This window comes from Dendrobates tinctorius, unplaced genomic scaffold (genome assembly GCF_039654945.1).
Source record: "Dendrobates tinctorius isolate UK_male_01 unplaced genomic scaffold, ASM3965494v1 ptg000221l, whole genome shotgun sequence".
In the NCBI taxonomy this organism is placed as follows: Eukaryota; Metazoa; Chordata; class Amphibia; order Anura; family Dendrobatidae; genus Dendrobates; species Dendrobates tinctorius.
The window spans coordinates 656,618-728,706 of NW_027361888.1; the positions used below are offsets into that span (position 1 = coordinate 656,618).

Consider the following 72,089-nt stretch of genomic DNA (forward strand, 5'->3'; position numbering starts at 1 on the left):
CATGCATACCAGGATAGGGATGATGGGACCATGCATACCAGGATAGGGATGGGACCATCCATACTAGGATGATATGGGGACCCTGCATACCAGGGTAGGGATGGGGCCATACATACCAGGATAGGGATGAGGGGGCCATATGTATCAGAATGGGGAGGAGGGGGCCATGCATACCAGGGTAGGGATGAGGGGGCCATGCATACCAGGATGGGGATGAGGCCATGCATACCAGGGTAGGGATGAGGGGGCCATGCATACCAGGATAGGGATGAGGGGGCCATGCATACCAGGATAGGGATGAGGGGGCCATGTGTATCAGAATGGGGATGAGGGGGCCATATATACCAGGATAGGGGATATTAAGTACAGAATTGACCACATTTTTGGTTAAATTTTTTTTCCTAATTTCCTCTAAAAGCTAGGTGCGTATTTGTGACGGGGTATACGACAGAGCGAGAAGGGACAACAGGCCGAGGGACGATCCAACGAGATTTATTAAGGCAGGAAGCATACAACATCAAATATCCATAATGTCCTTAGAGTCCATGAGAAGTCCAGAATAAGTCCGCACAATGGAAACAAATCCGGGCACCTCACGATAGTCCTTGTGCCGGATACGAAGACAATAATCCTTGCAATAGTCCACAGGATTCCACACAATCCCACGGACGTCACGCGCTGGCCTCAACTCAGTTTGTGACTCCTTCCACGTCCGCACTCAAATCACAACAAAACTTAAAACAAGAATGTATTGTCAGAGCTCCTGAGATCAGCCCATCTGAAGGGGGTAGGGGTCACACCTACTATTCAATGGTTTGGTCCATCAGAAGATTCTAGAAATGTAAGGGCTCCACTTAGTCTACAGGATGTGTATTGTAGGTTATCTTCTGCTTAGGAAAACAATAGCCAAAGTTCCACTAGCTGTTGACATAAGCCTAAATTAGATTATGGTCCAGGTACATATTATACAACATACAGGACAAGGCAAAACTACAAATCATGACAGTCTTATGGTCCAAAAAATACAGTAATTTCAAGGAGGATTGTGATAAACTGCAGGACAAACATTCCACCTGTGCCCTGATAGATCTCTAAGCTGTGCGTGGCTGATGGCTGTAATATACATTTATTCCCGCCTGCAGGAGATGTGTTGGCTCCAGCCCTGGTTTCATAGATTTACTAAACGTCATGAATTCCAATATGTTTTCCATCCTAAGGAATTCAGATTACTGCACAATCTCTCCTGAAATGGGGGCGCTAATACTTTATTTACTCTTCCGGTCAGGACTCATAGTGGCTCCAAAGGTCCACCATAAATGAGGGCAACTCCAGTTTAGTGTTCTCCCCTCAGTAGTGGTACAGTAAAGGGTGTTTTACTGGATGGAAGATATGTTTCTCCCAGCAGATTAATGTTTGGCCGGGTTTTTCCCTAAAGACGGGACCTGCGATGATGTCAGGGTCACGTGATCAGCCCATGTGATGTCTACCTCACTGGTGGGAGGGGTTAGGCCCTAAGTAATGGAGGTTGGTAATTACCACAGTGTGAGTGTGTTTCTGGAAGCTACAGGAACTTGTGTGGACTCAGCCTGAAACTTGTATACAGTTGTGGCCAAAAGTATTGACACCCCTGCAATTCTGTCAGATAATACTCAGTTTCTTCCTGAAAATGATTGCAAACACAAATTCTTTGGTATTATTATCTTCATATTTTTTTATTCTGTCTTTTTTTTACCTGTTCCTTCTGTATGATAGTTTGATTGTGGTGGGATCGGCCTTCCTGCCTAATGTGAGTCTGTAACTCCATGATAGCCTTGAGAAAAATCTCTCCATCACCTCTTCCAAATGCCTAAGATCTAAATTTAAAGTGCCCCTGTCAGCCGGATTGTGCACAGTAACCAACAGACACTGTCAGGTCAGCGCCGTTATACTGATTACATTGATACCTGGTGATGAAATCCGTCTTGTGGTTGTTGTATAATCTGTATTTGTAGTTTTCAGTTAAAGAGATTCTCGTGCTCTGGGGCGGGGCTGTGGGCGGGGCTTTATGAGGTGTGCTGATTACATATTCATCTGTATTGGCTTATGACAGGTCGCTGATCCCTCACTGACCTGCCCCCCATTATTACATAATGCATATAATAGCATTGATATTATTGGTGATAATTCCTATAATATTGTGGCTATTGTGAGGCTTAGAAAAAAAATTACATCCAGCAAAATGTCACCAGCGATGGCGGCGCCTGCACAGTAGCATCTATAAGTGAGAGATAGAGGCTACTGGACAGGGGCCGCTGGTGACATTTTGCTGTAATTTTTTTCTAAGCCTCACAATAGCCACAATATTATAGGCATTATCAACAATAATATCAGTGCTATTATATGCATTATGTAATAATGGGGGCAGGTCAGTGAGGGGTCAGCGACCTGTCATAAGCCAATACAGATGAATATGTAATCAGCACACCTCATAAAGCCCCACCCACAGCCCCACCACAGCCCCGCCCCAGAGCACGAGAATCTCATTAACGGAAAGCTACAAATAAAGATTTCATCACCAGGTATCAAAGTAAGACACCTATCCATAACTAATCCTATAGTTATATGATAAATAAAGATGCAGCCAGAATAAAGTCTTTTATTAGAAATAAAACAAAACACAGGGCAAATGGGAAGAGCCGGGCAAAGCACCAGAATTGGCGCATCTAATAGATGTGCCTTTTCTGGGCAGCTGCGGGCTGCTATTTTTAGGCTTGGGGGTCAATATCCATGGCCCTTTACAAGCCTGAGAATACCAGCCCCCAACTGTCAGCTTTAGCAAGGCTGGTTGTCAGAAATGGGGGGGACTCCATGCCATGTTTTTAAATTATTTCTTTATATAATTAAAAAAACAGTGTGAGGACCCCTCTATTCTTGATAACCAGCCTTGCTGAAGCTGACAGATGAGGGTTGCAGCCCCCAGTTGTGAGTTTTGCCAGACTGGTTATAGAAAATACAGGGGAACCCACATCATTTTTTTTCATTCATTTATTTAGTCATAACGCAGGCAGTGGGTGAGGAATACTCCCATCATCCGCTCCTGCTGTCACTATTCTTGGCAGCAGCAGGTGTAGGTTGATGGGAGTAATAGTCCCAAATGCCCGCACCTACTATCATCATTCTCACTTTAATATAACTCTCATCATTCTCCCTGCCGGCAGAGTAGAGGAGAATGATGAGAGCGTCTTCAGCACCTGCCACCGGGGAACAGCGATTAATGTATCGCTTCATCCCTGCCGGCCGTCCATGTGGTACGGATGCTGACATAGTTGTCACACGTGTGCTACAAGTATTACACAAATGGACATCTCCAGTACCGGAAATATCAGGACGTGTGAAACCGGCCTTATACACAGTTCTCTTTAAATGCCTAATATTTCTTCTTGAAACTCATCTGACAGAAAATATTGGAGCTTAGGATAGTATAGATTGTGAAGTCTCCGAGACCCATACTCTAATTACCCCAGAGAGGTTTCACCACTAGTTACTCATTTATTACTGATGGAGACTGTGGAGTTTGATCATTTCAGTAGTTCCTAATCAGGCCCCATTATTAATATCTGACGTGTGTCACTTTATGTGGTGGTAAGTTTGGAATTATTCACAAAGGATAATAGGAAACAAATGGATCTTAGAAATTATTTTCCAGCTTCGCACTATACTCTATATACGATTGTACACTACTGTCTGGGCACATGGCAGTGTTCAGAAGGGAAGGAGCGCCATTTAGCTATTTGAATGCAGATCTAGCTGGAATAGTTTGCAGACACAATGTATTGGGAGCACTGTTCATGGTCACCTGGCAGCTCAAAAGATGTCCTCCATGAACATGCTTGGCTCTATCTTCTCTGCTTTCCATATCCCAAGGATTGCCTTGCTCATCGCCCTTTAACAACCTCACATGGAATCTGGACTTACACTGGGACCCCTAGGCTTGGCCCATGGTGTTACCTGCTATTCTGTGGTGTTAGATGGCAAGAAGAATAGTCAGGTAGCTGGGTCAGAACCAGAAGGACAGAATACAGAATCAGAAGACACAAGAGTAGTCAGTAAATGGGCCACGGTCACAGCAGGAAACAAATACACAAGCCACAAGCTGAGCACAGAGGACTGAACCAGAGGAGAACAGCGCTGTATCTGGCAGATTCCGGCCATGTGCTTTGCGTGTGGTAGTTTCCAATTGGCTGAAGTAGGGAGCAGATTACTCCAGCTGGACAGCAGGAACAGATCCCAGATGAGATTGGACACACCATATGCAGAAGCCCTAATATAACTAAATGACAGAAAACCAGAATAGTAGAAATCCCCATAAAGTGATTCCATTTTATAAATTAATTCACTGAGGGTTACAATCTATAGGAGGAGTGAATATTGTGACTCCACAGCCACTTTCCAGAAATTAACACGCAGTGGATGTTGGAGAGTGAAAATTACACATTTGCCATTTTCTTACCCAGCACATAGTGCCCAGATTGTGCTCCAGGAGACACCGCAAATTAAGTGGGTTCTTCTCACTATAATATTGCTAAATACAGGGATCCTAAATGTTGTTTGCGCACACTGCAAGACTCCGAAGTGAGAGCGGATTTTGCTGGATTGGTTTATGGAAACCTTGTTGCTTTTCAACAGTCTTTGAGCCACTAATAGTGTGGGAACCTCTGTTTTTCCATTGACAGATGATGGACCTGAGTGGGGACTTGTTTTTTGTGAGATGAGAATTGGTATTATTTTCACCTGCATAACATTGATTGGTTTCTTTTTATTCAATATTTGGGAGGCAGAATGAACAAACAGTTGAACACCGCACACTACTGGTTCATCCAACAAGGTTTTCTATTAGACTGTGAACTGTCATTGTCTTGGTAAATAATTAAAGCCTTTACATAGCTTGCCATTTTTATGTACAGTTTAAGTAGAAATGTTCAAAAATATAAAACTCAAGGATATTTTATTAAAAAATAATAATTGTTTTTATCTTAGCAGATGACTGTACCAGGAGATCAGAGGGACAGCTGACATCTTCAATTTTTAAATCTGATGATCTTGAGATCCTACAAGGTACAACTGAAGTGATTGCTATTACTCCAGATATACCATCATCCATTCAAAGCAAAGATCTGTCATCTGACCCTATGAAACAGGTCCCATCTTCTGATTCATTACCAATTACTAAGGAAAATCAAAGTCACAAAAGAGGCATTAAAAAACAAACTGCTCCTAAAGCAAAGAAGTCATTTTCATGTTCAGAATGTGGGAAATGTTTTACATGGAAATCACATTTTATTACTCACCAGAGAACTCACACAGGGGAGAAGCCTTTTTACTGTTCAGAATGTGGGAAATGTTTTAATCAGAAATCGGTTCTTGATAGACACCAGAGAACTCATACAGGGGAGATGCCCTTTTCCTTTTCCTGTTCAGAATGTGGGAAATGTTTTGAACATAAATCAAATTTTGTTATCCACCAGAGAACTCACACAGGGGAGAAGCCTTTTTCCTGTTCAAAATGTGGGAAACGTTTTAACACTAAATCTGATTGTGTTAAGCACCAGAGAATCCACACAGGGGAGAAGCCTTTTTCTTGTTCAGAATGTGGAAAATGTTTTGCACGTAAATCACAATTTGTTACACACCAGAGAACTCACACAGGAGAGAAGCCTTTTTCATGTTCAGAATGTGGGAAATGTTTTAGGAATAAATCAGATTGTGCTATGCACCAGAGAACTCACACAGGGGAGAAGCCTTTTTCATGTTCAGAATGTGGGAAATGTTTTGCACATAAATCACATTTTGTTACCCATCAAAGAATTCACACAGGGGAGAAACCCTTTTCTTGTTCAGAATGTGGGAAATATTTTGCACAGAAAGCACATTTTGTTGCGCACCAGAGAATTCACACAGGGGAGAAGCCTTTTTCCTGTTCAGAATGTGGGAAATGTTTTAACAGTAAATCAGATTGTGTTAAGCACCAGAGAATCCACACAGGGGAGAAGCCTTTTTCCTGTTCAGAATGTGGGAAATGTTTTAACAATAAATCAAGTTGTGTTAGGCACCAGAGAATCCACACAGCAGAGAAGCCTTTTTCCTGTTCAGAATGTGGGAAATGTTTTAACAATAAATCAAATTGTGTTAAGCACCAGAGAATCCACACAGCAGAGAAGCCATATTCATGTTCAGAATGTGGGAAATGTTTTAAATGGAAAATAAGTCTTGATAGCCATCAAAGAACCCACACAGGAGAGAAGCCTTTTTCCTGTTAATGTGGGAAATGTTTTAACCAGAAAGCGCTTCTTGTTAGACATCAGAGCAGTCACACAGAGGAGAAGCCAGTTTCATTTTCTTAATGTGGGAAATATTTTACCTGGAAATCAACTGTTAATAAACATCAGAGACGTCACATAGGGGAGAAGCCTTTTTTATGTTCATAATGTTGGAATAGTTTTAACCAAAATTGCACCTCCTCAAATGAGTTGTCTCTTGTCATTCCTCATGTTTGCTGACAAAATAATAAAAAATAAACTTTATTAATTACAAATGTAAAACTATACCCATAATTCGCCCCCTGAAGGTTGGTTGGAAAGTGACTAATAGAAAAAACATATACCCCACATCTCAGTATATAGGGTGAGGTGACGTATACACACTCACTCTCCAAGCCTCTCATTTCTACAGGTTTCATCGTCCTCACCAAAGGCAGTCGACTCATCAGGAGACTATTTAATATTGACCTATATTCAAACGAGACTAAACGAAAAAAAAAACTAAAATCATGTATCCTGTTATCCGAAACAGTCAGAAAACTAGCCCCATATTGGCAGATTCCAAACTTCAAACTATATACTTCGGAAGTTTATAAGCCCCTCCAGTGTCAGGAATAGATAGTATGAATTTGAATTTACCAAGTCGCTGCAATGAAACAAAGAGTGAAAAATGTAAAGGGGTCTGAATACTTTCCGTACCCACTGTATCAGTAAAAATAACTCCTCCATTTTCTGATACCCGTCGCATCTCCATTTTTCGTGATCTCGGGTTGGGTGAAAGTCTATTTTTTGTGTGCCGAGCTGACGTTATTAATGGAGACCATTTTGGTGCAGATACGATCTTTTGGTCTTTCCTTTATTGCATTTTAATGCAATGTTGCGGCGACCAAAAAAAGTGATTCTGGCGTTTTGACCTTTTTTCTCGTTACGCCATTTAACTATAGGGTTAATTCTTTTTTTATATTGCTAGATTGGGCGATTCTGAACGCGGCTATAACAAATATGTGTATGTTTGATTTTTTATTGTTTTATTTTGAAAAGGGGGTGATTTGAACTTTTATATTGTTTTTTATATTTTTTAAACATTTTATTTTTACTTTTGCCATTGTGAAGACATGCAGCATTGTATCTTAATTAACCAGACGACTATTTTTTAGCAAATGAAGAATAATAGAATGTTATCTGTATGTTGGCTTTAAATTTAAGTGTTGATTTCTAGTTGGTCAAGAAAACAGACTTGTTGATGGGGGCGGAGCCTGAACGTTGGTGGAGCAAGAAGCAGGAAACCTGAGCTCCCAGACAAATGCACCAAAAGGGGCTCTAATATCACCAGAGCCTTCTTTTTATACCATCCCCGCATTACAACCCAAACCAGGACCCCACTGGATCGCATAGACCCTGGGTGGCGAGTCACGTTCGGGATAAAGAAGGGATTCATCTAACTGAGGCCCTGCAGGCGGGAGATTGCCGGAGTGGCGGAAGGATATACTGCTGACAGCACCATCGCCTCTGGCAGAAGACTTCACCCCTGACCTAAGGCTGTCAGATAAGAGAGACCCCGGAGCTGACCCTCCCCTGCAGATAAGGTACCATTGCGAAATCCCCAGACCAGGACACACAAAATCGCTACTGTTCTCATAGCTGGGGGACGGCTACAGAGAGCGTGTATCACGCCGCAGCATTGAAAATAGTCCCATCGGGCTTGCAGAAGACACGCGGCCCGGGACCTAGAATAGACGTGCAGCGGCACGCTTCAGCCTCCTCCCCTCTCTGCAATCAGTGAGAGAGATCTGAGGGAATCAAGCGTCTCCGGGAGCTGAGGTAACGCTGAAATAACAGAAGCAAGGTGACGGAGTGTCTTGAGCAGGGGGGTCTGATTCAGGGGACAGAGGATCAGGAGAGCATGGTCATTCTCCCTAACTCCGTAGCAATAAAGGAGATAATCAATTAATCAAGTGGGGGCCTGAGACTGTCTGACCCGAGGGGTGCGAGGAGAGAAGGGAGTAATATAAGGAGCCTTAGATCTGTATTAAGCGCTCCCCCCACCAGTGCTGTCCCTACACCTTTCCTCCCCCCCTTATCTGCTTTCTAATTAACCCATGTTATACCTAGCTGAACGGATATAAGAGAGGATTTTCTGGAAAACCAGCAGAAAGTGGTTATAGACTGCCATCTAGTGACCAGAGCCAGAACGACATCTCTTTCCATTATTTATCACTTATAAGATTGGGCATAAAATGGAACATTAGCTAAATTCATAGCCAGCGAGAGGAATTCTAATCTTCAAACTGCTCTATTCTTCTCTGCTTTAGATAACTGCAAAAATGGGGAGATCTAGCGTAAAAACGCAAAAGAGCATGCCCAAACCTACAAAATCCACTACGCAAACAGACATGGATGACTTTCTTAAAAAACAAACGGTTCCGTCAGATTCTCTTAAACCACCCAAGCTTCGTGATTTGACCTCATTAGAAGATTCAGATTCTGAACCGGAGAGTGACTCTGACACGGGCAGCACAGCGAGAGAGGCCTTAGTCACTCGTTCGTTCATCAAACGTATATTGTCTAAAGCTCTTGAGCCAATAGGACAAGAACTTGCAGAGATAAAACACGACCTAAAACTTCAAGGCCACAGACTTGAGACATTGGAAAATTCGCAAGTTGCCATGACACAAAGTTCGAACGCTGTACTAGACTCTTTAAAAGTCCATGAACTCCAACTACATACAATTCACACGGTGCTAGAAGATCATGAAAACAGAGAACGTCGTAACAACATAAGAGTTAAAGGCCTTTCTGAAACGGTGGCCTTTGAGGCGTTATGGAAAGCAACACAAGAGATATTCAAAGATCTACTTAATGAATCAGATCCACAGGAAATCGAACTGGTGAGAGTACACAGAGCATTGCGTCCGAGGCCTTCTCAAGGGCAAACTCCACGAGATGTGATCTGTCGCTTCCTCGATTATCGAGCAAAAGACTTAGTTCTTCGCAGAGCGCGGGAGGCGCAGGAGATCTCGTATGAAGGCTCACAAATTAAACTTTTCCAGGATTTATCGGCTAGCACTCTCAGGAAGCGGAGGATCTTGAAACCGTTCACTGAAGCATTGATAAAAAAAGGCATCCGTTTTAGATGGTTGTTCCCGTTTGGAGTACATATCACAAATGGAGACAAAGGTATCTCAGCAAGAACATCACAAGACATCAAAGAGGCATGTGAATCCTTGGGGATTGAGCTGGAGGAATACCCGGACCTGGAGTCCTTCCATTCGGCGACCCTATTGCACCCGCTACCAGATGACCCGGCGTGGCAGATAGCCCTGACGCCAAAATCACAAAGGCTGAAAAGGAAGCTGACAAAGACCTCGCTTCCTAAGGACTCCAGAGACAATACTTGATCTTTGGGTTAGACACAGATTTTGCAGTTAAGTTTTCTTGGTGTCTACCCCAGTTGGGGTATTGAGTATGGTTGAAGCAAATCTGATGGGGTTGGCGTGCTTTTCCAAATAAGGGTAAGCACTGCTGCCACATCTATCCAATAATTCGTTGTAAGGTTTCAACCTAGATCTAGTTACAGCCCAAACTGGGCATTCTCCTAGAATGGAGCATTTCATATTTCATATTTAGTTTATAAGGTTGATTGGAATTTTCCTCAAGCTGGCACTCTATGAAACAATGTCAGTAGGTAACTATGGTACGTTGGCATATTGGTCAATGATATTGTGCAACATAATAACATGGATAATGTTAATATTGTGTTCTCCCCCTCTTCACCTTTTTGTTTTCTCTACCCTTTTCTTTCTTTCGTCTGGTCTACTTGTCCTAGACCCCCTCCCCACTCCCATAGGCACAGGGATTCGTCTCCGTCGTGAGCTGCAAGGATGCTGCTGTGTACAGAAACATGATGGATTCGGATAAGGTACACACATTCATCTCTTTTAACGCACATGGGCTGAATTCTCCAAACACTAGACGCCACACATTACAACTATTCAAAAAACAGCAGGCAGCAGTATTGCTTATTCAGGAAACGCACTTCAAACCGGATAAATTGCCCTCCTTTGAAAGCTCGATATATGATAAATGGTTTCATGCGACAAACACCCAATCCGGTTCCAGAGGAGTGTCAATGGCAGTGGCAAGGGGAGTGCCCTTCCAGCTAAGAGAAACTATGGCGGACCCTCAGGGTCGTTACATCTTTGTTAAAGGTCTACTAAACGGTGCCCTTGTAACATTGTGCAGTTTATACGCACCAAATAAAAAACTATTGAGATGGGTACTCTCAACACTGAGAAAAATTGATGGCTTTAGAGAGGGTGCATTGATAGTGGGTGGGGACTTGAATGTTGCATTAGAGCCTTTGCTAGACACGACCAAACAGAAAAGTTCGCTCTCACCTAAAGATCTTTACAGAATAAAGTCACAACTGGGATCTCTACAATTGATTGACACATGGAGATATCTAAACCCCTCTGACCGAGACTACACCTTCTACTCCCACCCTCATAAATCTTACCACCGTTTAGACTATATTTTTATATCCAGTAAAATGCTTGCCAATATACAACAGGCGAAAATAATCCCGAATATTTATTCCGATCACTCTTCGGTTTTGTTAAAATTCTCATTATCTAAAGCCTTTCCCCGACATAGAGTATGGCGGCTCAATGAGTCAGTACTTGGAAGTACCGAGGTACAGACACGTATAAACAAAGTGCTTTCCCAATATTTTGAGCAAAATGCTTCACCAGAAATTTCCTCACAGATACTATGGGAAGCACATAAGTCAGTTGTCAGAGGGGAGATGATATCTATCACTTCCTTTCTAAATAAACTTCAACAAAAAGAAATCCAGGATCTTTATGATAGTATATCACAGCTGGAGCTTACACATAAACATAAAATAGATCAACATAGCTTAGAGAAGCTGCAACAAAAAAGACAGCAACTTAAAGACATATTAAACTCGAGATCTGCTAAGCTCTATGCAACATGGAAAAACAGAATGTACGTCCATGGAGACAAAGCATCCAAATTAATGTTATCACAACTAAGGAAGCGGCAGTCACGTACGCTGATTAACTCAATCAAGAATGAACAAGGGTTAAGCTCGCAAACTCCTGAGCACATGGAGCGGGCATTCCTTGACTACTATAAGAAATTATATAATCTCCGTCCGGAAGATAACGCCGATTCCGCACTTAAAAGAAGCACGGACACTAGGTCCTTCCTAAGGACTTTAGATCTGCCTGTCTTGTCTGATTCCCAAAAACAATATCTCACTAGACCTTTTTCACTAGGGGAGTTGCAGTCCGCCCTGTCAAAGTGCCCGAAGGGGAAAGCGCCCGGTCCAGATGGATTCTCAGCACTTTACTATAAATCCTTCTCTGGCCTCCTACTCCCACATTTATTGAACGTTTGCAATGCAGTTTTACAAGGCCACCCATTGCCAAACCAAATGCTTACAGCCAGAATATCCCTAATACACAAAGAGGGGAAGGATCCTGAACAATGTAGTAGCTATAGGCCAATCTCTCTCCTTAATGTGGACCTAAAAATCCTAGCAGGGCTGATGGCAAAAAGGATGGCCAAGTCATTGCCAAATTTGATTTCCTTAAATCAGACCGGGTTTGTGGGTGGAAGGGAGGGAAGGGATAATGTCCACAAAGTATTACACCTTCTTCAATACGCAAAAAATCGTAAACTCCCATTGATGCTTCTTGGAACAGATGCAGAGAAGGCCTTTGACAGGGTGGACTGGGTATACCTACGGGAAGTGCTGGTCAAGTTTGAGATACCCGAAGCGTTTATAGCAGCCGTAATGGCAATGTACGATAAGCCCAAGGCACATATTAGGATTAACGATTTTACAACAGATGCATTTACTATAAAGAACGGAACAAGACAGGGCTGTCCCCTATCCCCGTTGTTATTTGTGCTAGCAATGGAACCTCTCTTAAGGGCCATACAGGTACATGAGGGAATAGAGGGTATTCATATCAATAAGACACACTATAAAATAGCGGCATTTGCGGACGATCTCTTAGTCTTGATGACTAATCCTTTGCTGGGACTTCCAACATTGATGGATCTCATAGATCAATATAGCAAAATTTCCAATTTTAAAGTAAATATGTCTAAGTCGGAAGCGCTAGACATACATATAGCCCCGAATACCTTAGCTAAACTAAAAAGTACATACCCATTCACCTGGCCAAAACAATATATCAAATATTTAGGTGTAAAGATAGGAAGATCGGATAGAGACCTCTTTCAACAGAATATTCCCCCCCTAATTGCCTCAGTAGAAACTATCATGAAATCATGGAGGGACTCGTATGTGTCGTGGATGGGAAGGAAAAATTTACTGAAGAGCCTAATCTTACCCAAGTTCATATATATCTTCCAAATGCTCCCTATAACCATCCCCAAATCGTATCTTCTTAAAATTAATACATTATTCCGCAGATATGTTTGGAAAAAGCAAAAGCCCCGATTAGCATACAGGACATTAACATTAAACAAATCGAGGGGTGGGATGGGTGCACCAGACATAGTAAGGTACTACCAAGCGACAATGCTTACCAGAGTGGTAGACCTGTTGCGGTCTCCTAACAATAAGCAATGGATTGAGGTGGAGGAAGCCCTAGCGCCTTATCCCCTGAGATCCACCTTTTTGGCGTATCCTTGTAAAAACATAAACAAAAATCTACCTAATATACACACCAAAGCTACCTTAAAATTATGGAAGGGATTGGTGAAAACTCTAGTTCCCCCTTTGTCCCCCTTACTCAAGTTGGCAGATATAATGCCACACGCATCTTATTCCCGAGACAATGATCTAATCAAACCCGGCTCCCTGGCAAATGTAGCGGTTGATGAACTATTGATGGATGGGACACTCCCCTCCTTTCAGGAACTGAAGAAACAACCAGGGCTTTCCAGCTTGACCTTTATACAATTCGGCTCTATAAGAGACTCCTTGGCACAGTATCTTTTAGGAGCAGACGTTACCCGCCCACTGACTGCATTTGAGACTCTCTGTGCAACAAAGGATAAACCCAAAAAGATAATGTCGTCCATTTACCAGATTTTAAATATAACTGACTGTTGCCTCAAAAGAGCCTATATAACAAATTGGGAAAAGGATTTGGGATACAAGTTTACCCCAAACCAAGTATCACACATTTATAATTCTTCTCATGGCCCGTCACAGTGTGTTAGAGCACAAGAGAATTCTTTTAAAATAGTCGCCAGATGGTATATTACACCAAAGCAGAACACTCATTGGCGGATGGGGTCTTCTGTTAGGTGCTGGAGATGCTGGGACTCGGAGGGAACATACTTACATATGTGGTGGTCCTGTCGACCCCTGCTGCAGTTCTGGCGACTAGTAGAGGATTATATCAGGGAAATTGTGGGCAAAAAGCTTACATTGACACCGGAGATAGTGCTCTTAAATTTTCTGTCACCGACTGGACATAAGAATACCGCTCTGTTGACTCAACACATTCTTTCAGCAGCAAAACTTTTAATACCTATGAACTGGAAGACAACTACCACTCCATCTATATCCCAATTGCAAGAGAAGGTAGATATGCTATATCAAGTAGCCAAACTGGCTGCCTTGGTGAATGGCTCACTTTCAGCTTTTGAAAGAGTATGGCACCCATGGACCTGATTCAGATCCATTAGTAAAAATAAATAAGGCTATAGTGGCCTCCTTGTTCGGCTTTATCAGAGTAGACGAAGCCCTTGTTGCCTAGTGTTCCCCTCTCCCCCCCCCCTCCCCTTACTTCCCCTATATTCCACCCCTATCTTCCAACTTCCTCTTTTCACTACTTGACCTTCTGTCCCTTTATTCCCTATACTGTTTTTTTTCTTTTTTGTTCTTTTTCATCTTTGTTTGAAATCATGGCATATGTGATGTAGCAAGGACGTGTGGATGGAAAGAACCCAGATTTGAACCCAGATATTCTTGCTACTGGAAGTTCCTTTAAGGCTGTTGTTGTCCTTAAACCTCTGTATATCAATAGTTTTTGCCATGTATTGATATTTCAAACCATTTGTTTAACTCCCAAAAAGTGGAATTTGTAGGTTATATAATACTTTCGTAAGCTACTTTGTTGATTGCTTTCTTTCTGATGTAACTTGCAGATTTCAATAAATAAAACATTAAAACAAACAAACAAATATATGAAATCATGCAATTATTGCAACTTCCTGTGTAAATAAAGGCATAAATCCTTGTAAGAGAATTTTTCCCGATTAAGTCCTGCTTTGAAATGAAAATTCTAAGGAAAAATAAAAGAGAAGGTTAATATCATATTCATAATTCTCAATATTATTACTGGAGTAAATTTTAATTTTCACTAAAAAATACAGTTCTACAATCTCTACTTCTACAAACACTCTATATATACTGTATATACTGTATGAATATATATATCTACAAAGCTATAGAACTACAGAATTATACTCTATATAATAATTACATATAACTGAGTAATACATTGTATAACACTTTTACACAACATATAATTACTTTTTTAGCCAATTCCTAAAGCCAATCTTATTTCTCTGCAAAAAATATCCTGAAAAGTTCTTGCGATTTTGAAGCTGATGGATTGTCTGAGCAGAGTGTTCAGTTTACAGACCATGATGTCACTCACCACCTGCTTCTGTCCGTCAAATTCCGCCATCTTTTCTACAGAAAGAAGATCAGAACTTTGAGTTTTTCTTAACTCAAGCTGTGAAGTTTTTTCGGTGGTCTGCATCATTCCATAAGGCTTAAAGCAAACGTGATTTTCTTCGTTCTTCATAGATTTGATTACAGGGATAGTTTGATACCGGCTTCTGATAAGATTTTGCTCTGCCTGTCTTCACAAAATTAGCACAATTTACTTTCCTCTCACGATTCTCGTGTTTTCTGGCAAAATCAAGGGATTGCGCACATTCAAACAAAGAATCTTTTTGTGACGCAATAACACGAGATGCAGGATTTAGAAACCAAAATTTATTTACAAAACTCTTTATCATGGACTGTGTTTTGACATTCTCAATGAGCGTTCTGTACAAGCGATCAAATATGGACATAAATGTATAAGTACATTCCTTCCGACCAATCCTTAATTTTTGAAGAATATCAATATCTGGATAATTTTCATTTGATGCCCAAAAAAATCAGAATTTTTAATCTGTCTTTATCATTTAAGTTCACATGTTTATCACCAGATATCTTTAAAGATAACCGCCTGGAAAAGGTTACAGTGATCCACATTTTAAACAACTGATTCTTTCCTCATTAGTCAAATCAAATTTGTCAACACAGCTTTCAAAAACCTCAGAGTTTCTACAAACATGGATTTTGTTTTCATATGCAGGAATGATTTTGCATAATTTTAACAAATTTTTCCTAAATTTATTTCGGAGTTGGGCCTGTGAGTCGTCTATTTTTAGTGGTCCGTCTTTCCTTGTACGGCATCTATGTCAGTTCTGAAGTCTCCTCCTACTTCTCCATCTTATTCCACGTCTGCAAGGTCACCTTGAATGGCTGCTACCTCTTGTAACTGCTTCTCCACATTACAGTGAATCTCGGGAACATCACTATTTTCCTTTACACAACAATCATTTTTGGATTTCTCTGATACAAGTTTGTGAAATACATCAATCATTTGTAAAATATTTTTCAATTTCTCTCTTTCTCTATTAAAGGACAACAGCTTAGAATCTAACTTTAGAGTTTCCATTTCACATTCTGCATATAAGCTGAGCCATAATACATCCAAATTAGACTCGTCTACAGACATAAATTTCAGTTTACTCTGCTTAGAAAACGAAGTCATGACATCCATATTTCTTACCTTGAAATATCTCAGCTTGTAGTTCCTTTGATGGACAATGCTGGGCTCTTGTCTTCACACGTCTACCTTCAGCACGTCTGGCACTTGTAGTACTTCTCAATCCATCTGGCAATTCTTAGTCCTCACTTCTAGGTTCTGTCTGATTCTATTGACTTGTACATAGTAGTGGAGTTCCTGATAACTTGCACATCTGACATTAGCAAAGCTCTTTAAAATTCCCCCTCGGGCAAGTTGAGGGAAATCTGCAAAAAAAAGGACAAAAATTCAGATATGGCTGGCTCTCCAATGTTAAAAATACATATTCTTGTATATTATTCAGGACTTGTTACCAGATGTGATAATCTAAAATATGACAATGTTCTTATAAAAAAATGTAGTGGTTTATTTGGATTCTTCCATCAAAAAAGATTATTACAGAAAAACATAAAATGAGGTGAAATGATTTTAAAGTGATCGTCCATTTGTTCATAGCTAAGCTTGTATCCTTCTTTCCCTGGAACTCTGAATGGTAAATGGCGTCTGTCTCTGTTAAGAGCTTCTCTCGATGTCACACATGGTGATTCAGTTACATACCAGCTGTTCATTCAATGTAGTGTCCAAACAGTGATGTCCCTTCAGATGGTAGTGAAGGAGAGCACCCCCCTAGAGTAAGTCCCAACATATATATCCGTCTGTTAGAGCACGTGGTCTATATATATATGGAGTTGACATTTACCATGAGCTAAACTTACATATGTAGTGGAGTTGACATTTACCATGAGCTAAGCTTACAGAAATAGCATATAGTGTCACCGAAAGCAATGCATTCAGTACAGAACTGAGTGTAATAAGAAATTAACAAACAATATTTAACAGCAGGTCACAGGAAATGGGCCAACCAATATTCAGGAAGCTTAGACATGCTAATTAGCTCAAAAAGCGCTCCAGACATCCAGGAAGTACGCCTCCACGAAGCATCATGGCAACCTACTACCTCAATGTGGAGATGCTAATTGTGTTAATGCAGGAATGGCCGGAAATCTGGGACCAACGTGATGACATTATGCCAACCAGGCAAGAAAGTAGGCGTCATGGAGGCGCATATGTCACCAGATGTTCCACGATTTTGGTGATCGGCCAAGTGAGGAGCAGCAGCAAATGAGTAAGTACAACCTAAACAAGGGTTTTAAATTACCTCACATCAAAACAGCCATTTGGACTAAGGCCCCCCTCCTTCCTGTGCTTGGCCTTTTAGCCTCTTGAGGCGTGTAGATTTTTATTTGATCCATTGTTTTACCCTGACATAATTGGCCCCTGTCCACAAGCTCCTCATCCTCCTAGGCAAACAATTTATGAGTAGTTACTTGACCCCTGAGCTATTGTGACCCTGTGTATCTGCCCTGGATGCCCCAATTATATATGCCACCCTGGGCAGAAAGCACACCCTCAAAGGCCACATGACTATGCAACTTTTAGCAAATTTTCTCTTGCAAATATGTGAAATTTAGATTATTTCCTGTCACATTGCAGTGGAAGATGTGATAAGACGCTGGCGCAGCATCCGCGACCAGTACAGGTGGGAACGTCAGCAGCGGGCCGGGAGTGGTGATGCGGGCCGCCCACAAAGCTCAAATATGTGTATTATGATCACCTCTCCTTCCTCGCTACAATTCTGGATCTGAGACCGTAAGTAGATACCTCACACCACTTTACACAAATACTTTACAGGGCCAAAACTAATGTTTTGAATTTTGGTTATGTTATATTTCATAACAGAACTCAATCAAACCTTAAGGAAAAGGAAACTGGCTCAGATACAGAGCCCATCATCGATCCTGTGGCTGTAGGGGAAGATGTGGCTGACCCATTTTCTCCCCCTCCAAGAATCATGGGTCAAGTTTCTTTATCTGATAACCCAGTGCCTGCCCTTGCATGTGGACCTGCACCACAAACCCCACCACCAGGACCACATCCACAAGCAGGACCGTCTGCTGCAGTACCATCTGCCATACAGGATGAGCAGGGCAACATCAGCAGCAGCCCAACTGCCCAGCTACAGGACTCCCCACAACCTGCTGGACCATCCCGGCGAGGAAGAAGAATGCGCCAGATCCCTGCCCAAGATACCCATACCAATGTTGACACGGGGGTGCTGAACTATCTTTCTCGAGTTAATAATGATGATGGGGAGGAGGCGCACTCACACAGCCTGGCCTGGTATCTTAGGTCCCTTCCCCGTGAGATGAGGCTACGTATTTGAGGATGTTTTCAGATCCTGCTTGATGCAAGCACACACCCAAATACCCCATATGAGTTATTTGAATATCTGGAGAGGTGGCAGCTTTCCCTAAGGAATCTGATGTGCCTTAGATGCCCCCACACATGTTTGCTCAATCAGGCTCTGAGGATTCTCCAACACGTGGGCCCACACCTCAACCCCTTCCTCCCCCTACCCAACCTTGACCACAGCAGCCACATATGTCTGCCTCTAGCCAACCTCACCAATAGTTCCCACCCAGTGTTGGAGGCTGGTCCCAACCTGGTTGGGGACAACATGGCTTTTTTGGTGGGTATGAGCCACGGGCCTATCATCCCCAACAAGAGGCCTCTCTCCAGTTTCAGTCAGCCCATTACCCACCACAATCACAGGAGGCAGTACACTACCCACATCATGGGCAACAGTATGCCCCCACACAAGGCGATGGGCAAGTTGGGCAAAATAGCCAGCAGCAAACACAGGCTGGTCTTCCGCCTTCTCCCCCAACCTACCACCATTTGTAATGGAATATTGTTTTTGCATAATGTTGTTTTTGTTTTATTGGGTTCAGCAAATGTGTTGGTTGTAACTTTGCAAATCAGCAAAAAGGCCACTTTGGGCCAATGCCACATTTACCATATGGCAATAATATGGGTTGAAAAAAACAAAACCAAAAAGACAAAAGTAAAAATTTGTCTACACAATTTTATGTCTCTGTCTCAATTTTGAAAAAATTTCATAACATACGCTTACCAAGGCAATTACACAGTGAGCGAACCATAATGGTTTGAAATATATATTTACACAGACAAAAAGCACAAAATTATAACATACTTTAGACACAGCATGCTCTTGCCAAGAAGTTTCCCCCTCAGGTGACATAAAATAATTTGTGAAAATATCTCGCACTTTGAGAGCAGAGAGCGGTCTACGTTGAGGGTTGACATGTGGTCTCGCCCTATGCACATTGTCCGACCCACGCACAACACCAGCAGAGGAGGAACAATCATGTATCCTGATGTTATGAAGAATGACACCTGCTTTTATAGCTTCATTAACATTTTGTTCACTCAGCTGAATGGCAGACTGGAGGACCCACCATTTGGTACAAAGAATGCCAAAGGACATAAGGGACTGATTCTTGAGTTGAGCCTGGTAGCTGGCATGGTGGGGGTAGATCCAAATGGTTAGTGCGTAGCCGCCGACCCATAATGGAAGTATTGAAGACTCTTGAGTCTCCCGTCCTCCCATAGGCCACATTGTCGACAATTATAAACTTGTATTGAGGGTCGGCCAGAGCCTGCAATACAACAGAAAAGTATTGCTTATAATTGAAGAATTGGGAGCCAGAGTTCGGCGGCTTATGCACCCGGATGTTTCCCATCAAGGGCCCCAATACAATTAGGAAACTGGCATTCCTCCTCAAAGTGTTAGGAGTCAGATTTCGGCCATTGCTAGGCAGGAATCTAGACCCTCACATGCTGCAGTCTCCTGCTCTGTGTTTAATGCAAAGGAGATTGCAGAGGAGATTGCTTTACAGCAACTCTCTCCGGAGGCTAAGTCCTTCGTCCCTTCTTCTGAGCATGCTCATGGGATGAGCTCCCATTGGAGTTCAGGAGTCAGGTGCTCAGGTCCTGCTCCTGATTCCATTGGTTCAGCCCAGGGCTCTGGAGATTTCCGGAAGGTCCCGTTCACTATAAAAAGTGCGCATGGTTGTTCCGCCATGCGCTAGTATTTTTCATACTTGCTGCTGTGTGTATGGTGATGGATGCTTGGACTGGTGACTGACTTATTAAGAAACCCCTTCCCTCTGATAATACGATTGTGTGAGTGTTTGGGTTCAGCCAGTAGCAGCGCTAGCGCCAGCGCGCCTATGCTCCATCTACCTCAGCAGCTAGCGTCCGGCATCGCGCTTGCGAGATAGCGGTGCCATCTCTGCGGCACAGTTTACGCCGCGCTGCGCTTGCAGTCCTGCCCGGCGTTCACAGTTGCGACGCCATGCACACGTTCAGTTACGGTAGGTCCTTTCGGATGTAGTGACGTTATTTTTATAACTACTCCGGTGACCGGTTACCGCATGTGTGCCGCTGAGTACCTGTGCTGTTAACAGGCTCAGCGTTTTCAGTTCCATTGTCTGCCATTGCAGCTGTGTCCATAACAGAGACTGCTAATTTGCACCTGGGTGATATCCAACCCTGTGCACTTTACCGCCATAGTGTTCTGCATCAACTAGCTGCGGTTTTTCCATCCACCGCACGGTGGACCCCGAGTGGCGAAGGCACTTTATTTATATTTTTTATTTAGTGTCTTCCGCCACTCCTAACACAAAGTCCCTTGAGATCCTCAACCAGTCTTCCATCCTGGGCTCGGTCATGACGAGTTGATGTACTCTTGACCAGATTTCACTACATGTTGGCCTGACTATGCCAGAAATGGTAGATCTTCCAATGAGAAACTCATGGTGGAGGGCAGCATAAGACAGGCCAGTGGACAGGAAGCTGAAGAACAGAAATGTGACATTTAGAACCAAAAAATGAGGAAAAACAACAGCTACATACATAACCAAAATGTTGGGGTTTCATATCTACTAACACATATTTTTTCAAGCATAATGACTATGTGATATTCAGTACATATTACACATAACATTCTGGTGTGTAAGTTTAAATATATCTGGACTAAGATGAGGCCAAAACAAACCAAACAAATCCGAAAAGACATACTTTGGCCAACACCTCATGAACATAGAGAAGGTGGTTGTGTAGTACATACCGTAATGTGAGTAGAAGTCGCTCCTCTGCAGTCTAGCTTTGCGCATCCTTGTGTCCTGAAAGGTTATCCCAGGGCGCACTGTCTCCAAGAGTCGATCAAATGTTGCAAGGCTCATGCGGCAGTATTGAAAAAAATTTTCCGCATGACCCTGCAGAGAAGAATAGAGGCGGTGAAAATGACCTCTTGTGAGTCGTTGCCTCAAAAGTGGATGGACCCACATGCGTCTCCGCCTCCGCGGATCCACTAACACTGGGTATGGCTGACCAAAGCAACGTGACAAAAGCCAGTTGAAGAGAACCTGCTCAGTTGTGTTGAAACTCAGACTGTCATGTTGGCCATACAACACCAACACACCTAGACAAGGCAAGGTCAAAAATGGACAGAATGGAGGCAGCCACCTGTTACAGAGGCAATAAATAGGGTGTAGGCTAATGATTTCAATAGTTTGCAGGCCTCAAAACCGTTACATGTCCATTTTGCAAGCCTGCGAGAAAATCTCTGCATACGGATGCCATACGGATGCCATACGGATGCTTACATGCACAAAATACGCGACCACACCTTGATTTCGGATGACATACGGAGCACTGTTTAGGGGCCATTCATCCGTATTACGCATGTAAAGTACGGACCGTATTTTGCGTAGGTTAGTGTGACCCCGGCCTGTGGGTCAAAATAGTGTATAAGCCGACCTAACTCCTGTTCAGGGAGATCTCTCATATCTTGAGAATCTCCAGCACGGACCGCATCATGCCTCAAGACCATATGTAAGAACCAATGAATGCTTGTTTTCTCTTCTTTTAATCTATTACTTATTTCTGTGTGCTATGAACTTACTTTTCTTCATTTTTGTAATCACTTTTTGAATGAACATTAAACAAGATTTGTTTTATCCACACAATTCAGTACTGTTTCCCTTTCTATCCTCACTGTGCTCTTACTTAAAAAAGTAGGAAAGTGTTATTTTTTCTACACATAGTTGTGTCAATATAACTGTAATGACCTGCAGAACACAGCGATCAGATTATTTACAGGAATCGGTAAATTATGGGAAAAACAAAATGGCGTAATTAATATTTTTCTCTATAAAACCCATAAAATAATGTGATAAAGCTGTGATGCGGAGGACGTGTTCACACGTAGCGTAAATGCTGCGTTCTTATTTCTGTAAATGTCTGACCCAGATGACGTAGTGACAATCCTCCCTGATTATTGCGCGTTTGCTGCGTTTCTTCTTTTTTGCATTTTTCTCCATATTTGATGTTTTTGGCAGATATGAAGCCGCGTTTAACACTTTTTTATTAGTACAGAAAAGCTTTGATTCTGCGCTTATAAATGTGACGGCGGTTTTCTCTTCACACATTTTTTTCTTAATACATTTTTTTCAGAAGAAGCCTATAAAGGGAAAACGCATCAAACCCCAGAGGTCCGCAGGGTCTTCAGACCACAGAGAGCGCAGATTTCATGGAATCACGCCCACTTTGCTATGACGATTAGACCGTGTTCACATGTAGAGTAAATGCTGCGGATTTTCTGCTGCGTTTAATTGTCCAAGCAAAGTGGATGAGATTCCATGAGAACTGCGGCGCTATCAGACTCCAACACTCAGTATCTTCCATGGTGTAACAGTCAGGATTCCTCTAGATTCTCGTCTCTCCGCCTGGTTACAGCTGTTCTTCCTTTCTCCCCTTTTCTTTCCTCGCCTTTCCCATTCCTTCTCTTCCCCTCCCGCCTCTTAAATGTTTTATATATAAGGTATTACATGTGTCCTGTAACCCCTTTCCCGGCCTATCCGGTGCAGACCAATCTTTTTCATTTTCTTTCTATCCCTTTCCCTTTTCGTCATGTTCCTTAACCCCTTCATGACCGTACTAGTACGGGGCAGGTAGCTTCTCTCCCTTTGATGTCGGCTCTGGTGGTGAGCCCGCATCTTTCCCAGCACACGTCAGCTCAAGTGAGGTATTCTGCTACATACAGGTGATCTGATCATCGCGTGTACGTAGCAGAGCCGACCGAGTTATGGCAGCTTCTAGTCTCCCATGGAAACTAATGAAGCAGGCCAAAAGTAAAAAAAAGTTTTTAAAAATATAAAAAAATAAAAAATATAAAAGTTTAAATCCCCCCCTTTCGCCCCATTCAAAATAAAATAGAAAAATCAAACATACACAAATTTGGTATCGCCGCATTCAGAATCGCCCGATCAATAAAGAAAGGAACAAACTGATCACTAGACGGTGTAGTGAGAAAAAAAGTAAAAATGCCAGAATTAAGGTGTTTTGGTCGCCGCAACATTGAATTAAAATGCAATAACGGATGATGAAAAGATCGTATCCGCACCAAGATGGGATCAATAAAAGCATCAGCTCGGCGCGCAAACAATAAGCCCTCACCCAACCCGAGATCGTGAAAAATGGAGACGCTACGGGTCTCTGAAAATGGCACATTTTTTTTTCCAACAAATTATGTTTTTTTTTTCACCACTTAAATACAAAAGAACTGAGACCTGTTTGGTGTCTATGACCTGTAATGACCTGGAGAATCATAATGGCAGGGCAGTCTTAGCGTTTGGTGAATATGGTAAAAAGAAAATCCAAAAAAAGTTGTGGCGTTACACTTTTTTGCAATTTCACCGCACTTGGAAATTTTTTCCCATTTTTGAGTACACGATATGGTAAAACCAATGATGTCGTTCCAAAGCACAACTTGTCCAGCAACAAACAAGCCCTCACATGGCCATACTGACGGAAACATAAAAAAGTTATGGCTGTGGGAAGAAGGGGAGCGAAAAACAGAAATGCAAAAACGAAAAAGGGCAAGGTCTGTAAGGGGTTAAAAAAACCCCTAATTTTCCTTCCCCAGTCTCCTCCTTAACCCTTTCTCCCGCCTCTCTCTTTCATGACTTTACATTTCTCTTTTTTGCTGTTGTTTGGTTCTTGTCTGTATTACTGGGTATTTATAATCTGTCTCTCCCCTTTTTCTTTACCCCATTTATGTAAATAAATCCTTAATAAAAACAACTTTACCATAAAAGGCGCCCGCTGTGCGCCCAAGGCACGCGGCTGATCTGTGCCGATTTGGGGCTTTTCTCTCTCTAATAAAATTGCAGGTAAAAAACTGCAGAAACTTTATTAAGTGCAGAATCAAAGCTTTTCTGTCCTCTAAAAAGCGCAATAAAACCGCGGCTTCACATCTGCACCAAGAACGCATCAAATAAGGGGAGAAGATCGTTATTGTAGATGGTGCGGATCCTGCAGAAAACAAAAAACACCGTATTTCTGCAATGTGTGAACACGGCCTTACAGGCACAAATAAGCCGGGTGTCGTATAGTGACGCTACATAAAGATGAGAACGTTCTGGAGGCTCCGACTGTGAATGACGGCACAAAAAATAATCCCCAGGTCCCACGCACGCTGGAGCAGAGACCCATGAATCCACCTGCTCATCTCCAGTCCCAACTGTCCCGGATACAGCGGACAGTCCCGGATTTGGGTCTACGCCCTGCAGTCTCAGGCGTCTGCTGAATTTCCCTCACTACCAGCGCCCCTCTGACAACTCCTCCTGCCGGTAGAGAAAGCAGTGGTAAATGGCCGTGGATTAGGGTGAGGCCAAAGTTTGCTGCTATGTGCACCGCATGATCTGTGCCTCTATCTGTGCTTCAAAGGTTGTGAGGTGTGCACAGTTACTTGGTGTAACACTGGTGGATGTGGACCCACTGCACCATCGGCCAGGCTTACTCTAGAGAGGTGTAACTGGGTGTCCACCAGGTCTTCACTAGAGCTACTGGTGGAGAGGATAGGATGGACAGCCGGTAGACACCAGGAACTACTCCAGGGTAGTCCCCAAGACTACCTCAGCGGATAGGTGGGTCAGAGACTCGAGTGTGAGGTACAACAGGCAAAGTGAACTGCCTAGGAACCAACATCCAGCAGAGAGCGGATGGTGGAGCTGCCTAATATAGGACCTGCCGGCATGGGATAGGCTGGGGAACCTAATCTGTCAAGGACACAGCAGGGTTACATTCCTGTAGAGACTGGCCAATCCCCCCAAGGCTAAATGGAGGCAACATGCTGAGAAGCTGCAGTGACCATAGTGAGTAAGGAGGCGCTGAGAGGGCATGTGAGGGACCACTATAACACCTGATTAGGAGCCCACTCAGATGTCCCTGAGCTGAACCCCGCGCTGCACCTCGGAACACATGTAATATTATCTTCACAGCAAGTGGTAAAGGAATCAGTGACACCTGTAAGATAAAAATGCCCATTACACCCTTAGATGACTTCCCTGATGGGAACAGTGTATGAAATGGTGTCATTTTAGGCATTGTATGTTGTCCACAAAAATCGGGGGCTTTACAACTGGCCCCCACAAGAGAGGACTGCCAAATTAGTGCTCCAAAAGCAAAACAGTGACTCCCAATTGGAGCCCGGCCGTGTGCAGACATTCCTGACCTCAGGTTTATGGAGAAATTTCTGTGGAAATTGTGGCTCCATTTTACTCTGTGAAATTTAAAAATTTGATTATAAAACATTTCACCTCATACACATGGCTCCGCTCCTTACACCTCGTACACACAGGGCTCTACTCCGTACACCTCGTACACACGGCTCTGCTCCGTACACCTCGTACACACGGCTCTGCTCCGTACACCTCGTACACACGGCTCCGCTCCTTACACCTCGTACACACACGGCTCGGCTCCGTACACCTTGTACACACAGGGCTCCGCTCCATACACCTCATACACACACGGCTCCGCTTCGTACACCTCGTACACACAGGGCTCCGCTCCATACACCTCGTACACACAGGGCTATGCTCCGTACACCTCGTACACACGCGGCTCCGCTCCGTACACCTCGTAAACGCGGCTCTGTTCCGTACACCTCGTAAACACGGCTCCGCTCCGTACACCTCGTACACACGCGGCTTCGCTCCGTACACCTCGTACACACGCGGCTCCGTACACCTCGTACACACGCTGCTCCGCTCCGTACACCTCGTACACACGCGGCTCCGCTACGTACATCTCGTACACACGCGGCTCCGCTCGGTACACCTCGTACACACGCGGCTCCGCTCCGTACACCTCGTACACACGCGGCTCCCCTCCGTACACGTCGTACACACGCGGCACCGCTCCGTACACCTCGTACACACGCGGCTCCGCTCCGTACACCTCGTACACACGCGGCTCCACTCCGTACACCTCGTACACACGCGGCTCCGCTCCGTACACCTCGTACACACGTGGCTCCGCTCCGCACACCTCGCACACACGCGGCTCCGCTCCGTACACCTCGTACACACACGGCTCCGCTCCGTACACCTCGTACACACAGGGCTCCGCTCCGCACACCTCGTACACACACGGCTCCACTCCGTACACCTCGTACACACAGTGCTCCGCTCCGTACACCTCGTACACACGCGGCTCCGCGCCGTACACCTCGTACACACGCGGCTCTGCTCCGTACACCTCGTACACACAAGGCTCCGCTCCGCACACCTCTTACACACAGGGCTCCGCTCCGCACACCTCATACACACACGGCTCCGCTCCGTACACCTCGTACACACACGGCTCTGCTCCGTACACCTTGTACACACACGGCTCCGCTCCGCACACCTCTTACACACAGGGCTCCGCTCCGCACACCTCGTACACACAGGGCTCCGCACACCTCGCACACACGCGGCTCCGCTCCGCACACCTCGCACACACGCGGCTCCGCTCCGCACACCTCGCACACACGCGGCTTCCCTCCGTACACCTCGCACACACGCGGCTCCGCTCCTTACACCTCGCACACACGCGGCTCCGCTCCGTACACCTTGTACACACACGGCTCAGCTCCGTACACCTCGTAGACACACGGCTCCGCTCCGTACACCTCGTACACACACGGCTCTGCTCCGTACACCTCGTACACACACGGCTCTGCTCCGTACACCTTGTAAACACACGGCTCCGCTCCGCACACCTCTTACACACAGGGCTCCGCTCCGCACACCTCGTACACACAGGGCTCCGCACACCTCGCACACACGCGGCTCCGCTCCGCACACCTCGCACACACGCGGCTCCGCTCCGCACACCTCGCACACACGCGGCTTCCCTCCGTACACCTCGCACACACGCGGCTCCGCTCCTTACACCTCGCACACACGCGGCTCCGCTCCGTACACCTTGTACACACACGGCTCAGCTCCGTACACCTCGTAGACACACGGCTCCGCTCCGTACACCTCGTACACACACGGCTCTGCTCCGTACACCTCGTACACACACGGCTCCGCTCCGCACACCTCTTACACACAGGGCTCCGCTCCGCACACCTCGTACACACAGGGCTCCGCACACCTCGCACACACACGGCTCCGCTCCGTACACCTCGTACACACAGGGCTCCGCTCCGCACACCTCGTACACACACGGCTCCGCTCCGTACACCTCGTACACACAGGGCTCCGCTCCGTACACCTCGTACACACGCGGCTCTGCTCCGTACACCTCGTACACACAGGGCTCCGCTCCGCACACCTCGTACACACACGGCTCCGCTCCGTACACCTCGTACACACACGGCTCTGCTCCGTACACCTCGTACACACACGGCTCCGCTCCGCACACCTCTTACACACAGGGCTCCGCTCCGCACACCTCGTACACACAGGGCTCCGCACACCTCGCACACACGCGGCTCCGCTCCGCACACCTCGCACACACGCGGCTCCGCTCCGCACACCTCGCACACATGCGGCTCCGCTCCGCACACCTCGCACACACGCGGCTCCGCTCCGTACACCTCGCACACACGTGGCTCCGCTCCGCACACCTCGCACACACGCGGCTCCGCTCCGTACACCTCGCACACACGCGGCTCCGCTCCGTACACCTCGCACACACGCGGCTCCGCTCCGTACACCTTGTACACACGCGGCTCCGCTCCGTACACCTCGTAGACACACGGCTCCGCTCCGTACACCTCGTACACACACGGCTCTGCTCCGTACACCTCGTACACACATGGCTCCGCTCCGCACACCTCTTACACACAGGGCTCCGCTCCGCACACCTCGCACACACGTGGCTCCGCTCCGCACACCTCGCACACACGCGGCTCCGCTCCGTACACCTCGCACACACGCGGCTCCGCTCCGTACACCTCGTAGACACACGGCTCCGTACACCTCGTACACACACGGCTCTGCTCCGTACACCTCGTACACACATGGCTCCGCTCCGCACACCTCTTACACACAGGGCTCCGCTCCGCACACCTCGCACACACGTGGCTCCGCTCCGCACACCTCGCACACACGCCGCTCCGCTCCGTACACCTCGCACACACGCGGCTCCGCTCCGTACACCTTGTACACACGCGGCTCCGCTCCGTACACCTCGTAGACACACGGCTCCGCTCCGTACACCTCGTACACACACGGCTCTGCTCCGTACACCTCGTACACACATGGCTCCGCTCCGCACACCTCTTACACACAGGGCTCCGCTCCGCACACCTCGTACACACAGGGCTCCGCTCCGCACACCTCGTACACACAGGGCTCCGCACACCTCGCACACACGTGGCTCCGCTCCGCACACCTCGCACACACGCGGCTCCGCTCCGCACACCTCGCACACACGCGGCTCCGCTCCGTACACCTCGCACACACGCGGCTCCGCTCCGTACACCTCGCACACATGCGGCTCCGCTTCGTACACCTCGTACACACGCGGCTCCGCTCCGTACACCTTGTACACACGCGGCTCCGCTCCGTACACCTCGCACACATGCGGCTCCGCTCCGTACACCTCGTACACACGCGGCTCCGCTCCGTACACCTCGTAAACGCGGCTCTGTTCCGTACACCTCGTAAACATGGCTCCGCTCCGTACACCTCGTACACACGCGGCTTCGCTCCGTACACCTCGTACACACGCGGCTCCGTACACCTCGTACACACGCTGCTCCGCTCCGTACACCTCGCACACACGCGGATCCGCTCCGTACACCTCGCACACACACGGCTCCGCTCCGTACACCTCGTACACACGCGGCACCGCTCCGTACATCTCGTACACACGCGGCTCTGCGCCGTACACCTCGTACACACGCGGCTCCGCTCCGTACACCTCGTACACACAGGGCTCCGCTCCACACACCTCGTACACACACGGCTCCGCTCCGTACACCTCGTACACACAGGGCTCCGCTCCGCACACCTCGTACACACACGGCTCCGCTCCGTACACCTCGTACACACACGGCTCTGCTCCGTACACCTCGTACACACAGGGCTCCGCTCCGCACACCTCGTACACACAGGGCTCCGCACACCTCGCACACACGTGGCTCCGCTCCGCACACCTCGCACACACGCGGCTCCGCTCCGCACACCTCGCACACACGCGGCTCCGCTCCGTACACCTCGCACACACGCGGCTCCGCTCCGTACACCTCGCACACACGCGGCTCCGCTTCGTACACCTCGTACACACGCGGCTCCGCTCCGTACACCTTGTACACACGCGGCTCCGCTCCGTACACCTCGCACACATGCGGCTCCGCTCCGTACACCTCGTACACACGCGGCTCCGCTCCGTACACCTCGTAAACGCGGCTCTGTTCCGTACACCTCGTAAACATGGCTCCGCTCCGTACACCTCGTACACACGCGGCTTCGGTCCGTACACCTCGTACACACGCGGCTCCGTACACCTCGTACACACGCTGCTCCGCTCCGTACACCTCGCACACACGCGGATCCGCTCCGTACACCTCGCACACACACGGCTCCGCTCCGTACACCTCGTACACACGCGGCACCGCTCCGTACATCTCGTACACACGCGGCTCTGCGCCGTACACCTCGTACACACGCGGCTCCGCTCCGTACACCTCGTACACACAGGGCTCCGCTCCACACACCTCGTACACACACGGCTCCGCTCCATACACCTCGTACACACAGGGCTCCGCTCCGCACACCTCGTACACACACGGCTCCGCTCCGTACACCTCGTACACACACGGCTCTGCTCCGTACACCTCGTACACACACGGCTCCGCTCCGCACACCTCTTACACACAGGGCTCCGCTCCGCACAACTCGTACACACAGGGCTCCGCACACCTCGCACACACGCGGCTCCGCTCCGCACACCTCGCACACACGCGGCTCCGCTCCGCACACCTCGCACACACGCGGCTCCGCTCCGCACACCTCGCACACACGCGGCTCCGCTCCGTACACCTCGTACACACACGGCTCCGCTCCGCACACCTCGTACACACACGGCTCCGCTCCGCACACCTCTTACACACAGGGCTCCGCTCCGCACACCTCGTACACACAGGGCTCCGCACACCTCGCACACACACGGCTCCGCTCCGTACACCTCGTACACACAGGGCTCCGCTCCGCACACCTCGTAAACACACGGCTCCGCTCCGTACACCTCGTACACACAGGGCTCCGCTCCGTACACCTCGTACACACGCGGCTCTGCTCCGTACACCTCGTACACACAGGGCTCCGCTCCGCACACCTCGTACACACACGGCTCCACTCCGTACACCTCGTACACACACGGCTCTGCTCCGTACACCTCGTACACACACGGCTCCGCTCCGCACACCTCTTACACACAGGGCTCCGCTCCGCACACCTCGTACACACAGGGCTCCGCACACCTCGCACACACGCGGCTCCGCTCCGCACACCTCGCACACACGCGGCTCCGCTCCGCACACCTCGCACACACGCGGCTCCGCTCCGCACACCTCGCACACACGCGGCTCCGCTCCGTACACATCGCACACACGCGGCTCCGCTCCGCACACCTCGCACACACGCGGCTCCGCTCCGTACACCTCGCACACACGCGGCTCCGCTCCGTACACTTCGCACACACGCGGCTCCGCTCCGTACACCTCGCACACACGTGGCTCCGCTCCGTACACCTTGTACACACACGGCTCCGCTCCGTACACCTCGTAGACACACGGCTCCGCTCCGTACACCTCGTACACACACGGCTCTGCTCCGTACACCTCGTACACACATGGCTCCGCTCCGCACACCTCTTACACACAGGGCTCCGCTCCGCACACCTCGTACACACAAGGCTCCGCACACCTCGCACACACGTGGCTCCGCTCCGCACACCTCGCACACACGCGGCTCCGCTCCGCACACCTCGCACACACGCGGCTCCGCTCCGTACACCTCGCACACACGCGGCTCCGCTCCGTACACCTCGCACACACGCGGCTCCGCTCCGTACACCTCGCACACACCCGGCTCCGCTCCGTACACCTCGTACACACGCGGCACCGCTCCGTACATCTCGTACACACGCGGCTCTGCGCCGTACACCTCGTACACACGCGGCTCCGCTCCGTACACCTCGTACACACAGGGCTCCGCTCCACACACCTCGTACACACACGGCTCCGCTCCGTACACCTCGTACACACACGGCTCCGCTCCGCACACCTCGTACACACGCGGCACCGCTCCGTACACCTCGTACACACGCGGCTCCGCGCCGTACACCTCGTACACACGCGGCTCTGCTCCGTACACCTCGTACACACAGGGCTCCGCTCCGCACACCTCGTACACACAGGGCTCCGCTCCGCACACCTCGTACACACACGGCTCCGCTCCGTACACCTCGTACACACACGGCTCCGCTCCGTACACCTCGTACACACAGGGCTCCGCTCCGTACACCTCGTACACACGCGGCTACGCGGCTCTGCTCCGTACACCTCGTACACACAGGGCTCCGCTCCGCACACCTCTTACACACAGGGCTCCGCTCCGCACACCTCGTACACACACGGCTCCGCTCCATACACCTCGTACACACACGGCTCTGCTCCGTACACCTTGTACACACACGGCTCCGCTCCGCACACCTCTTACACACAGGGCTCCGCTCCGCACACCTCGTACACACAGGGCTCCGCACACGTCGCACACACGCGGCTCCGCTCCGTACACCTCGTACACACGCGGCTCCGCTCCGTACACCTCGTACACATGCGGCTCCGCTCCGTACACCTCGTACACACGCGGCTCAGCTCCGTACACCTCGTACACACGCGGCTCTGCTCCGTACACCTCGTACACACGCGGCACCGCTCCGTACATCTCGTACACACGCGGCTCTGCGCCGTACACCTCGTACACACGCGGCTCCGCTCCGTACACCTCGTACACACAGGGCTCCGCTCCACACACCTCGTACACACACGGCTCCGCTCCGTACACCTCGTACACACAGGGCTCCGCTCCGCACACCTCGTACACACACGGCTCCGCTCTGTACACCTCGTACACACAGGGCTCCGCTCCGTACACCTCGTACACACGCGGCTCCGCGCCGTACACCTCGTACACACGCGGCTCTGCTCCGTACACCTCGTACACACAGGGCTCCGCTCCGCACACCTCGTACACACACGGCTCCGCTCCGTACACCTCGTACACACACGGCTCTGCTCCGTACACCTCGTACACACACGGCTCCGCTCCGCACACCTCTTACACACAGGGCTCCGCTCCGCACAACTCGTACACACAGGGCTCCGCACACCTCGCACACACGCGGCTCCGCTCCGCACACCTCGCACACACGCGGCTCCGCTCCGCACACCTCGCACACACGCGGCTCCGCTCCGCACACCTCGCACACACGCGGCTCCGCTCCGTACACCTCGCACACACGTGGCTCCGCTCCGCACACCTCGCACACACGCGGCTCCGCTCCGTACACCTCGCACACACGCGGCTCCGCTCCGTACACCTCGCACACACGCGGCTCCGCTCCGTACCCCTTGTACACACACGGCTCCGCTCCGTACACCTCGTAGACACACGGCTCCGCTCCGTACACCTCGTACACACACGGCTCTGCTCCGTACACCTCGTACACACATGGCTCCGCTCCGCACACCTCTTACACACAGGGCTCCGCTCCGCACACCTCGTACACACAGGGCTCCGCACACCTCGCACACACGTGGCTCCGCTCCGCACACCTCGCACACACGCGGCTCCGCTCCGTACACCTCGCACACACGCGGCTCCGCTCCGTACACCTCGCACACACACGGCTCCGCTTCGTACACCTCGTACACACGCGGCTCCGCTCCGTACACCTTGTACACACGCGGCTCCGCTCCGTACACCTCGCACACACGCGGCTCCGCTCCGTACACCTCGTACACACGCGGCTCCGCTTCCTACACCTCGTAAACGCGGCTCCGTTCCGTACACCTCGTAAACACGGCTCCGCTCCGTACACCTCGTACACACGCGGCTTCGCTCCGTACACCTCGTACACACGCGGCTCCGTACATCTCGTACACACGCTGCTCCGCTCCGTACACCTCGCACACACGCGGCTCCGCTCCGTACACCTCGCACACACACGGCTCCGCTCCGTACACCTCGTACACACGCGGCACCGCTCCGTACATCTCGTACACACGCGGCTCTGCGCCGTACACCTCGTACACACGCGGCTCCGCTCCGTACACCTCGTACACACAGGGCTCCGCTCCACACACCTCGTACACACACGGCTCCGCTCCGTACACCTCGTACACACAGGGCTCCGCTCCGCACACCTCGTACACACACGGCTCCGCTCCGTACACCTCGTACACACAGGGCTCCGCTCCGTACACCTCGTACACACGCGGCTCCGCGCCGTACACCTCGTACACACGCGGCTCTGCTCCGTACACCTCGTACACACAGGGCTCCGCTCCGCACACCTCTTACACACAGGGCTCCGCTCCGCACACCTCGTACGCACACGGCTCCGCTCCGTACACCTCGTACACACACGGCTCTGCTCCGTACACCTTGTACACACACGGCTCCGCTCCGCACACCTCTTACACACAGGGCTCCGCTCCGCACACCTCGTACACACAGGGCTCCGCAAACCTCGCACACACGCGGCTCCGCTCCGCACACCTCGCACACACGCGGCTCCGCTCCGCACACCTCGCACACACGCGGCTCCGCTCCGCACACCTCGCACACAAGCGGCTCCGCTCCTTACACCTCGCACACACGCGGCTCCGCTCCGTACACCTTGTACACACACGGCTCCGCTCCGTACACCTCGTAGACACACGGCTCCGCTCCGTACACCTCGTACACACACGGCTCTGCTCCGTACACCTCGTACACACTCGGCTCCGCTCCGCACACCTCTTACACACAGGGCTCCGCTCCGCACACCTCGTACACACAGGGCTCCGCACACCTCGCACACACACGGATCCGCTCCGTACACCTCGTACACACAGGGCTCCGCTCCGCACACCTCGTACACACACGGCTCCGCTCCGTACACCTCGTACACACAGGGCTCCGCTCCGTACACCTCGTACACACGCGGCTCTGCTCCGTACACCTCGTACACACAGGGCTCCGCTCCGCACACCTCGTACACACACGGCTCCGCTCCGTACACCTCGTACACACACGGCTCTGCTCCGTACACCTCGTACACACACGGCTCCGCTCCGCACACCTCTTACACACAGGGCTCCGCTCCGCACACCTCGTACACACAGGGCTCCGCACACCTCGCACACGCGCGGCTCCGCTCCGTACACCTCGCACACACGCGGCTCCGCTCCGTACACCTCGTACACACGCGGCACCGCTCCGTACATCTCGTACACACGCGGCTCTGCGCCGTACACCTCGTACACACGCGGCTCCGCTCCGTACACCTCGTACACACACGGCTCCGCTCCGTACACCTCGTACACACACGGCTCCGCTCCGTACACCTCGTACACACAGGGCTCCGCTCCGCACACCTCGTACACACACGGCTCCGCTCCGTACACCTCGTACACACAGGGCTCCGCTCCATACACCTCGTACACACGCGGCTCCGCGCCGTACACCTCGTACACACGCGGCTCTGCTCCGTACACCTCGTACACACAGGGCTCCGCTCCGCACACCTCTTACACACAGGGCTCCGCTCCGCACACCTCTTACACACAGGGCTCCGCTCCGCACACCTCGTACACACACGGCTCCGCTCCGTACACCTCGTACACACGCGGCTCCGCTCCGTACACCTCGTAAACGCGGCTCTGTTCCGTACACCTCGTAAACATGGCTCCGCTCCGTACACCTCGTACACACGCGGCTTCGCTCCGTACACCTCGTACACACGCGGCTCCGTACACCTCGTACACACGCTGCTCCGCTCCGTACACCTCGCACACACGCGGATCCGCTCCGTACACCTCGCACACACACGGCTCCGCTCCGTACACCTCGTACACACGCGGCACCGCTCCGTACATCTCGTACACACGCGGCTCTGCGCCGTACACCTCGTACACACGCGGCTCCGCTCCGTACACCTCGTACACACAGGGCTCCGCTCCACACACCTCGTACACACACGGCTCCGCTCCGTACACCTCGTACACACAGGGCTCCGCTCCGCACACCTCGTACACACACGGCTCCGCTCCGTACACCTCGTACACACACGGCTCTGCTCCGTACACCTCGTACACACAGGGCTCCGCTCCGCACACCTCGTACACACAGGGCTCCGCACACCTCGCACACACGTGGCTCCGCTCCGCACACCTCGCACACACGCGGCTCCGCTCCGCACACCTCGCACACACGCGGCTCCGCTCCGTACACCTCGCACACACGCGGCTCCGCTCCGTACACCTCGCACACACGCGGCTCCGCTTCGTACACCTCGTACACACGCGGCTCCGCTCCGTACACCTTGTACACACGCGGCTCCGCTCCGTACACCTCGCACACATGCGGCTCCGCTCCGTACACCTCGTACACACGCGGCTCCGCTCCGTACACCTCGTAAACGCGGCTCTGTTCCGTACACCTCGTAAACATGGCTCCGCTCCGTACACCTCGTACACACGCGGCTTCGGTCCGTACACCTCGTACACACGCGGCTCCGTACACCTCGTACACACGCTGCTCCGCTCCGTACACCTCGCACACACGCGGATCCGCTCCGTACACCTCGCACACACACGGCTCCGCTCCGTACACCTCGTACACACGCGGCACCGCTCCGTACATCTCGTACACACGCGGCTCTGCGCCGTACACCTCGTACACACGCGGCTCCGCTCCGTACACCTCGTACACACAGGGCTCCGCTCCACACACCTCGTACACACACGGCTCCGCTCCATACACCTCGTACACACAGGGCTCCGCTCCGCACACCTCGTACACACACGGCTCCGCTCCGTACACCTCGTACACACACGGCTCTGCTCCGTACACCTCGTACACACACGGCTCCGCTCCGCACACCTCTTACACACAGGGCTCCGCTCCGCACAACTCGTACACACAGGGCTCCGCACACCTCGCACACACGCGGCTCCGCTCCGCACACCTCGCACACACGCGGCTCCGCTCCGCACACCTCGCACACACGCGGCTCCGCTCCGCACACCTCGCACACACGCGGCTCCGCTCCGTACACCTCGTACACACACGGCTCCGCTCCGCACACCTCGTACACACACGGCTCCGCTCCGCACACCTCTTACACACAGGGCTCCGCTCCGCACACCTCGTACACACAGGGCTCCGCACACCTCGCACACACACGGCTCCGCTCCGTACACCTCGTACACACAGGGCTCCGCTCCGCACACCTCGTAAACACACGGCTCCGCTCCGTACACCTCGTACACACAGGGCTCCGCTCCGTACACCTCGTACACACGCGGCTCTGCTCCGTACACCTCGTACACACAGGGCTCCGCTCCGCACACCTCGTACACACACGGCTCCACTCCGTACACCTCGTACACACACGGCTCTGCTCCGTACACCTCGTACACACACGGCTCCGCTCCGCACACCTCTTACACACAGGGCTCCGCTCCGCACACCTCGTACACACAGGGCTCCGCACACCTCGCACACACGCGGCTCCGCTCCGCACACCTCGCACACACGCGGCTCCGCTCCGCACACCTCGCACACACGCGGCTCCGCTCCGCACACCTCGCACACACGCGGCTCCGCTCCGTACACATCGCACACACGCGGCTCCGCTCCGCACACCTCGCACACACGCGGCTCCGCTCCGTACACCTCGCACACACGCGGCTCCGCTCCGTACACTTCGCACACACGCGGCTCCGCTCCGTACACCTCGCACACACGTGGCTCCGCTCCGTACACCTTGTACACACACGGCTCCGCTCCGTACACCTCGTAGACACACGGCTCCGCTCCGTACACCTCGTACACACACGGCTCTGCTCCGTACACCTCGTACACACATGGCTCCGCTCCGCACACCTCTTACACACAGGGCTCCGCTCCGCACACCTCGTACACACAAGGCTCCGCACACCTCGCACACACGTGGCTCCGCTCCGCACACCTCGCACACACGCGGCTCCGCTCCGCACACCTCGCACACACGCGGCTCCGCTCCGTACACCTCGCACACACGCGGCTCCGCTCCGTACACCTCGCACACACGCGGCTCCGCTCCGTACACCTCGCACACACCCGGCTCCGCTCCGTACACCTCGTACACACGCGGCACCGCTCCGTACATCTCGTACACACGCGGCTCTGCGCCGTACACCTCGTACACACGCGGCTCCGCTCCGTACACCTCGTACACACAGGGCTCCGCTCCACACACCTCGTACACACACGGCTCCGCTCCGTACACCTCGTACACACACGGCTCCGCTCCGCACACCTCGTACACACGCGGCACCGCTCCGTACACCTCGTACACACGCGGCTCCGCGCCGTACACCTCGTACACACGCGGCTCTGCTCCGTACACCTCGTACACACAGGGCTCCGCTCCGCACACCTCGTACACACAGGGCTCCGCTCCGCACACCTCGTACACACACGGCTCCGCTCCGTACACCTCGTACACACACGGCTCCGCTCCGTACACCTCGTACACACAGGGCTCCGCTCCGTACACCTCGTACACACGCGGCTACGCGGCTCTGCTCCGTACACCTCGTACACACAGGGCTCCGCTCCGCACACCTCTTACACACAGGGCTCCGCTCCGCACACCTCGTACACACACGGCTCCGCTCCATACACCTCGTACACACACGGCTCTGCTCCGTACACCTTGTACACACACGGCTCCGCTCCGCACACCTCTTACACACAGGGCTCCGCTCCGCACACCTCGTACACACAGGGCTCCGCACACGTCGCACACACGCGGCTCCGCTCCGTACACCTCGTACACACGCGGCTCCGCTCCGTACACCTCGTACACATGCGGCTCCGCTCCGTACACCTCGTACACACGCGGCTCAGCTCCGTACACCTCGTACACACGCGGCTCTGCTCCGTACACCTCGTACACACGCGGCACCGCTCCGTACATCTCGTACACACGCGGCTCTGCGCCGTACACCTCGTACACACGCGGCTCCGCTCCGTACACCTCGTACACACAGGGCTCCGCTCCACACACCTCGTACACACACGGCTCCGCTCCGTACACCTCGTACACACAGGGCTCCGCTCCGCACACCTCGTACACACACGGCTCCGCTCTGTACACCTCGTACACACAGGGCTCCGCTCCGTACACCTCGTACACACGCGGCTCCGCGCCGTACACCTCGTACACACGCGGCTCTGCTCCGTACACCTCGTACACACAGGGCTCCGCTCCGCACACCTCGTACACACACGGCTCCGCTCCGTACACCTCGTACACACACGGCTCTGCTCCGTACACCTCGTACACACACGGCTCCGCTCCGCACACCTCTTACACACAGGGCTCCGCTCCGCACAACTCGTACACACAGGGCTCCGCACACCTCGCACACACGCGGCTCCGCTCCGCACACCTCGCACACACGCGGCTCCGCTCCGCACACCTCGCACACACGCGGCTCCGCTCCGCACACCTCGCACACACGCGGCTCCGCTCCGTACACCTCGCACACACGTGGCTCCGCTCCGCACACCTCGCACACACGCGGCTCCGCTCCGTACACCTCGCACACACGCGGCTCCGCTCCGTACACCTCGCACACACGCGGCTCCGCTCCGTACCCCTTGTACACACACGGCTCCGCTCCGTACACCTCGTAGACACACGGCTCCGCTCCGTACACCTCGTACACACACGGCTCTGCTCCGTACACCTCGTACACACATGGCTCCGCTCCGCACACCTCTTACACACAGGGCTCCGCTCCGCACACCTCGTACACACAGGGCTCCGCACACCTCGCACACACGTGGCTCCGCTCCGCACACCTCGCACACACGCGGCTCCGCTCCGTACACCTCGCACACACGCGGCTCCGCTCCGTACACCTCGCACACACACGGCTCCGCTTCGTACACCTCGTACACACGCGGCTCCGCTCCGTACACCTTGTACACACGCGGCTCCGCTCCGTACACCTCGCACACACGCGGCTCCGCTCCGTACACCTCGTACACACGCGGCTCCGCTTCCTACACCTCGTAAACGCGGCTCCGTTCCGTACACCTCGTAAACACGGCTCCGCTCCGTACACCTCGTACACACGCGGCTTCGCTCCGTACACCTCGTACACACGCGGCTCCGTACATCTCGTACACACGCTGCTCCGCTCCGTACACCTCGCACACACGCGGCTCCGCTCCGTACACCTCGCACACACACGGCTCCGCTCCGTACACCTCGTACACACGCGGCACCGCTCCGTACATCTCGTACACACGCGGCTCTGCGCCGTACACCTCGTACACACGCGGCTCCGCTCCGTACACCTCGTACACACAGGGCTCCGCTCCACACACCTCGTACACACACGGCTCCGCTCCGTACACCTCGTACACACAGGGCTCCGCTCCGCACACCTCGTACACACACGGCTCCGCTCCGTACACCTCGTACACACAGGGCTCCGCTCCGTACACCTCGTACACACGCGGCTCCGCGCCGTACACCTCGTACACACGCGGCTCTGCTCCGTACACCTCGTACACACAGGGCTCCGCTCCGCACACCTCTTACACACAGGGCTCCGCTCCGCACACCTCGTACGCACACGGCTCCGCTCCGTACACCTCGTACACACACGGCTCTGCTCCGTACACCTTGTACACACACGGCTCCGCTCCGCACACCTCTTACACACAGGGCTCCGCTCCGCACACCTCGTACACACAGGGCTCCGCAAACCTCGCACACACGCGGCTCCGCTCCGCACACCTCGCACACACGCGGCTCCGCTCCGCACACCTCGCACACACGCGGCTCCGCTCCGCACACCTCGCACACAAGCGGCTCCGCTCCTTACACCTCGCACACACGCGGCTCCGCTCCGTACACCTTGTACACACACGGCTCCGCTCCGTACACCTCGTAGACACACGGCTCCGCTCCGTACACCTCGTACACACACGGCTCTGCTCCGTACACCTCGTACACACTCGGCTCCGCTCCGCACACCTCTTACACACAGGGCTCCGCTCCGCACACCTCGTACACACAGGGCTCCGCACACCTCGCACACACACGGATCCGCTCCGTACACCTCGTACACACAGGGCTCCGCTCCGCACACCTCGTACACACACGGCTCCGCTCCGTACACCTCGTACACACAGGGCTCCGCTCCGTACACCTCGTACACACGCGGCTCTGCTCCGTACACCTCGTACACACAGGGCTCCGCTCCGCACACCTCGTACACACACGGCTCCGCTCCGTACACCTCGTACACACACGGCTCTGCTCCGTACACCTCGTACACACACGGCTCCGCTCCGCACACCTCTTACACACAGGGCTCCGCTCCGCACACCTCGTACACACAGGGCTCCGCACACCTCGCACACGCGCGGCTCCGCTCCGTACACCTCGCACACACGCGGCTCCGCTCCGTACACCTCGTACACACGCGGCACCGCTCCGTACATCTCGTACACACGCGGCTCTGCGCCGTACACCTCGTACACACGCGGCTCCGCTCCGTACACCTCGTACACACACGGCTCCGCTCCGTACACCTCGTACACACACGGCTCCGCTCCGTACACCTCGTACACACAGGGCTCCGCTCCGCACACCTCGTACACACACGGCTCCGCTCCGTACACCTCGTACACACAGGGCTCCGCTCCATACACCTCGTACACACGCGGCTCCGCGCCGTACACCTCGTACACACGCGGCTCTGCTCCGTACACCTCGTACACACAGGGCTCCGCTCCGCACACCTCTTACACACAGGGCTCCGCTCCGCACACCTCTTACACACAGGGCTCCGCTCCGCACACCTCGTACACACACGGCTCCGCTCCGTACACCTCGTACACACACGGCTCCGCTCCGTACACCTTGTACACACACGGCTCCGCTCCGCACACCTCTTACACACAGGGCTCCGCTCCGCACACCTCGTACACACAGGGCTCCGCACACCTCGCACACACAGGGCTCCGCACACCTCGCACACACGCGGCTCCGCTCCGCACACCTCGCACACACGCGGCTCCGCTCCGCACACCTCGCACACACGCGGCTCCGCTCCGTACACCTCGCACACACGCGGCTCCGCTCCTTACACCTCGCACACACGCGGCTCCGCTCCGTACACCTTGTACACACACGGCTCCGCTCCGTACACCTCGTAGACACACGGCTCCGCTCCGTACACCTCGTACACACACGGCTCTGCTCCGTACACCTCGTACACACACGGCTCCGCTCCGCACACCTCTTACACACAGGGCTCCGCTCCGCACACCTCGTACACACAGGGCTCCGCACACCTCGCACACACACGGCTCCGCTCCGTACACCTCGTACACACAGGGCTCCGCTCCGCACACCTCGTACACACACGGCTCCGCTCCGTACACCTCGTACACACAGGGCTCCGCTCCGCACACCTCGTACACACACGGCTCCGCTCCGTACACCTCGTACACACACCGCTCTGCTCCGTACACCTCGTACACACACGGCTCCGCTCCGCACACCTCGTACACACACGGCTCCGCTCCGCACACCTCGCACACACGCGGCTCCGCTCCGCACACCTCGCACACACGCGGCTCCGCTCCGTACACCTCGCACACACGCGGCTCCGCTCCGTACACCTCGCACACACGCGGCTCCGCTCCGTACACCTCGCACACACGCGGCTCCGCTCCGTACACCTCGCACACACGCGGCTCCGCTTCGTACACCTCGCACACACGCGGCTCCGCTTCGTACACCTCGCACACACGCGGCTCCGCTCCGCACACCTCGCACACACGCGGCTCCGCTCCGTACACCTCGCACACACGCGGCTCTGCTCCGTACACCTCGCACACACGCGGCTCCGCTCCGTACACCTCGCACACACGCGGCTCCGCTCCGTACACCTCGTACACACGCGGCTCCGCTCCGTACACCTCGTACACACAGGGCTCCGCTCCGCACACCTCGTACACACTCGGCTCCGCTCCGTACACCTCGTACACACACGGCTCCGCTCCGCACACCTCGTACACACACGGCTCTGCTCCGTACACCTCGTACACACACGGCTCCGCTCCGCTCCGCACACCTCGTACACACAGGGCTCCACACACCTCGCACACACACGGCTCCGCTCCGTACACCTCGCACACACGCGGCTCCGCTCCGTACACCTCGTACACACGCGGCTCCGCTCCGTACACCTCGTACACACGCGGCTCCGCTCCGTACACCTCGTACACACACGGCTCCGCTCCGTACACCTCGCACACACACGGCTCCGCTCCGTACACCTCGTACACACAGGGCTCCGCTTCGTACACCTCGCACACACGCGGCTCCGCTCCGTACACCTCGCACACACACGGCTCCGCTCCGTACACCTCGCACACACGCGGCTCCGCTTCGTACACCTCGCACACACGCGGCTCCGCTTCGTACACCTCGCACACACGCGGCTCCGCTCCGCACACCTCGCACACACGCGGCTCCGCTCCGTACACCTCGCACACACGCGGCTCTGCTCCGTACACCTCGCACACACGCGGCTCCGCTCCGTACACCTCGCACACACGCGGCTCCGCTCCGTACACCTCGTACACACGCGGCTCCGCTCCGTACACCTCGTACACACAGGGCTCCGCTCCGCACACCTCGTACACACTCGGCTCCGCTCCGTACACCTCGTACACACGGCTCCGCTCCGCACACCTCGTACACACACGGCTCTGCTCCGTACACCTCGTACACACACGGCTCCGCTCCGCTCCGCACACCTCGTACACACAGGGCTCCACACACCTCGCACACACACGGCTCCGCTCCGTACACCTCGCACACACGCGGCTCCGCTCCGTACACCTCGTACACACGCGGCTCCGCTCCGTACACCTCGTACACACGCGGCTCCGCTCCGTACACCTCGTACACACGCGGCTCCGCTCCGTACACCTCGTACACACACGGCTCTGCTACATCCACCCTGTAAACCCCTCCTGACCCCACACAAACTTCCCCTCATCCGGCACCATGACAACCAGCACAGCAGAGTCCTGCACACTCTGAGGCCCCTGATCATGTGACCCATGACTCCACCCCTCCTGTGACCTCATCACAGGTCCTGTGCACAGAGCAGCCATATATGTGGAGTGCGGCTCTGCAGGTTAGTGATGGGCAGTCCGGCTCTTCTGGCTCCTTTCCCCACTTTTCTCCCTCCTGTCCCTTCACTATAAAGCCTGGGCCTCATTATACAGCTGTACAGGGGTCTAGTGAAGGCTTTTTAGCCCTTTCCTCAGACTGTAGCTCCTGGACACAGGCCCTCACTCCTGTCCCTTCACTATAAAGCCTGGGCCTCATTATACAGCTGTACAGGGGTCTAGTGAAGGCTTTTTAGCCCTTTCCTCAGACTGTAGCTCCTGGGCACAGGCCCTCACTCCTGTCCCTTCACTATAAAGCCTGGGCCTCATTATACAGCTGTACAGGGGTCTAGTGAAGGCTTTTTAGCCCTTTCCTCAGTCTGTAGCTCCTGGGATCAGGCCCTCACTCCTGTCCCTTCACTATAAAGCCTGGGCCTCATTATACAGCTGTACAGGGGTCTAGTGAAGGCTTTTTAGCCCTTTCCTCAGACTGTAGCTCCTGGACACAGGCCCTCACTCCTGTCCCTTCACTATAAAGCCTGGGCCTCATTATACAGCTGTACAGGGGTCTAGTGAAGGCTTTTTAGCCCTTTCCTCAGTCTGTAGCTCCTGGGATCAGGCCCTCACTCCTGTCCCTTCACTATAAAGCCTGGGCCTCATTATACAGCTGTACAGGGGTCTAGTGAAGGCTTTTTAGCCCTTTCCTCAGACTGTAGCTCCTGGGAACAGGCCCTCACTCCTGTCCCTTCACTATAAAGCCTGGGCCTCATTATACAGCTGTACAGGGGTCTAGTGAAGGCTTTTTAGCCCTTTCCTCAGACTGTAGCTCATGGGAACAGGCCCTGACTCCTGTCCCTTCACTATAACGCCTGGGCCTCATTATACAGCTGTACAGGGGTCTAGTGAAGGCTTTTTAGCCCTTTCCTCAGACTGTAGCTCCTGGGAACAGGCCCTCACTCCTGTCCCTTCACTATAAAGCCTGGGCCTCATTATACAGCTGTACAGGGGTCTAGTGAAGGCTTTTTAGCACTTTCCTCAGACTGTAGCTCCTGGGAACAGGCCCTCACTCCTGTCCCTTCACTATAAAGCCTGGGCCTCATTATACAGCTGTACAGAGGTCTAGTGAAGGCTTTTTAGCCCTTTCCTCAGACTGTAGCTCCTGGGAACAGGCCCTCACTCCTGTCCCTTCACTATAAAGCCTGGGCCTCATTATACAGCTGTACAGGGGTCTAGTGAAGGCTTTTTAGCCCTTTCCTCAGACTGTAGCTCCTGGGATCAGGCCCTCACTCCTGTCCCTTCACTATAAAGCCTGGGCCTCATTATACAGCTGTACAGGGGTCTAGTGAAGGCTTTTTAGCCCTTTCCTCAGACTGTAGCTCCTGGGAACAGGCCCTCACTCCTGTCCCTTCACTATAAAGCCTGGGCCTCATTATACAGCTGTACAGGGGTCTAGTGAAGGCTTTTTAGCCCTTTCCTCAGACTGTAGCTCCTGGGAACAGGCCCTCACTCCTGTCCCTTCACTATAAAGCCTGGGCCTCATTATACAGCTGTACAGGGGTCTAGTGAAGGCTTTTTAGCCCTTTCCTCAGACTGTAGCTCCTGGGAACAGGCCCTCACTCCTGTCCCTTCACTATAAAGCCTGGGCCTCATTATACAGCTGTACAGGGGTCTAGTGAAGGCTTTTTAGCCCTTTCCTCAGACTGTAGCTCCTGGGAACAGGCCCTCACTCCTGTCCCTTCACTATAAAGCCTGGGCCTCATTATACAGCTGTACAGGGGTCTAGTGAAGGCTTTTTAGCCCTTTCCTCAGACTGTAGCTCCTGGTCACCATAACCCTAAAGGCCCCGTCTCACTAAGCGACTTACCAGCGATCCCGACACCGATATCAAGGTGTCAGGATCGCTAGTAAGTTGCTATGTGATCGCTGGCCATCCCTGTAAAAAATAGAATCAAAATAAAAAATATATTCTCACCTTCCGACGTCGCGTTCAGCCATCCTGCCTCTCTCCACGCTCCGGTCCCAGTGATCCTTTGCGTGAATGACCGCGAGATGTCACGGTCTCGCGGGATAACAAAGTCTCGCGGTCATTCATGCAAAGGATCACTGGGACCGGAGCGTGGAGAGAGGCAGGATGGCTGAACGGGACATCGGAAGGTGAGAATAACTATATTTTTTATTTTTTTTATTATTTTTTACACCTGATCGCTGGTCTCCCGCCTGTCACACGCAGCGATGCGTGCTGGCCAGCGGGAGACCAGCGACCAAAGAAATGTCCAGAGATTTCTTGCAGCGATCAGCGATACCGGCAGGGGGGCCGCTCGCTGATCGCTGTCACACACAGCAATCTCGCTGGTGAGATCGCTGTTACGTCACAAAAGTTGTGACTCAGCAGCAATCTCGCTACCGAGATCGCTTAGTGAGTCGGGGCCTTAACAAGCTAATTAAGTTGTGAAATCTTGATCAAAATTATCTCAGTACACAAATCTCTAAGGGTGCCCAAAGGTTTGCATCGCCCCTTTTTCCTTTTTGCAATTATGAAATTGTAAAAAGTCTATATATATATTTTTTTTTTATTATTACTTTTGCCTAAAATACAAAGGCCATGTGTCATCTTAGAGGTTCGGCCTTTTAGAGATCATTTCATCTTCATCTTACTACTGCTCACAATAACGGTCATTTTGACCCGGGGCGCCCACACTTTTACATGCCGCTGTCAATGCTTCGTCCCGCTGGTGCTCAATATTTAATAGGGTCTCACTATTAAACTTAATGAAAAGTTCGGTGAATTTCTTTGAGCTGTTATTACTAGAGATGAGCGAATATCGTCGGAGAAGTTGTTATTGGCTAATATCACTTACCGAATAGCTGCATCGGGACCCCAGATCCCTGGAGCGCTCCCGATAATCAGCTGCATGTGTCGCCCTCCATGCAGGTGCTGTGACTATCACACAGCGCGACACACGCAGCTGATTATCGGGAGCGCTCCAGCACACTGAGTCCTGCACACACTGAGGCCCCTGATCATGTGACCCCTGACTCCTCCCCTCCTGTGACCTCATCACAGGTCCGGTGGGCACAGAGCAGTCATATATGTGGCAGACACTCCTGGATCTTCTGCTTTCTGGGCCGGTTCCTCCTGTGAGTCCTATTAACCCTTTCGCTCCCTGTATTCTCCTTTCTGACAGGACAATATCTGAATTCGGATAGTGTGACAGGAATTTAAGCAATGTGGAAGGAAAAAATGACAATTTTACTTTTTTTCCTCACAAAAATGTGACTTTAGCCCCAAAATTGTCAGCGTAACAAATCCTTATTTTCCCCTCCGTAGTTTGTAGACTCCATATACAGATCCCTTAAGTGTGAAAAGAGCTGAATTCCCCACTTAAGTTATTGCATTTTGGAAATTGCCCCCACTGGGAATTTATCTCCAGGTAAAGGCACAATTGTGTCTCCATGGGGGTTGTGCTCTCAGCCCAACATCGTGTGGCCTCCAAAGAAATGCCACCCCACACCATTACTGACCGCTGCCAAACCGGTCATGCTGAAGGATGTTGCAGGCAGCAGATCGCTCTCCACGGCGTCTCCAGACTCTGTCACGTCTGTCACATGTGCTCAATGTGAATCTGCTTCCATCTGTGAAGAGCACAGGGCGCCAGTGGTGAATTTGCCAATCCTGGTGTTCTGTGGCAAATGCCTAGCGTCCTGTACGGTGTTGGGCTGTGAGCACAACCCCCATCTGTGGACGTCGGGCCCTCAGACCGTCCTCATGGAGTCAGTTTCTAACCATTTGTGCAGACACATGAACATTTGTGGCCTGCTGAAGATCATTTTGCAGGGCTCTGGCAGTGCTCCTCCTGTTCCTCCTTGCACAAAGTTGGAGGTAGCGGTCCTGCTGCTGGGTTGTTGCCCTCATACGGCCCCCTCCACATCTCCTGGTGTACTGGCCTGTCTCCTGGTAGCACCTCCAGCCTCTGGACACTACGCTGACAGACACAGTAAACCTTCTTGCCACAGCTCGCATTGATGTGCCATCCTGGATGAGCTGCACTACCTGAGCCACTTGTGTGGGTTGTAGAGTCCGTCTCATGTTACCACGAGTGTGAAAGCACAACCAACATTCAAAAGTGACCAAAACATCAGCCAGAAACCATTGGTGCTGAGATGTGGTCTGTGGTCCCCACCTGCAGAACCACTCCTTTATTGAGGGTGTCTTGATAATTACCAATAATTTCCATCTGTTGTCTATTCCATTTGCACAGCAGCATGTGAAATTGATTGTCAGTCAGTGTTGCTTCCTAAGTGGACAGTTTGATTTCACAGAAGTTTGATTTACTTGGAGTTATATTCTGTTGTTTAAGTGTTCCCTTTATTTTTTTGAACAGTGTATATAGATAGAGAGATTTTTTTTCTTTACATTGAAGGGTCCAATTCCAGCTATTGCTGTGGGATCTGTGATTTCTATCTACTCCACTGTGTACAGGATAATAGAGTATAATAAAGTAGTTATGGACGTGATGTAACTAACATTGTGCAGTGACTCTGCTTTCCATATAGTGACGGATATTTCTTGTTGATGAAACTGTGATTTTTTTTTTCCACTTTAAACCTTTTTTAAACCCCTCTGTTCAGTGCGATCATACAACATACAAGCCTCTGATGGCTCCGGTGATGCCCTGTACTACTGTAGTGCCGTGTATCATCACTGCCTGTCAGTGTAATACTAACGGCCCCATACACATGAGATCAGAGTTGGCTGAACGGTCATTTGGCAGACGGCGATCTCTCCCGACTCCCCCATATACACAAATATTCCAGCTTTCCTGTGGTCTGTATGAGAGAGTCGCCTCCAGACTCCTCTAGAGGAGGATTATCTACAGGAAGAACAGACGGATTATCCTCTGAAATTCAGGATGCCGGATCCTTCTCTACCCTGACATCATCTGTCAGGAGGCCCCCAAATACATTATATGGTCGGCCAAACCCCCCGAAATCAGTGCTTTCATGGAACTTTAGTCTAATGTGTATGGGGGCGTTATAAGGTAACTTATTGGACGCTGCCTCTGGCCCGGCCTAATAGACCTTCATACATTGCAGCCCAGACCCCATTATTAGGCATGTAAGTATCGTAGTAACTAGGCCGCCCCATACTATCGAGGACTTGGAGGCGGGGGGCATTCAGCCAAACTCTGTCACAGCTTCTTAGATGTCATGTTTGCTTTTCACAGCAGCAAGTGGTTAAACTGTCAGGGTTTTTGTTGAAGCCGCTCCTGTGCCGTCCCTGCGGTGTACATCTATGTTCTGGGGCTCAAAAGGGTTAAACATTTGTTGATAAAAAATTATAAAATGTGCCTTCAGCTTTTTCCATGTTTTTTCTTCTTCCAAGAATTGTTGGAGCCAATTTTCTTTAGAAACATTTTAATATCGGCTTTTTCTGGAATTTTTCTTGTAATATAGGAAAGCCTAAGGCCAGAAATAAACCCCATAAATCACTGTACATGGAGACTTTGGGATCAGATCATTTCTGTCCGCGTTGATTGTGGAAACTAAAAATCTTTTCTAAAAGCCTCAAACTTCTGTGTGTGACTCAGAGCTGAGATCTAACGTGAGAGAAGATTCCAGTGCGGGGAAGACGGGAAACCTTCATATAGACGGCCGGTGGGGATGGAGGCAGTGACCGACTCTGGCCAAATCTGTCTCTAGAGCCGCAGTAGAAGATGAAGATGTCGTCCTCATCATGAAGGAGTTATTTCTCATGTTGTGTGTAATGAATATCTCCTGCAGTATTGCTAATGCCGATTCCAGTGTCGGTAATGAGACGAGAATTAGCGTTATGGAAGATGAGTCTATGAGGAACGTGTTCAGCTGCCGACTCCGAGGAGGAAACTGCTTGTTGTCTGTGGCCTAAATATATAGGTTTTATTAGTAGATGTCAGGGAAGAAAACTAAACCCTGTAAGATAATAAATCTCCTCATATGTTTCCCTTATTATCTCCAGTAATTGTATTATTACACAGGATTCTTATGGTGTTACATCGGATCATCTTCTTCTCATTCAGGTCTCTACAATATCGGATCCTCTCAGTGAAGATCTTCTATAGAAGAGAATTTTCCTGATTTACCCATCAAGGATGGATATGGACAGAGACAAGATGGCGGAGATGATATTACACCTCACCCTAGAGATCCTCTTCCGTCTCACTGGAGAGGTGAGAGATTCTGAGGACGTCACATTACATCATTCTTATCTATGGGAATAACAGATGGACAGAACTGGAGAGGTGAGGACTCTGGGAATGTCTGTAGTGAGATTTATTACTGTGTCTCTCCATAACCAGGATTACACAGTGGTGAAGACCTCTAGTGATCGCTGTCAGGACCCTGTGTCTGAGGGATGGGGAAGACCCCTGAGCCCAATCACGGGGCCTCCACCTCACCCCCTGATCCATGAGGACATCAATAACCAGAAGATCCTAGAACTCCTCTACAAGATGATTGAGCTGCTGACTGGAGAGGTGACACTGCTGGGAATGCTGGGACATTATACAGTAACACTATGAAGGGATCGGGGGATGACGGTATCATTGTATGTGTCAGGTTCCTATAAGGTGTCAGGATGTCGCTGTCTATTTCTCCATGGAGGAGTGGGAGTATTTAGAAGGACACAGAGATCTGTACAAGGACGTCATAATGGAGGTTCCCCAGCCCCTCATATCACCAGGTAATAGACAGGACTAAATACACATGGCCTATAATTATCTGTATGTAGAGAATGAATTCAGTCCCTGTATGTGTTTCCTCCAGATCTATCCAGTAAGAGGACAACACCAGAGAGATGTCCCCGTCCTCTTCTTCCACAGGACTGTAACCAAGAAGATCCCAGTGCTCCTCAGGATCATCAGGTAGATGGAGAGAAGGTGTCAGGAGATCTCCCCTATGATGTGTAGACGGCTGTGAAGGTCTTGTGCTCAGTCTTGTTTTATCTCATCATACTCTTCTTTGAACTTGCTCCCACTTTCAATGTTTTTTTTAAATGTGGTGCCCAGAACTGGACACAGTGTTCCAGAAGAGATCTGACCAAGAAGGAGAAGACGAGAATAATTATTTGACGTGATGTAGACTCTATACTTCTCTTAATACATCACAGAACTTGTGTTGGCAGTGGATTACTCACGATTCTCTTCAAGCGTGTGACAACAGAACTTGCTTATTCAGGAACAATCAGGAATAGGGATGAGCGAGTATACTCGTTAGGATTCAGTACTCGGCGAGTAATGCGGTACTCAAATCCTGGCGAGTAAATTTCACTACTCGCCTCGCAATATTCAGCACAGCCTGCACAGTCCCTGCACAGTCCCAGCCCATCACACACACACCGCCCATTACTCGCATTTCCCATAGAGTTATATTTGACTCGCTACTCGTTACAAGTACTCGAGTATTAGGAGCTACTCGTAACGAGTACAGCGAGTCCGAGTATTTCACTACTCGCTCATCCCTAATCAGGAGCAATATATGATAAGCTTAATAGATCAGGAATAAATCATTTGAGTGTCTCTATCTGCAGCATCTACAGCAGGCTGCTTCTCTCATACACAGACACAGCAGGAAAACAGGAAATACAGTCACATGCTCTCCCTGTGTGAGCCTCTGGGAGGTTTTTTTTTTAAAACTTTATAAACAGCATACAAAACTAGCAACTAAACACTCATAGACAGGAATGGAGTTGTTGCACTAAACATATTCCAACAACTTGTATAATGAGAACGGTGGAGTTGGCAGGATTAGAGCTGATCATAGATGGGACTTCTCCATCTGTCTGTGACTTTTACAATATTTGTTTCAGGGTGAAGATCTGACCCATATTAATACTACAGAGACATATGTAAGGGGTGATGAGCGGTGTAAAGAGGAGATTCCCACATATGACTACCCAGGTGAGTAGTAACCACTGAATGCAGAGAAGTCACAGATTCCTCTCAGTCACCGGCTGTGGCTGCTTTATCGGTGGTGTAGTCCGGCCGTAATACCATGATCACCATTTTGCCTCTAGATCACAACATTCTCCTCCACCCAAAACTGTTCAAATGACTTTGGGCATTGAAAGCCCTTTTCTATAGAACTTACAGCGTGGAGGATCCACTTGGTATTAGAAGACGTTGACCGTTACCTGCCCAGATCTGTAAACTATAAAGCCAAATGACAGCGTACGTAGAATGTGCTGACAAGATAGAAACTCACTTGTAGAAAAACATTATGATAGGTCTGTAAGAGAAAGCGGAGGGTAATGATGCTGTTGGCTTCCTAGAATCCTGAGATCTAATTTCAGGGCTGAAATCTCATCTCCAGAGATCTTGATACCGAGATCTCCATCTGCGCATGCGCCGCCCCCCAGCGGCCATGTTCACGGAGTCTACGCACAGGACATCCGGGGGGCTCTGGCCTTTTTTGAAATGTTGACAGAGCCCCCCACAGTGGCAGACACCCCGGGCAGCAGCGCCAGGCACTTCAGCAGCACCAAACACTCGCAGCGGCGCACTGCACATTGGACACCCCCTCATCCCACCCTGTGGCCTGCAGCATCACCCCACTCCTGCCTCCTCCAGCAGCGACACTGGGACCCCACTTCACCACAGCAATAAGACGCATGGATTATGAGAAGCGCCACCATGTTATTAAAAAATAATTTTCATATTTTTCTCCTCAAAATTTAGCTTGCGTCTAATAATCCGGAGCGTCTTATAATCCAAAAAATACGGTAACATGTTTTTTTATTCTAGTTCTTTTGGTACAGGTTCATTTTGTATGGTAGTTTGATGATGGTGGGATCGGCCTGCCTCACTTATGTGAGTCTGCAACTACCTGGTAGCCTTTAAAATAAGGTCTCCATTACCTCTGCCAGATGCCTGAGATCTAAATTTAAGACACATCAGCTCTGCACTATTATAAAACGTTCTCTATGAATGTCTAATCTTTCTTCTTGAAACTCATCTGATGGAAAATATTGGCCCTTACGATAGTTTAGATTGCCAAGAGCCACCGAGCCCCAAACTATAATTACCCAGAGAGTGTTCACCAGGATAATAGGAAACAAATGGACCTTACAAATTATTCTCCAATGTCTCTTGAATCCAACAATCCCCTATATATGGTTGTACACTACTTTCTGGGCACATGGTAGGGGTAAGAAAGGAAGGAGCGCCATTTAGCTATTCATACACAGACCTTGATGGAATAGTTTGCAGACACATTGTATTGGGAGCACTGTTAGTGATCACCTGGCAGATGAAAAGATGGCCACCACGAGAAGGCTTGGCTCTATCTACTCTATTTTCCAGATCCCAGTGATTGCCTTGCTCATCATCCTTTAACCCCTCTTCATGGATCTGGACTTACACAGAGACCCCTAGGCTTGGGCCATGGTGTTACCTGCTATTCTGTGGGGTGAGATGGCAAGAAGAATAGTCAGGTAGCTGGCCATAACCAGGAGGGCAGAGAAAGTACAAAATCAGAAGACACAAGTGTAGTCAGTAAGCGGGCTGGGATTACACCAGGAAACAAATACACCAGCTGAGCACAGAGGACTGAACCAGAGGAGAACAAGGCTGTATCTGGCAGATTCCAGGAATAGGCTTCAAGCTTTAGTAGGGTTTGGTGCTTTCTAATTGGCTTAAGCAGGTAGCAGATTGCTACCAGATTGCTGGACAGCACATAAACCCATACTGCCAGGCTGGATGAAACTACTGGTCTCAGGCACCCTAATCTTAGTGGCTGGACAGAGCCAGCGCCACCCAGAGCTTCTGGTTTCAACGTCTCTTCTATTACCAGCAACGCCTGCACAATAAATAAGGCGCTGCTTGGTGACGGATTCAAACATCGCAGGAGCAGATTCCAGTGGAGAGGGGACACACCATCTGCTGATGCCCTAATATAACAAAGTTACAGGAAACTAAAGCAGTAGAAATCCCCATAAAGTGACTCCATTATGGAAATTATAACCCTCAGTGAATTATTCTATGGGAGTAGTGACACTTTACGGAAATTAGCTCGCACTGGATGTTGCAACATGAAAATTGCACATTTGCCATTTTATTATCCAACACATAATGCCCAGATTGTGCTCCAGGAAACACACACCGTAAATTAAGTGGGTTCTTCTCACTATAGTAATGCCCAATATATGGATGCTAAATATGGTTTGGGCGCACTACAAGGCTCAGAAGAGAGTGGATATTTGACTTTGGGAGAGCGGATATTGCTGGATTGGTTTATGGAAGCCATGTTGCTTTTCAAGAGCTTTTGAGCCACAAATATTGTGGAAACCTTTTGGTTTTCCTCTGACAGATGATGGACCTTAGTGGTGTCTTGTGTTTCCGTGAGATGAGTAGAAGTTTTATTGGTATAATTTTCACCTATATAACATTGTTTGGTGGCTTTTTATTCCATGTTTGGGAAGCAGAATGAACAAACCATTGAACCCCATGATGCACTGATTCATGCTATGAGGCTTTCGATTAGACTGTGAACTCTCATTGTCTTGGTGAATAATTTAATATTTTTAAAAAGCTTGTATTTTTTATGGACAGCTTAAGTAGAAATGTTCAAAAGTATAAAATTTGAGGATATTTTATTCAAAATTATTAATTGGTTTTATTTTTAGCAGATGACTGTACCAGGAGATCAGAGGGAACGCTGACATCTTCAATTTTTAAATCTGATGATCTTGAGATCTCACAGGATACAATTGAAGTTAATGCCATTACTCCAGATATACCATCATCCCTTCATAGCAAAGATCTGTCATCTGATACATTAATACAGGTCCCATCTTTTGGCTCATTACCAACTACTAAGGAAAATCAAGGTCACAATATAAGCATTAAAAAATTAATTGATTCTAAAGGAAAGGAGCCATTTTCAGATTCAGAATATGGAAATAGTTTTCTTGAAAAGACTTTTCTTAAACATGAAAAAATTCACATAACAGAGAATAGAATTTCCTGTTCAGAATGTGGGAAGTGTTTTAGCGAGAAATCAAATTTGGTTAGGCACCAAAGAACTCACACAGGGGAGAAGCCTTTTTCATGTTCAGAATGTGGGAAATGTTTTGGACGTAAATCACTGCTTGTTAATCACCATAGAACTCACACGGGGGAGAAGCCTTTTTCCTGTTCAGAATGTTGGAAATGTTTTATCCAGAAATCAGATTTGGTTAGGCACAAAAGAACTCACACAGGTGAGAAGCGTTTTTCCTGTTCAGAATGTTGGAAATGTTTTATCCAAAAATCAGATTTGGTTAAGCACCAAAGAACTCACACAGGGGAGAAGCCTTTTTCTTGTTCAGAATGTGTGAAATGTTTTACCGAGAAATCAACTCTTGTTACACATCAGCGAACTCACACAGGGGAGAAGCCTTTTTGCTGTTCAGAATGTGGGAAATGTTTTAACTGGAAATCAGATTTGTTTAAACACCAAAGAACTCACACTGTGGAGACGCCTTTTTCCTGTTCAGAATGTGAGAAATGTTTTGCAAAGAAATCAGATTTGGTTAAGCACCAGAGAACTCACACAGGGGAGAAGCCTTTTTGCTGTTCAGAATGTGGGAAATGTTTTAACTGGAAATCAGATTTGGTTAATCATCACCATAGAACTCACACAAGGGAGAAGCCTTTTTCCTGTTCAGAATGTGGGAAATGTTTTAAGTGGAAATCAGATTTGGTTAAGCACCAAACAACTCACACAGGGGAGAAGCCTTTTTCCTGTTCAGAATGTGGGAAATGTTTTAACCTGAAATCAAATTTGTTTAAGCACCAAAGAACTCACACAGGGGAGAAGCCTTTTTCCTGTTCAGAATGTGGGAAATGTTTTAACCTGAAATCAAATTTGTTTAAGCACCAAAGAACTCACACAGGGGAGAAGCCTTTTTCCTGTTCAGAATGTGGGAAATGTTTTGTGAAGAAATCATCTCTTCTTAGTCACCAAAAAACTCACACAGGGGAGAAACCTTAATCATGTTCTTAATGTGGGAAATGTTTTCTACCGAAATCAACTCTTAATAAACATCAGGGAAGTCATACAGGGAGAAGCTTTTTTCATGTTCAAAATGTTGGAAATATTTTAACTCAAAATTGTATCTTCTTAAAGATGTTGACCATTACTAGGACAACCCCTTGTCATTCCTCATGTTTGGCTATGTTAAAATTAAAACTCTCATTGTACGAGAATGGTCAGTACTAAATGTCATGATCCAGGACGGGGTTTCGCTTTGGCCCGTCCTGATCAGACTTGGGGTTAATTCTTCCGCCTCTCTCTGGCAGAGGGCGGCTATTTAATGCTCACTGGACCTAGGTCCGGTGTCAGTTATACTCCTGCCCTCGGCTGAGTGCTTCCCCTGGCACACACTCATCACCATGTCCTCAGCCATACACATCTGATCAGGTTCATCATAAATATGCCCCAGGGCCTCAAAAAATGCATCCACATTCATATGCTCAGGGGCTGTGGTCGAAAGGGAGAAAGCCCAAGCTTGGGGGGCTCCCCTTAACAGAGACATAATGACCCCCACTCTCTGACCTTCATACCCAGAAGAGTGTGGTCTCAATGAAAAATAAAAGCTTACAGCCCTCCTTGAAAACTCTGAATTTCTTTTTAGCTCTAGAAAAGGTATCTGGTAACTTAACCGGAGACTCAGGGGAAACTAATGTCACATCCCGAGCCCCCGATGAGAATACCCCCTGCACAGTGTCAGCGATCAGCTGCTGAGACTGAGCCAGGACTCGTTCTCCAAGGAGTTTCTTAGACATCTGAGTCAGGTGCCTCACCTGCTCAGAAAGAGCGTGCATAGGATCCATCACATACACAGGAGAAGGGGAGCAGAGAAAAAAAATGGTAACGGTCAGTTATAATGTCAGAAACACCGCACTACACTTGCTCACTGAGCCAGTGCGCGTGTCCTGAGTACAGAAACAGTGCTAAAAGATACCTGTGGAGCAGGGCAGCAGATGTGACAATGCGTGCTTCAAACAATTGGTGTCAGGGTCCAGTCAGCGCCGGAAAGTAAAAATGCACAGGACCTGAGGACGCAGAAGTTAGCAATCTGGCACAGGACCTAAGGTCTTGTGACTGCAAGGGGGCGGGGCTTAGCGTCCTGCTTTCAGATATGAGAAGACACCATACAACAACTCAGAGTCGGGCAAAACGAAGGTCACACACAGTACGGGCAAATGAGGCACAGGAGGGACAAACAGACGGGTGGTCAGACAAAGCCAAAGGTCATACACAAGAGGGCGACGTTGTACCAAGGGAACGAGCAGAGAGAAGTCGGGTCACAAGCAGAGAGTCATACATGAGAGGTATCGCAGTACAAGAGGGGCAGGCAGAACTCGTAACAGGGACAGAACCGAATCAAAACCACACAAGCAAGATATCAGGCACAAGGCACACGTACGCACAAGGTCAACTAACTCAGCCGAGGGCAAGAGTATAACTGACACCGGACCTAGGTCCAGTGAGCATTAAATAGCCGCCCTCTGCCAGAGAGAGGCAGAAACAATTAACCCCCTGTCTGATCAGGACGGGCCAAAGCGAAACCCCGTCCTGGATCATGACACTAAATATATTGAACAGCCATGTCAGACTGAGCTGCCATCTTAGAAAAACTTTCGCTAACTAACTTTGCAGCTAATGAGATGACCTTATGGGAGCTCTAGCCAGAATGGAGACATAAACTGACACCAAAGCCATTAGCAGGTATGGTTGGCATACACAAGGGTTAATAGGAGTAGCTGCAGGGCATTGTGAGAGTAAGTAATGGTGTCATATGGTAGTAAGTAGTGTCTGTGATGAGGACAATACAGTAGTCAATATGTGAAGAGTTATGTGAGTAATGACATTAGATAAAAGGGACATGGGGATTTATGGATTGTAATGGCGTTTGGTGAAATACTCCTAAATATTGTCATTTTGTGTTATCACTTTCTTTAGTATTCTAGAATACATGTCTTCCCTGCAGTGTGAGGTTATCATGTATACACCTTTTACCACTATATGTAGTTTGTTTGTCTAACCATATATATAAAAAGCCCAAATGAGGTCCTCCATATATTCAGAAGTAGAAGTCAACAACACAGCCTACAAACGTTACTCCCATAAACAACATGTCAGTATGAAATATATCTGTATTTCAACAAAACACATAAAAAATGTAAAAAGAAGAGATTATGCAGAGAAAAATCATCAGGTATGTATATAAAACGTATCTAAATCTGCCCCAAAATATAGTTTAGAAAAATCCTTTACATATATATATAATTGTAAGTGGAAAGCCCATATGGAAGAAGTATAACAATTATATCGCTTATCACCCTATATCATTACATATCTCAGGTGTAAGGTCTCCGCCGAATGGTCAATAGCAATTCACAATAAACCCAGATACAAAGAATATATAGAACGGGTTTACAATCCACACAGGAATAAATATTACATTGTAGACTCATAAAGTGACAGTGCTCATGGAAACATTCAAAAAATAGTACAAACAATGAATGTTATAAAGCCGATTCCATAGGGCATGTGTGGCATTATGGGCATGACACGGTCACGGCTTCACATGGAGTCTTCATTGCTGGTGCATAAATCCAGAAGCAGCAGAACGGGGCAAACTGCACATTACCCGCGTTTCTCTTGTAGAAACGCGTTTCTGAGGAAGCATTACAAGAGAAACGTGCTTAAAAGAGCGCATCTGGGTAATGTAATCCTCCCTATAGATCGGTCTTGTCTGTGTGTGCCTCTTTGGTATGTGGACATTGTGGGGTTCGCCACGTTCTCCTGCTTCTTGATTTGTGCACTAGCAATGAAGACTCTATGTGAAGCAGTGACCGGGTCACAATACTATTTTGTCCTCACACTCACTCCCTGTGATTGTGTGATGTGTCTGGCCTAAGAGAGACAATCAGCAAGTGGGTTATAAATTAGGTATAAATATAATATATATGATCAAATATATTGTAGTTCCCCCTCTTTGTCTCCCATAAGAAGATTCTTGCCGGTAGAATCAGCGCGGATGACCACCTACTGTGCTCTCTCTCCCCGGCCACAATTCCCCATCTTACTTCCATCCTCCCCCTTTCCCCCCCAGCCATCTTTTCCCATCTAGATATATATCTACCATCCGACTATAGTGATAAGCTATCTGCAGATTAATGATATACTATATCGGTCTGTGTTCCTGGAGGATAGCTTCTGCTCCACTAGATACCATTGATAAGATACATGGTGATTCACGTCCAGTATTTATGGTGAATAACATATATTATTATGGGCAGTTGTTCTTTGAGATCGGTAGATTTAACATGTCAAACTAAAAAGTGGGTCTGTAATATCCCGAAATTTCAAAGGTTCTGGTTACAATCGATAACTTCCTTGTCAATTCCTGAACCAGGTGGGAAAATTATATTTCCACATTATTAAAACCAAGCCAGGTATATATTGAGCCTAATATGAAAAACTTACCCATCAGCATTTTCTCTTTTCTTCTTTTTTCCATAAATTCCTTGATATTCCTACTTTTTAGTTTTTTAACAGGACATCGGGGCCCATATGTCCTAGAACCCATGTTTCTCTCTGTGGCCCTAGTACACTGTGCTACTGGTCTCCGGTCCATACTGCTATTTGTGAGCAGAACGGATTCCCAAAATATTGAACTCCGTTCACCTCACTTTCTGAAGTGATGCAGCATTCAGTTTGTGAAAATTGAGCTTATAATTATTTTAATTTTAACAATTAGAATAAAATCTACATAAAATTAACATTGTTATAAATATTTATACATTTAAATAGCCACAAAAATACACATCAGTAGATAAGAAATTATTCAAACATTTATTCTGGACCTCATAATTTTGACCCTGGCATCTTACCTCTCTGGTTTCCTGTCCATGACCCTGATATCTTACCTTTCTGGTTTCCTGTCCATGATCCTATTATCTTACCTTTCTGGTTTCCTGTCCATGACCCTGGTATATTACCTCTCTGATTTCCTGTCCATGACCCTGGTATATTACCTCTCTGGTTTCCTGTCCATGACCCTGGTATATTACCTCTCTGGTTTCCTGTCCATGACCCTGGTATCTTACCTCTCAGGTTTCCTGTCCATGACCCTGGTATATTACCTTTCTGGTTTCCTGTCCATAACCCTGGTATGTTACCTCTCTGGTTTTCTGTCCATGATCCTGTTACCTTACCTTTCTGGTTTCCTGTCCATGACCCTGGTATATTACCTCTCTGGTTTCCTGTCCATGACCCTGGTATCTTACCTCTCAGGTTTCCTGTCCATGACCCTGGTATATTACCTTTCTGGTTTCCTGTCCATAACCCTGGTATGTTACCTCTCTGGTTTTCTGTCCATGATCCTGTTACCTTACCTTTCTGGTTTCCTGTCCATGATCCTGGTATCTTACCTCTCTGGTTTCCTGTCCATGATCCTGGTATCTTACCTCTCTGGTTTTCTGTCCATGACCCTGGTATATTTCCTCTCTGGTTTTCTGTCCATGACCCTGGTATATTACCTCTCTGGTTTCTTGTTCATGACCCTGGTATATTATCTCTCTGGTATCCTGTCCATAACCCTGGCATATTACCTTTCTGGTTTCCTGTCCATGACCCTGGTATATTACCTCCCTGGTTTCCTGTCCATGATCCTGGTATCTTACCTCTCTGATTTCTTGTCCATGACCCTGGTATCTTACCTCTCTGGTTTCCTGTCTATGATCCTGGTATCTTACCTCTCTTGTTTCTTGTCCATGACCCTGTTATCTTACCTCTCTGGTTTCCTGTCCATGACCCTGGTATATTATCTCTCTGGTTTCCTGTCCATAACCCTGGCATATTACCTTTCTGGTTTCCTGTCCATGATCCTGGAATCTTACCTCTCTGGTTTCCTGTCCATGGCCCTGGTATATTTCCCTTCTGGTTTCCTGTCCATGACCCTGGTATCTTACCTCTCTGGTTTCATGTCCATGACCCTGGTATCTTACCTCTCTGGCTTCCTGTCCATGACCCTGGTATCTTACCTCTCTGGCTTCCTGTCCATGACCCTGCTATATTACCTTTTTAGTTTCCTGTCCATGACCCTGTTACCTTTCTGGTTTCCTGTCCATGACCCTGGTACATTACCTTTCTGGTTTCCTGTCCATGACCCTGGTACATTACCTTTCTAGTTTCCTGTCCATGATCCTGGTACCTTTCTGGTTTCCTGTCCATGACCATAGTAGTTTGGGGGACATGAAGGACTTGTTTTTATTATCTTTGTATTCTGCTGTTTGTGAGGTAGGATGTAGAAAAAGACAGCAATTCTGCTGTTTTCTATTATGTGACTGTACGGCCCCTTAACACGACCTGTCATGTTTTTCAACGATGCCATGTGTCCCCTATTTGACTTATGGTGCTGCTCTCATGTCCATATTTTCCCAGCAGCAGAGAGTTACAAAGAGCCAGTACAAGTCTATGGGTCCATGTAAACATGCCGTCCGTGTGCCGTACATATGCCGCCCGTGTGCTGTACATGTGCCATCCATATGTTGTGTACGTGTGCTGTCCGTTTGCCGTCAATGTGCTGTACATGAGCCGGCGTGTGTGGTCCGTGTGCTGTACATGTGCCGTCTGTGTGCTGTACATGTGCCGTCTGTGTGCTGTACATGTGCCGTCTGTGTGCTGTACATGTGCCGTCTGAGTGCTGTACATGTGCCGTCTGTGTGCTGTACATGTGCCGTCTGTGTGCTGTACATGTGCCGTCCGTGTGCCATACATGAGCCGTCTGTGTTTAGCATGGAAAGTATATGAGAAGCTTTGTAATTCCATTTCCATTATCCATACGGATGACCAAGATCAGAGTCTCATTATCCCGAGTAGAGAAGCTCCAGGGACAAAGACCCCGTCTGGTCCTAACACGCTGGGGGCCCGGAGTATCCAGCCACGAGGCCCGGATTCTCTCATTTGTGGCCCCTATGTTTCTTGTAGAATAAATCCCTTTCTCACACAGTCCTTTAGTAATTACTCTGTGACCGAAGCTGGGGGTATATGGGTGTATACAGCATACAGGGGTCTGTGACCGAACCTGGGGGTATACGGGTGTATACAGTGTACACAGGGGTCTGCTACCGAAGCTGGAGATATACGGGTGCATACATCTTACACAGAGGGGTCTATGACCGAAGCTGGGGGTATACGGGTGTATACAGCGTACACAGGGGGGTCTGTGACCAAAGCTGGGGGTATACAGGTGTATACAGTGTACACAGGGGTCTGCGACCGAACTTGGGTGTATACAGTGTACACAGGGTTCTGCGACCAAAGCTGGGGGTATACGGGTGTATACAGCATACACAGAGTGGTCTGCGACCAAAGTTGGGGGTACACGGGTGTATACAGAGTACACAGAGGGGTCTGCGACCGAAGCTGGTGGAATATGGGTGTATACAGCATACACAGAGGGGTCTGTGACCTAAGCGTGGGGTATATTGGTGTATAAAGCATACAAACGGGTCTGAGACCAAAGCTGGGGGTATATGGGTGTATACAGAGTGAGAGATGCACGGTCTGTGACCGAAGCTGGGGGTATACGGGTGTATACAGTGTACACAGGGGTCTGCCACCGAAGCTGGGGGTATATGGATGTATACAGAGTACATAGAGGGCTCTGTGATCGAAGCTGTGGGTATACGGGTGTATACAGCATACAGAGAGGGATCTGTGATCAAAGCTGGTGGTATACGGGTGCATACAGCATACACACAGGGGTCTGAGACTGAAGCTGGGGGTATATGAGTGTATACAGTGTGAGAGACGCGGGGTCTGTGATAGAAGCTGGGGGTATACGGGTGTACACAGGGGTCTGCGACCGAAGCTGGGTGTATACAGCGTACACAGAGGAATTTGTGACCGAAGCTGGGGGTATACGGGTGTATACAGCATACACAGGGGTCTGTGCCCGAAGATGGGGGTATACGGGTGTATACAGCGTACACTGAGGGGTCTGCAACCCAAGCTGGGGGAATACAGGTGTATACAGCATACACAGGGGTCTGTGCCCGAAGATGGGGGTATACGGGTGTATACAGCGTACACTGAGGGGTCTGCGACCGAAGCTGGGGGTATACGGGTGCATACAGAGGGGTCTGCGACCGAAGCTGGGGGTATACGGGTGTATACAGTGTACACAGAGGGGTCTGTGACAGAAGCTGGGGGTATATGGGTGTATACAGCATACACACCGGGGTCTGAGACGGAAGCTGTGGGCATACGGGTCCATACAGCGAACACAGAGGGGTCTGCGACCGAAGCTGGGGGTATACGGGTGTATACAGAGTACACAGAGGGGTTTGCAACTGAAGCTGGGGGTATACGGGTGTATACAGTGTACACAGAGGGGTCTGTGACCGAAGCTGTGTGTATACGGGTGTATACAGCATACACACAGGGGTCTGAGACTGAAGCTGGGGGTATAGGGGTGTATACAGTATACACCACAGGGGTCTGCGACTGAAGCTGGGGGTGTATGGGTGTATACAGTGTACATAGGGGTCTGCGACCGAAGCTGGGGGTATACGGAGCACACTGAGGGGTCTGCGACCGAAGCTGGGGGAATACAGGTGTATACAGCGTACACAGGGGTCTGCACCCGAAGATTGGGGTATACGGGTGTATACAGCGTACACTTGTAGGAGGAAGAGTCCCCGCTGTGTGTCCGGGCCAGAACCAAGAGGGCCGTCACCAAGGTTCCTAGGGAGTCTGTTTCAGGGGGACACAATTAGGAGACGGACCGCAGAGACTTCTAGAAAGGTTGGGGGAGGAGTTACTATAAAAGGGGCTGAGGACGCCAGCAGGAGTCAGTTGATGCAGCAGGGGAAGAGACGCGAGGAAGCTAGAGGGTGCCAGAGAGCCAGAGCGAGAGTCTATACCAGAGACCAGAGAGAAGAGCAGCGACAGGCGAGACAGAAGTAGGACTCACTGTGCACAGAAAGGAGGTGGCACCGAGCCGTCCAGCCGAGGAACACCGACCGCCAGCCCGCAGCTGCGGCCTGTCCGCTGCAGCCTGCGGCCGTCACCACTTCACTCCAGCCAGCAGCTGCGGCCTACCCGCTGCTGTCCGCGGCCTGTCCGCTGCCGCACGCGGCCGACGCCGCTTCACTCCAGCCCGTGGCTGCGGCCTGTCCGCTGTCGCCCGTGGCAGCCGCTGCCTCACTACGGCCCGCAGCTGCAACCGGCCTGCAGTCACTTGAGGCAGCCACTGCACGTTCCCATCTCGAGGCTCTTGCCTCCGCTTTCCGGCCCCCAGACAACGCCATACTGCCTCCGCCGGGGGGCATAATGCCGGAGAACCCTTCCAGGGCCTGGGCGTAGGAATGCCCGAAGTCTATGCCAGATCTTCGTCGGCTGGGCCCAGCGGCTGAAACGCCGAAGCATCATCGACCATCGCTCTTCCGGACGACAGAGAGGATAAGTGACACCTTGTAGTCAAGGACCCGTAGTCGGCAATTCCGTGGCCCTATAGTCACCGGTCTTTGCCAGATTAGTCATGTTCGCATTATCAGTGTATTCTTGTGTTGATCCCTGCGAGGATAATTACTGTTAGCTAGTTTGGTTGCTCTAGATAGCCCCTATAGGCATCTTCACATATAAAAGTTACATCTTAAAGTCCAAGCCGTCTCACGCCTCGTGACTGCATCCCGCGTGCCTGCGAGTGCTACACACTGAGGGGTCTGCGACCGAAGCTGGGGGTATACAGAGTACACAGAGGGGTCTGTGACTGAAGATGTGGGTATACAGAATACACAGAGGGGTCTGTGACTGAAGATGGGGGTATACAGAGTACACAGAAAGGTCCACACAAATGCGCCTCCGCTCCGTACACACACGGCTCCGCTCCGTACACCTCGTACACACACGGCTCCGCTCCGTACACCTCGTACACACACGGCTCCGCTCCGTACACCTCGTACTCACACGCGGCTCCGCTCCGTACACCTCGTACACACACGGCTCCGCTCCGTACACCTCGTACACACACGCCCCCGCTCCGTACACCTCGTACACACGCGGCTCCGCTCCGTACACCTCGTACACACACGGCTCCGCTCCGTACACCTCGTACACACACGGCTCCGCTCCGTACACCTCGTACTCACATGCGGCTCCGCTCCGTACACCTCGTACACACACGGCTCCGCTCCGTACACCTCGTACTCACACGCGGCTCCGCTCCGTACACCTCGTACACACACGGCTCCGCTCCGTACACCTCGTACACACGCGCCCCCGCTCCGTACACCTCGTACATACGCGGCTCCGCTCCGTACACCTCGTACACACGCGGCTCCGCTCCGTACACCTCGTACACATACGGCTCCGCTCCGTACACCTCGTACACACACGGCTCCGCTCCGTACACCTCGTACATATACTGCTCCGCTCCGTACACCTCGTACACATACGGCTCCGCTCCGTACACCTCGTACACATACGGCTCCAATCCGTACACCTCATACACACGCGGCTCCGCTCCGTACACCTCGTACACACGGCTCTGCTCCGTACACCTCGTACACACGGCTCTGCTCCGTACACCTCGTACACACGGCTCTGCTCCGTACACCTCGTACACACGGCTCTGCTCCGTACACCTCGTACACACGGCTCTGCTCCGTACACCTCGTACACACGGCTCTGCTCCGTACACCTCGTACACACGCGGCTCCGCTCCATACACCTCGTACACACGCGGCTCCGTACACCTCGTACACATACAGCACCGCTCCGTACACCTCGTACACACACGGCTCCGCTCCGTACACCTCGTACACACACGGCTCCGCTCCGTACACCTCGTACACACACGGCTCCGCTCCGTACACCTCGTACACACACGGCTCCGCTCCGTACACCTCGTACACATACGGCTCCAATCCATACACCTCATACACACGCGGCTCTGCTCAGTACACCTCGTACACACGGCTCTGCTCCGTACACCTCGTACACACGGCTCTGCTCCGTACACCTCGTACACACGGCTCTGCTCCGTACACCTCGTACACACGGCTCTGCTCCGTACAACTCGTACACACGCGGCTCTGCTCCGTACAACTCGTACACACGCGGCTCTGCTCCGTACACCTCGTACACACGCGGCTCTGCTCCGTACACCTCGTACACACACGGCTCCGCTCCGTACACCTCGTACACACGCGGCTCCGCTCCGTACACCTCGTACACACACGGCTCCACTCCGTACACCTCGTACACACACGGCTCCGCTCCGTACACCTCGTACACATACGGCTCCGCTCCGTACACCTCGTACACATACGGCTCCGCTCCGTACACCTCGTACACACGCGGCTCCGCTCCGTACACCTCGTACACACGGCTCCGCTCCGTACACCTCGTACACACGGCTCCGCTCCGTACACCTCGTACACATGGCTCCGCTCTGTACACCTCGTACACACAGGGCTCCGCTCCGTACACCTCGTACACACACGGCTCCGCTCCGTACACCTCGTACACACGCGGCTCAGCTCCGTACACCTCGTACACACGGCTCCGCTCCGTACACCTCGTACACACAGGGCTCCGCTCCGTACACCTCGTACACACAGGGCTCCGCTCCGTACACCTCGTACACACGCGGCTCCGCTCCGTACACCTCGTACACACGTGGCTCCGCTCCGTACACCTCGTACACACGCGGCTCCGCTCCGCACACCTCGTACACACACGGCTCTGCTCCGTACACCTCGTACACACGCGGCTCTGCTCCGTACACTTCGTACACACGCGGCTCCGCTCCGTACATCTCGTACACACGCGGCTCCGCTCCGTACACCTCGTACACACACGGCTCCGCTCCGTACACCTCGTACACATACGGCTCCGCTCCGTACACCTCGTACACATACGGCTCCGCTCCGTACACCTCGTACACACGCGGCTCCGCTCCGTACACCTCGTACACACACACGGCTCCACTCCGTACACCTCGTACACACACACGGCTCCGCTCCGTACACCTCGTACACACACGGCTCCGCTCTGTACACCTCGTACACACACGGCTCCGCTCTGTACACCTCGTACACACACGGCTCCGCTCCGTACACCTCGTACACACACGGCTCCGCTCCGTACACCTCGTACACACACGGCTCCACTCCGTACACCTCGTACACACACACGGCTCCGCTCCGTACACCTCGTACACACACGGCTCCGCTCTGTACACCTCGTACACACGCGGCTCCGCTCCGTACACCTCGTACACACACGGCTCCACTCCGTACACCTCGTACACACACACGGCTCCGCTCCGTACACCTCGTACACACACGGCTCCGCTCCGTACACCTCGTACACACACGGCTCCGCTCCGTACACCTCGTACACACACGGCTCCGCTCCGTACACCTCGTACACACACGGCTCCGCTCCGTACACCTCGTACACACACGGCTCTGCTACATCCACCCTGTAAACCCCTCCTGACCCCACACAGAAACTTCCCCTCATCCAGCACCATGACAACCAGCACAGCAGAGTCCTGCACACATTGAGGCCCCTGGTCATGTGACCCCTGACTCCTCCCCTCCTGTGACCTCATCACAGGTCCTGTGCACACAGAGCAGCTGTAGAAATCTCCGGCCTCGGGGGTCTCACCAGACTTCGCTCTTTTCTTGCAGGGGCCGCAGTGGATTTCATCCTGGATCCATAGAGCTGAATAGAGGAGCGATGTTCCTTCACTCTGATGGGAATTGATGGTGACGTAGAGTCTATGAGGAACGTGTTCAGCTGCCAACTCCGAGGAGGAAACTGCTTGTTGTCTGTGGCCTAAATATATAGGTTTTATTAGTAGATGTCAGGGGAGAAAACTAAACCCTGTAAGATAATAAATCTCCTCATATGTTTCCCTTATTATCTCCAGTAAGTGTATTATTACACAGGATTCTTATGATGTTACATCGGATCATCTTCTTCTCATTCAGGTCTCTACAATATCGGATCCTCTCAGTGAAGATCTTCTACAGAAGAGAATTTTCCTGATTTACCCATCAAGGATGGATATGGACAGAGACAAGATGGTGGAGAGGATGTTACACCTCACCCTAGAGATCCTCTTCCGTCTCACTGGAGAGGTGAGAGATTCTGATGACGTCACATTACATCATTCTTATCTATGGGAATAACAGATGGACAGAACTGGAGAGGTGAGGACTCTGGACATGTCTGTAGTGAGATTTATTAATGTGTCTCTCCATAACCAGGATTACACAGTGGTGAAGAAGACCTCTAGTGATCGCTGTCAGGACCCTGTGTCTGAGGGATGGGGAAGACCCCTGAGCCCAATCACGGGGCCTCCACCTCACCCCCTGATCCATGAGGACATCAATGACCAGAAGATCCTAGAACTCACCTACAAGATGATTGAGCTGCTGACTGGAGAGGTGACACTGCTGGGAATGCTGGGACATTATACAGTAACACTATGAAGGGATCGGGGGATGACGGTATCATTGTATGTGTCAGGTTCCTATAAGGTGTCAGGATGTCGCTGTCTATTTCTCCATGGAGGAGTGGGAGTATTTAGAAGGACACAGAGATCTGTACAAGAACGTCATAATGGAGGTTCCCCAGCCCCTCACATCACCAGGTAATAGACAGGACTAAATACACACGGCCTATAATTATCTGTATGTAGAGAATGAATTCAGTCCCTGTATGTGTTTCCTCCAGATCTATCCAGTAAGAGGACAACACCAGAGAGATGTCCCCGTCCTCTTCTTCCACAGGACTGTAACCAAGAAGATCCCAGTGCTCCTCAGGATCATCAGGTAGATGGAGAGAAGGTGTCAGGAGATCTCCCCTATGATGTGTAGACGGCTGTGAAGGTCTTGTGCTCAGTCTTGTTTTATCCACCAGTATTATATGTTTTATACTTGTGTAATGAGAACGGTGGAGATGGCAGGATTAGAGCTGATCATAGATGGGACTTCTCCATCTGTCGGTGACTTTTACAATATTTGTTTCAGGGTGAAGATCTGACCCATATTAATACTACAGAGACATATGTGAGGGGTGATGAGCGGTGTAATGAGGAGATTCCCACATATGACTACCCAGGTGAGTAGTAACCACTGAATGCAGAGAAGTCACAGATTCTTCTCAGTCACCGGCTGTGGCTGCTTTATCGGTGGTGTAGTCCGGCCGTATTACCATGATCACCATTTTGCCTCTAGACCACAACATTCTCCTCCACCAAAACTGTTCAAATGACTTTGGGCATTGAAAGCCCTTTTCTATAGAACTTACAACCAATTACATTGCTTTTGATCCTAAGGAATTCAGATTACTGCACAATCTCTCCTGAAATGGGGAGCAATATTATTTTCTCTAATCTTCTGCTCAGGATTCATAGTAGCTCCAATGGTCCACCATAAATGAGGGCAACTCTGGTTTACTGTTGTGTAATCTGTATTTGTAGTTTTCAGTGAATGAGATTCTCGTGCTCTGGGGCGGGGCTGTGGGCGGGGCTTTATGTGTTGCTCTGATTACATATTCCTCTGTATTGGCTTATGACAGGTCGCTGACCCCTCACTGACCTGCCCCCATTATTACATAATGCATATAATAGCATTGATATTACTGTTGATAATGCCTATAATATTGTGGCTATTGTGAGGCTTAGAAAAAAAAATTACATCCAGCACAATGTCACCGGCGATGGCGGCGCCTGCGCAGTAGCCTCTATATCAACTATATCAAATTTTTTTTGTTAGGAAGTTATAAGGGTTAAAAGTTAAACAGCGATTTCTCATTTTTCCAACAAAATTTACAAAACCATTTTTTAGGGACCACCTCACATTTGAAGTGAGTTTGGGGGGTCAATATGACAGAAAATACCCAAAAGTGACACCATTATAAAAACTGCACCCCTCAAGGTGCTCAAAACCACATTCAAGAAGATTATTAACCCTTCAGGTGCTTCACAGGAATGAATGGAATGTGGAAGGAGAAAATAAACATTTACTTTTCTTTCACACAAATTTTCCTTTAGACCTAATTTTTTTACTTTCGCAAAGGTAACAGGAGAAAATGGACTATACATTTTGTTGTGCAATTTCTCCTGAGCATGCCGATACCACATATTTGGGGAAATCTACTGTTTGGGCGCACGGCAGGGCTCAGAAGGGAAGGCGCGCCATTTGACTTTATGAATGTAAAATATGTGGGAATAATTAGTGGTTGCCATGTCGTGTTTGTCGAGCCCCTGATGTGCCTAAACAGTGGAAACCACCAACAAGGGACCCCATTTTGGAAACTAGACCCCTTAGGGAACTTATCCAGATGTGTATTGAGCACCTTGAACCCACAGGTGCTTCATAGAAGTTTATAACGTAGAGCCGTGGAAGTAAAAAAAAAATAACATTTTTCACAATTCTTTTTAGCTCCATATTTTACATCTTCATAAGGGTAACGGGAGAAATTGCTCCATAACAGTTTGTTGTGCAATTTCTCCTGAGCTCGCCGATACCCCGTATGTGGGAGAATACTACTGTTTGGGCGCATGGCAGAGCTCGGAAGGGAAGGAGCGCCATATTGGAGAGCAGATTTTGCTGGAATTGTTTGTGGGTGACATGTCACTTTGTCAGAGCCCATGAGGTGTCAGAACAGCATAAGCCCCCAAAAGTGACTGCATTTTACCCAATACTTCCCTGAATGAATTCTTCTAGTGGTGCAGTGAGCATACTGACACCACTGCTGTTCCATAGAAAATTATACCATTGACAGTGAAGAAAAAATAATTACTGTATTTTTCGGACTATAAGATGCACCCCAAATTTTCAAAAGGAAAATAGGGGAGAAAAATGTGCAAAATGGGGGTCCATCTTACATCCGAATTCAGCTTACCGGGGGGGTGGAATCAGCACAGGTGCAAGAGTGGTCACAGACGTTGTTCGGTGGTCCAGGCTGGTGCGGTGGCCTCCGGAAACTCCCATTCCAGGCTTGTGTGGCAGTGGTGCTCTGTGCTTGGGTGGAAGTGCTCTGCGCTGGGTCGGCAGCGCTGCACCTGTGGAGGCGGCAGCGCTCTGTGCTGGGGCAGCGGCACTCTGCTGCGTTGGGGGCTTTGCAGCCATTTTGTCAAAGCCTTAGGCCCCTGCAGCTCCATTGATGTGATGGCCTCCGGGAGAATGGCAGCTGGGGGCGGCACATGCTCAGATTTATATCTCGGCAACGAGATCTCGGGGGCGAAATCTGAATCTGAGCATGCGCCGTTCACAGCGGCCATTTTTCTGGAGACCACCGCATCACAGCAATGGAACTGCGTGGGTCTCTGGACTTTGACAAAATTCCAGTGGAGCCATCCACGCAGCACAGAGCGCCGCCGCCACAGCATTTGTAAGTATATTCCTACTATAAGACGCATCCCCATTTCCCCACAAAATTTTTTGGGAAAAAGTGCGTCTTATAGTCCTAAAAATATGGTACATTTTTATCACTAAAATGTTGTTTTAACCCCAGATATTACATTGGAAATTAGGTAGATAGGTAAATGGTCACTACACCCATAGATGAATTCTCAGAGGGGGGTCATTTCTAAAATGGGGTCACTTCAGGAGGATTCTGCTGTTGTGGCACTTTGGAGAGCCACTAAGTGCCAGAACAACAGAATCCCCCCTGAAGTGACGCCATTTTGGAAATGACACCCCTCTGCGAATTCATCTATGGATATAGTGACCATTTTCACTACAAGGATGAATTCCAGAAACACGTAGTGGAAGTTTCAGAGCAAAAATTGCAAAAATGTCATTGTAGTGCCCAAAAAATTGTGCCCAGCTTGTGTCTCTGGAGACCTCCCCCCACCTACCCCCGGAAATTGTTAAGTCAGCTCCACTCAAATGTGTCTGTCACTAAAGAAACCAAATGCTTGAATGTCAAAACAGTTCAAAAACGTGGTTCTGTGTGGAAGATTGTAAAGCCGTCATGGAGACATAAGGCCGGCAATGATGGGCATTGTGGGTAATAATAGCGGGGATCATGCCTCATTCCTCTCTAGGAACATACACGACATCTTCTCTGGGGGTTCTTTCTTGTTTCAGTTACTGGGATGAGTGCAATAAAATGTCGCTCAGTGAGTCTTCTCACATCTTCACATTCTAAAGGATTGGCGGGGAAAGAATTATCAA

At 50.3% G+C, this 72,089-nt stretch overlaps 4 protein-coding genes across 5 annotated transcripts in view; all 4 read left to right on the forward strand.

Moving 5' to 3' along the window:
* Positions 1-5,108: 5,108 nt before the first annotated feature.
* LOC141058944 (uncharacterized) lies at positions 5,109-6,578 on the forward strand. The gene has a single exon (XM_073555156.1). It carries the CDS (start codon positions 5,169-5,171, stop codon positions 6,294-6,296), a length of 1,128 nt encoding a protein of 375 aa, XP_073411257.1. The 5' UTR covers positions 5,109-5,168; the 3' UTR covers positions 6,297-6,578.
* Positions 6,579-25,196: 18,618 nt separating this feature from the next.
* Positions 25,197-55,925, forward strand: LOC141058946 (uncharacterized). Of its 2 annotated transcripts, none has more exons than XM_073555157.1 (7): positions 25,197-25,257; positions 49,911-50,060; positions 50,190-50,366; positions 50,449-50,572; positions 50,656-50,753; positions 51,698-51,788; positions 54,512-55,925. In XM_073555157.1, the coding sequence occupies exons 2-7, from the start codon at positions 49,983-49,985 to the stop codon at positions 55,858-55,860; spliced, it is 1,917 nt and encodes a 638-aa protein (XP_073411258.1). In that variant the 5' UTR covers positions 25,197-25,257; positions 49,911-49,982; the 3' UTR covers positions 55,861-55,925. The 2 variants fall into 2 exon arrangements, with proteins under 2 accessions (XP_073411258.1, XP_073411259.1); XM_073555158.1 differs by having other exon boundaries at positions 25,198-25,257; positions 54,515-55,925.
* Positions 55,926-67,524: 11,599 nt separating this feature from the next.
* Positions 67,525-68,393, forward strand: LOC141058937 (oocyte zinc finger protein XlCOF29-like). Its single transcript, XM_073555150.1, has 3 exons — positions 67,525-67,784; positions 67,890-68,039; positions 68,169-68,393. The coding sequence occupies exons 2-3, from the start codon at positions 67,962-67,964 to the stop codon at positions 68,391-68,393; spliced, it is 303 nt and encodes a 100-aa protein (XP_073411251.1). The 5' UTR covers positions 67,525-67,784; positions 67,890-67,961.
* Positions 68,394-68,862: 469 nt separating this feature from the next.
* Positions 68,863-72,089, forward strand: part of LOC141058938 (uncharacterized) — a 9,346-nt gene continuing 6,119 nt past the window's right edge. The window contains exons 1-2 of the mRNA XM_073555151.1: positions 68,863-68,908; positions 68,941-69,024. Of these exons, the coding sequence (XP_073411252.1) occupies positions 68,863-68,908; positions 68,941-69,024 (130 nt within the window). The remainder of the gene's footprint in view (positions 68,909-68,940; positions 69,025-72,089) is intronic.

Bases quoted from the DNA above. Each gene is read 5' to 3' on its own strand.
- LOC141058944 (XM_073555156.1), top strand. From the start codon at position 5,169: ATGAAACAGGTCCCATCTTCTGATTCATTACCAATTACTAAGGAAAAT.
- LOC141058946 (XM_073555157.1), top strand. From the start codon at position 49,983: ATGGATATGGACAGAGACAAGATGGCGGAGATGATATTACACCTCACC. The intron at 50,061-50,189 runs GTGAGAGATTCT...CTCCATAACCAG, and splicing joins TCTTCCGTCTCACTGGAGAG to GATTACACAGTGGTGAAGAC. The intron at 50,754-51,697 runs GTAGATGGAGAG...TATTTGTTTCAG, and splicing joins GTGCTCCTCAGGATCATCAG to GGTGAAGATCTGACCCATAT.
- LOC141058937 (XM_073555150.1), top strand. From the start codon at position 67,962: ATGGATATGGACAGAGACAAGATGGTGGAGAGGATGTTACACCTCACC. The intron at 68,040-68,168 runs GTGAGAGATTCT...CTCCATAACCAG, and splicing joins TCTTCCGTCTCACTGGAGAG to GATTACACAGTGGTGAAGAA.